This window comes from Pezoporus flaviventris, unplaced genomic scaffold (genome assembly GCF_033815535.1).
Source record: "Pezoporus flaviventris isolate CSIRO_AGI_PZ_B2104156 unplaced genomic scaffold, CSIRO_AGI_Pfla_v1 ptg000002l, whole genome shotgun sequence".
In the NCBI taxonomy this organism is placed as follows: domain Eukaryota; kingdom Metazoa; phylum Chordata; class Aves; order Psittaciformes; family Psittacidae; genus Pezoporus; species Pezoporus flaviventris.
Genome location: NW_026892550.1, coordinates 85,299,619 through 85,371,707, shown reverse-complemented (window position 1 = coordinate 85,371,707; position 72,089 = coordinate 85,299,619). Strand labels below are relative to the sequence as shown.

The 72,089-nt window shown below is 38.7% G+C and overlaps 1 protein-coding gene and 1 long non-coding RNA gene across 2 annotated transcripts; one reads left to right on the top strand and one right to left on the bottom strand.

The window, feature by feature from the left end:
* Nucleotides 1–32,449: 32,449 nt before the first annotated feature.
* Nucleotides 32,450–68,705, top strand: SYT10 (synaptotagmin 10). The gene is made up of 7 exons (XM_061444880.1): nt 32,450–32,739; nt 46,576–46,933; nt 52,545–53,106; nt 65,137–65,257; nt 65,555–65,726; nt 67,212–67,341; nt 68,414–68,705. The coding sequence occupies exons 1-7, from the start codon at nt 32,589–32,591 to the stop codon at nt 68,483–68,485; spliced, it is 1,566 nt and encodes a 521-aa protein (XP_061300864.1). The 5' UTR covers nt 32,450–32,588; the 3' UTR covers nt 68,486–68,705.
* On the bottom strand, nt 53,017–68,482 carry LOC133264839 (uncharacterized). Its single transcript, XR_009741782.1, has 3 exons — nt 68,403–68,482; nt 66,442–66,592; nt 53,017–53,193 (listed from the first exon to the last, which is right to left on the bottom strand). It is a non-coding gene; the product is annotated as an uncharacterized LOC133264839 (long non-coding RNA).
* Nucleotides 68,706–72,089: the final 3,384 nt, after the last annotated feature.

Sequence of the window (72,089 nt, the reverse complement as noted above, 5' to 3'; positions counted from 1 at the left end):
TATTCTTTCTACATTCTCATTTCTCTTGGGAACATATAATGCTGAAATGGCATTATTTCCCCTAGAAATGCAAGATCACACAAATCTTGCCACAAATGGGTGTACATTCCTCCACCAACACATATAAGAGGCCAAGAATCCGAATAAATGTGTCCTTAATACTAATTCTGTTCTCGAGTTACTCGAGTGTCATAGAAATCTGGGGGGGGCGGGGGGAATGGTGGTAGTGGAAGTAATTCAGTTATTGGTTAAAAGGAAGTGTATCTGAAGTTGTTAGAAATCATTATGAACATCCATCAGTCATAAAAATGGATCTATGATCCTCTGTCTTTAAAAATGCTATTTTCAACACTAATTTGAATACCAGCCATGAGTAATTTGTATGTATCTTTTGCTTGTCTCATCTTTTGATCCAAGAGACCATTAATTAGAGAAATTCTTTCCATTACCGTTTCAAAAGGTCTTATGCAAGAAAAGGGACAGCTGATTTTTTTTTTTTAACACAGCCAGCAGGACTCAAAACTGTTCATAACCTTATGTGATAAATACAGTGATATTAATCTCCACCCAGAAATGAAATGTACATCAATACAGCCTGTAAGATCTTCCTTCAGTACAGCTTTTTTGGTCTGTCAACACTTCTTTGAATGATTCTTGCTTCATGTCCTGCCCAACTGATTTATATACACTTTATGGGTTTTTAGAAAGTTATAGCTTCAGCTCTTTCTTGGCAGAACTTTGCTCTTAAGGATACACACCTAATATAGCATTAGGTCTACTCCCCATCTAAATCAGCAAAGCTCCAGTAGTTCCATAGGCAGCATAATGATTTATGAGAGTTGGGTACATCCTGTAGTCCCTGAAATTGTCCTCTTTGTATGATCTCAAGACAAATCTGAGTTAATGTGAAATAAATATGTCTGAAAGCTAAATTTGTTCCATTATCCTGACATCCATCACCACTTACTGTGCCCTATCTACCTTACCATTGTTTCCAGATTCCATTAAGTCCAGCAAAATTTGTAATTAATGATTGATTCCATTTGTTTTCCGGCATTGTATCTGTAGGGTTGCTGTCAAAGGAGTGTTGGTGGATTACACTTTTACTTATTTATTTACTTTTTTCAATCTCAGTGGTTTAATGAGCCTGCATCACCTCCAGAAAACTGATGACAGGACAGTAGGAAAATTGTCTGCACTAAGGGACACATCTTCTGGTATTTTGTAGCCCTGCCTGCTTGTAAGCCTCTGGAAGCTGTGTATGTGCACACTCATGGAAAGAGCAGAACATCTGAGCATAAATTTATGGCAACTTTAGGAACATTTTTTTTTTTTTTTAGTTGAATTCAATTTGGTTTTTGTTGGGGTTTGTTTTTTTCTGTTTGTTTTTTGTTTTTGTTTGTTTGTTTGTTTGTTTTTTAAGCAGTATTTAAACCGGTTTAGAAATCAAGGGTAGCTGCTTCTGCTATCCATACACAGTGTGAACTTAATAACAGAAAATTCCAGTTCCCTGTAGATTTTAGGGAAGTTAATATATGCCTTTAGATGACATGAGACTAGAAACACTAAGTTATATTCTGCTCTCTCTCAGATTAAGTTTTTCAGAGCATATAAATTGCATTTCAAGTGAATGTACTCAATGCCCAAGACGAGATCTTCAACAGCTCTAAAGGGATGCTCCTTTGCCTCAATTGCTGATATATCTGCCTCTAAAATCTTCTTGAACCTTGGCTTCCCACAGTTATGTATCTGGAATTTTTTTTTTCCAGGATGTCTAAAGTGTAACTATAAGATGAGATCATTCATATGTTTTGCAAAACTTCCTTCTTAACAGCATTTGTAGAAAAGATTTTAAGAAAAGTTTTAGTGTACTCCTTAAAAGATAGCTTAATTTGTTTAACATGCCCATTGTGAACATAATCACTCTGAAAAATTCCATAGAAGTACATGTTTTAAGGAATTTAAACATTGGCTAATTTTATATTGAAGTTGAGACACATTATTTTTATTTCAAACACAATGAGTTGACAAAGCACAGTCTAAATAACACTATTGTAGAATTCATATGACCTTTATATTCGATAAAATCCTAACATACTTATCATCTGTGGCATCCTTCCTACATGACAGTTTCACATGTTCACAGCAGAATAATAAGCTATGGAAAAATGAGTGTAAATTTGAAAACAACAAGTGATAACTAAGGTGCATCTGCAACCCACATACCGATCACAGATGATCACACTATTTCTCAAAGAATAGTCTCTGTTCTTCTCAACCATTCTCTCAACCATAAAACACATAGTAGCTGAATATTATTTTTTTTTACATTTAGAAGAAAGCAACAAACACACACAAGATCACTCTGAAAATATGTAGGTTGATTCAGTGTCAGAGCCCCCTGGAAAGAACAGGCAGCTTAGCATTGTATAAAGCCCTGAGGCACCCACACTCTCAGGAAGGAGCTGCAGGTAGCAAGCATGAAAGGGACTTGCCTCACCAAATGAAAAGTACTTTCAAAATGTGTTAGGGAGTTAAGTGCTCTAGAGATTCCATCATCTTTTCTCTGTAGTAGCTTTTATGAATAGCATTGGGGCAGCACTAGAAAAGATATCAAAAAGTGAAGAAGGGTAGCAGCTGGGTAACAGCTAACTGCGTAAAACAGTGTGTAACAGCTGCACTATAAGGGACCTTATTCTATGCTCATGACCTTGACCTACCCAAATCATGACAATTTGTATATATAAAATGCTGACTATTGTATGGGAGAAAAATTCCCCAACAGAAAAATGAGAGAAAACACCTGTTCAAATTAGTAATTCCCATTCCTCTTCATGAAAATTACCCGTCAAGGGAATAATAAGGCCTTTCATTGTGCTTCTACCAGGATAAAGTGTTGCCAGGAATTTAAGGGGGAAAGCTGAACAAGCTGACCTTATTTAAACTTCAGTCTACATAAATTCTGAAAAGCACTTACATCTGTAAAACGGCAGTCAGTGGATAAAGGGGAAAAGATTGGAGGAATGAAGTTTACCTGTCTTTTCCTCTAAAATGCCAATTATTGTGCATTACTTGCTGAGCCAGGTGAGTCATAACCTTGAATACCCAAATGCTCACCACATGGTTGGAAAGACTTCCTTTGTAACAGACTTACATAAAGGAATCTAGCCAAAACACAGACTTAAGTTCTATTCTATCATTGATTTGATTTAAAACTTTCTTCCACTGCTCTTAGCAAACTGCACAGAAGTATGTGTCCAATAATGCGTCAGGACTGAACACAGAACACAAATCAAAGGTCCAACTCAACAGTTTTCTCAGCAGTGCCCCTCCAGAGTGGTATCATTCTTTGGTTACGCTAAGCAAATCTGTCACCAAATTCCTGAGCATTGTGCTTTGATCCTTTTGCTTAGAAATTCAGTGTAAGGTTTCTGTGCTTGTCATGGAGAAATCAGAAGTGAAAAGGAAAACTCTGACAGCTCTGACTTCGCTTATAACTGTTGTATTATCTGTGAAGTCATGTTAACCAGCATGTTAGTGTAGGTGTTTATGCACTCTTCCATACTGATAACAGAAGGGGAGAAACTAGTGATCTCTTAAGAAACACAAGTTAAACCTTTTAGACTTACATGGTCTTAATACAACAGCATGCATTGAATCAAACTGACTAAGCCTTAGCTTGTTCATTTGCCTTAAATATTTAATGGGCAATCTACACAGGAAAAAAATTCACTTTCCTCCTAAAAACCAGTCATAGTGGAAAGACATACCATTCATTCCTGTCTGGGACATGATTTAAGTTTTTATAATTTCCTTGACTAGTGTATGATTCTCATTTCCATGGAGGTACTTAATGGAATATTCCTTACTGTGATTAAGCATATTATTAATTATTGTGATGGTTTCTTTTGTTCAAGTGGCTCTAAATCCTGATCATGGAAGACACAGTTGGACAAATTCTGGTCTTAGTAAGACTGTCATAAGATGAAATATTTGACTACTTTGAGTCAAAGGAATCATTCCATATTTATAAAGGCACAAAACAAAGACCTGGACAACTATATCAAAGGTAACCAAACACAAAATTCATCACTACATCCAGATAAAAACACAGCAAACTACAAAGATCAGTAGACCTTCTTGAAGAAAAGGTAAGTGAGGGGGTAACTGATCCAGAAACAAAACAAAATGAAACCAACCTTTACCAACAAACATTTAAAAAGTGCTGAACTATCCAGAACACAAAAAAAAAAATTACACACAGAAAACATCTGCACTTCAAATGAAAAGCCTGTGAAATCAAAGGCCCAAGTGAACAAAAGGAGCTAAAAAGTAAACAAATCCCCATCCTGACAAAATAGGGCAAGGTATTGAACAGATATAGGGAAGTGGGTAGACACTGAAGGTCAGGCAAAACTAGTAAAATTAAATATGCTTTTGAAAAGATATAATTTCTTCTTAAAGTATAAAGGATTTGCTTCAGAACAACTGCAAGCAGTTAACTGTTTTTTTTTTTTCCAATGTAAAAAGAGTAAAACAAAAAGGTTCTGCTTCTAAAGAGTGGCTGTTCCTTCCCCCTAGCTGTTTCCTTCACTCTCAAAAGAAACTAAATGCAGACATGTTTTGTTTGAAAGTATTCAGATAATGGTTCGGGGGGCAGGGAGAGGAGAATGTGTTAATATTTTGTAGCCTATACTTCCACCCAAATTTTAACTCTGTGGATTATTTGAAATTTGTGACATTGTCTATATACCACTGTATGTAAATAGCAATAGCAGACTGATGTGAACTCTTCTGGTAATTGTGGCACTTAGCAGATAAAATGTTATTCAGCTGCCTGTTGTTCTCAGGAAAAAATCACACAGTTGCACACGGCACGGTAAAGATGCCTCCCTTTCCTCAGGTTGGAACTGTCAGGTAAGAAGTTTTATATATAGACATATAAAACGAATTCTACAAAATGTTGCTCTTCCTGTATTGGTTAGATCGGTAACCAGCTTTCCTAGTGGTTTTCCTGACCTTCTGTGTTGCTTAACATAGACTAGAAAAGAGAGCAACATAGTCACAGACTAACCAGCAAATTTCTTTGGAAGCCTGCAGCTGGAGATGGGCAGAAGGCGGCTCTCAAAACCAATCAATACTCTGAAGTATTGCCCTTGCTTGCTAGTGGCTTCACTTGAGAGGCTAATAGGGTTAATGTGTCGTCCTAATTGTCTAGAAACAGTTGATTGCTCTTGCTTGCAGACAGTACAGAAAGTAAGGATTCTCCTTGGGATACTGTTGATTGTCTTAGTGTGAGCAATTTTTCTGCTTACAAGATCACCTTGCTGTGATGAATTTTTTAATCTCCAACATTTAGACATCTGCTGGGAAATCAGATGTTTAGTTATCTTGACTTTCCAGATTCTTTGTTTTGTGGTGATCATGCAAAGAGAAGCCAAAGATCAGGTCCCTGACCACTTAATATTCTTTACTGTGGGTTTTGCATTCAAATATTACTTCTTCACTTTTTCTTACTGAAGTGTTTTTAAGTACTTTCTTAATTCGATGGAAATGGTTTACTTGTTTCTCAAATCTATTTATATTTTAATATTTCATATTTTCCAGCTTTGCCAAAATCGAAGAGTATAATAGAATAATCTCCTTATTAAAATTCAGACTAATGCATTATGTATGTTTTGGACTGTTAAGAAGGTATAAAGCTATCCAAAATTCATTCAATTCTTGTGGTTTTCGCCCTACACATGGTTCTAGGTCTGACTTTTCCTAACTGATATTACAGTCTATTCTATTCTTTCCTATACTGCAAAAGGCAGATTATACTTCAGTTCTTTCATTCCAAATCTAACAGGAACATTTTTTAAAGCTGACACTTTGTTAATCGTTTTGTAAAAGCTATAGCAACAGAGAGAATATTTCTTTGTTTCAGTTGATTGTGACAGACATTATGAATTACCATTTATGCATAACCTTTGCAACAGCAATATTACAGAAACTTAAAATCAAGTGATAAAATACAGCATATTATCTAGTGCCTGCAGCTGGGTTTTCAGGCAGAGCTGTCCTGACCATTGTCCCCTTGCAGAGAACACCAAGGCTGTGCTTTCATCATCCAGCTGTAGTGCAGGTGGAAGTTAGGCCTATACAAAAGGATCCTAGAGGCCCCTTATGCTTCTAGCTGAGCATGGTGTGATTTCTCTGTGATGTTATGTAAACTGAGAATTTATGGACAGGTTATCACCCTTTTCTCTTTTTATGGCTTGAGCTACATGTGCAGGATCATTCATAGGCAGAGCAATGGCTGACTACTGCTTATTTTTTTCCCTTGGGAATGGTCTTTCCCAAAAGCCCTAGACTGCTGCTCAGAACAAAACAAATGGAGAAAAGTTCCTCAACTCATCTTATTAATGTCATGATGTGTAGACTAAGAATTATTTGATATTTGAGTTAAAAGACTTTAGCTCAGATGCGCAACTGGATCCTGCAGTTGCTAAAATGTTTGAAGATGAATGCACCCTCACTGGGTCTTCATACAGAAACTATGTAAAAGCCATCTTTGCCTATTCTACTTTTGTTTCCAAATACTTTCTACTGAAAATCTCATTCTGTCACCATGTCCTATCTGTTATAATTCCTTTTCTCACTCCTAGTCCCAGAAAAGCTGGTCACAAGGATAATAACGTAACATGATGTGGTGGGTTGACCCTGGCTGGACTCCAGACACCCACCAAAGCCCCTCTATCACAATCCAAACATAACAAAAAGCTCATGCATTGAGATATTAGTCAGCAGTTACCATCATGGGAAAAACAGACACAACTTGGGGAAAAAATAAGTTCATTATTATCAATCAAAATCAGAGTAGAATCATGAGAAATAAAACTAATTTTTAAAACACCTTCCTTTCACCCCTCCCTTCTTTCTGAGCTAAACTTCACTCCTGATTTCTCTGCCTCCTCCCCCTGAGACCTGCAAGGGGACAAGGAATGAAAGTTGCAGTCAGTTCATCACACGGATTTTGCTGCTCCTTTCTCCTCACACTCTTCCCCTCCTCCAGTGTGAGGTTCCTCTCCCAGGAGAATATCCTCCAGTAACTTCTCCAGTGCGGGTCCCTTCCATGGGACACAGTCTTTGAGAAACAACTGCTCCAGTGTGTGTCCCCTACAGGGCCACATTTTCTGCCAGGAGCCTGCTCAAGCACGGGCTTCCCATGGGGTCACATCCTGCTCTGGTGTGGGGCTCTCCATGTGCTGCAGGTGGGTATCTAACCCACCATGGACCTCCATAGTCTGCAGGGGGACAGCCTGCCTCACCAAGGTCTGCACCATGGCCTGCAGGGGAATCTGCTCCAGCACCTAGAACAACTCCTCCCTCCCTCCCTCCACTGACCTTGGTGTCTGCAGGACTGTGTGTCTCACATATTCTTACTCCTCTCTCTGTCTGCTGTTGCATAGCAGGTTTTTTTCTCCTTCTTAAATTCATTATCCCACAGAGACTACCACTATCACTGGTAGCCTTGACCTTGGCCAGCAGCTGGTCCATCTTGAAGCTGGCAGGCATTGGCTCTGACACAGGCGAAGCTTCTAGCAGCTTCTCACAGAAGCCACCCTTGTAGCCCCCCTGCTAGCAAAACCTTGCCACACCAACCCAGTACAGATGGGAATATGTAGCTCTGTTATGCATTTAATATCCAATTTACATTACATTTTCTCCCATTCATTCAGTATGCATTTTCCTGTAATTTACTGCCAAATGCTGCAAGCGTTGTCCAGATTCTGGCAACCTTACCCTCACTAAAACAGGACATTGCTCTGAAAATTCAAGGAGGTTGGAACTAGGTGATCTTTAAGGTCCCTTCCAACCCAAACCATACAATGCTAAGATTCTATGATTCTATGAAAGTAGTCAAATCAAATTCTTCGTTGCCAAATCTGTAAATACTTAAGGAGCATCAGAATATGGTGCTGCATATGTGTAACAGAAATAGTTAGCCTGGGGTAAGCAGTCCTAGTCCCAAATCAGAGGTGTAACAGGACATGAAGGTCTCTGCTGGGTGCCCTAGAGATATAGTTTCCGAGCTCATTTCAATCACTGTTCCTGGCATTAGAATGCCCTACCACCTTTCAGAAATGAGAAGACAACTTTACTCCTTTACTTGATTGGTATTGTGTATTTATGAATGTATTATTCACTGCAGTATACTCTCTGGAATATTATAATGATTTTGTATTTTCTAGCCACTGGCAATTAGTAGTTTAATTGTTTTGCTAAACTAGTATTAAGCTAGATAGCCAGAAAACTCATGTAATAGCTTTGTTGCCAGTCCCCTACAGTGTTTATTTCAGCTGCATAGTCCCTTACATGATTTGTTCTTTATTCCGAAAAAAATGGTCAAGGAAATAAATTGCTACATCCCCAAAATGAAGAAATCCTCAAAAGCCACTCATCTGCCTGCACTCACTGTCTACTCCTTCTTAATAAAACTTTTGTATGGAGCCGGATCTACAAAGAGTCAGTATGTCAATTCTGTCATCATTTTGGGACTTGGTCAATAGTGAAAGATCAACAGTCCTGACTTAGGCCCCTGAGTTTCATTTTTTAACAGAAAAAGGGGATCATCTGCAACATCTCTAATTTAAATGATGCCATATATGTACAATGATTATGACAATCTTCATTTTCCCTTTTGTGATTTATTTACATTATGGACCAGTTTGACAGGAATGATATCTTCTGTGAAAGAGCAGGAGCTAAAAGAAATTTTAATTTTAAGGTGCCACATTTCTAGGACAGTCCACATCTCAAGAAGTATTGGAGGAAGGCACTATAAGTACAGCTGGAAGTCTCCATATAAAGTTAGAAACAAGTTCCAAAAAACAGAACCTCTGCAAATTATCTTGTCCTGACTTTGAAAAATTTAACCTCATTACCAGCCCTGCCCAGTTCAAAATGTACTCCTGTAGCATTGTTTTAACCATGCAGCTGCACACCATTCTCCCTTCTTTTCTGCATCCTGATCAGGATGGCATCCACCTGACATCATGAATAACAAGTATGCGACATGGAAATACATACCTCACTTTTTATTCATTTAAGCATAGCAGTTTGTTCTCGTATCACAAAGAATAATGAACCTGGAACTCATGCGAAAAAATCCTTCTATTTTCTATAAAAAGAAAAAAAAAAACCCTAAAACCAAACTCATGCTATCTCATCTCTGTGCATAATAATCTTATTATCTTATCAAGCCAGAGCTGATAGCAGCCACTTTGACTACGTTTTTCAGCAGTGGAAAAGACAGGTGAGCTTTGGCGGATCTTGCTGCAGTGGTTTCAGGCATGACACTGCCTAGCTATTTAATTCAGTCTCTTCCCTTTAAGTTATTGCTTTCTTTCCTGCAGCTCTCCAGCAATGATGACATGTTGGTGGTCATGATTCCTATTCTTCCGGTCATTGTTTAGCATCAGCACTGAAGATAAGCTTCTACTGTGACACCAGATTGCAATTCAAACTGGATGAACTATGAACGCACAAGACTGGTGTGACCTTGCTCTGCACAGGTGATCTACACCAGCTAAAGTTTGGATCAGTTTGCTTTGGGACTGTGATATAAAGTATTATTTATGAAATATATAAAAACATGAATATACTATAGGTTCTGATTATGAGCCTAAAATATGATCTTCTGAGGAAAAATTTTTTTTTTTTAAATTTTCTTTTTTTTTTTCTTTTTTCAAATTAGAGGCATGGAGCTAGTGGCCTGGAAAGTCTTAACACTACATCTGGATTAGAAAAATCCAGGAGGGAGAGGTCCTTTGCAGGCTATTAACAAAGTAAGATGGATGCAAATTTTAAATTAGGAAGGTAGGTAGGAGCTGGTAGGTAGAGAATGGTCACTGTTCTTGCTGTGTTTCTTGTACTCTTTTCCAAAGCATCAGATACCAGCTACAGTCAGAAAGTAGATATGGAGCCAGATGGACACTGGTATTAAGCAGTTTGACAGTGCTGTGACTGCATTCTTTTGTTACCCTTATCATGCCTGTACTGGCATCATTAGGCTAATATGAATATGCACAAAAAATGTGGGTTGATTTTTTTTCTGCTGAAATGTTTGCAGTGATTTGTAGCAATAAGGCATGTACAATATTACAGCGTAGTCAAATATAATTCAAGTGTAGGAAAGATTATAAATGCCCAATATCTACTCTGAAGGTGTAAAAATCAGCTCAATCTTAGTCTCTCTTCTCCAGAGCGTGGAAAAAACATAACCCATTCTAGGACCAATGTCAATTTTGTTCTAGAGATTAGTAAAGAGGACAGCTAGTTTCCTATGAAATTGTCAGATAAAATTGAAACTTAAAGTATTTATTGGGATATTTCTCATTTGAAATCTAATGTTTATGACCTGTGGAAATGTCCTAAAAAAGCTTTCTTCCAGGAAGTATTATCTCAAGGCAAGCTCTAAATAAAATTAGAAAAGACAAAATTAAAAAAAAAAAAGTATATGAGTAATGGATATATTCATTCATTACACAAGAACATCAGGCGTGTATTTTCTTGAAGTACACATCAGCAAAAAAGTCGGTGTTACAAAAATTTTGTCTGAATACAGGGAAAAAGAAACTTATTATGATTTGATATAGCTTGATGATGTTCTGCTTTATGCTTAACATGGATAAACCAAGCCATTCGATCTCTAAATCACTTAAATATGGATTGGGTAAAAAGATCACTTTTAAAAAAAAAGTAGTGCAAAGGTCAGTTCTGAAAATGGCTTTGCACTGGTGAGCTACTGTACCTAAGCAGAGACCCAGCAACAAAGCGTTGTGTAGAAAAAAAATTGCAGGATAAAGTTTTTCCTCTTTTGCCAATATATTTTATTTAAGCACCGAGATTAAATTAAAATTTATCTGTATATTGGATGTTTCTTGTAACTATTATAATTATTTATGAGGCCTAAGATCCCATTCTGTTGTAATCTCCATCAATGCTTGTGCATATTTGTAAACTTTTTTATGGGAGTAGACAGCTAGTTTCTTCCACATTCCCACTTCTATTAATTTATATAAGCAAGTATGTATTTTGCTGACAACAAAATTACCATACACTACCTGTATATAGCATGCACAGTTTATGATGACTCAAGAAACATTCACGTGTTGTGTTTAGATTTCATAAAGGGGTTTTTGGGAACTACGATTGACTTGAATCAGACGTCCATCGCTGCAAAGCAATTGGATGCTTCTCAAACAATTCCTCCTGCCAACCTTAGCGATTATTACGATCCTCAGGAAGATTGGAAATCCTTGTTTGCAAAGATTCAGGAAGCTATTTCTAACGTTGATCCGAATTTTTCTATTCCGGGGAGAATTGCTGCTCTCTCCTCTGAATTATATAAAATTCAGGAAGACAATATTCAAAAAGCCAACAGACTTCTTTGGTGGCATGCTAATGCCTTAACTTGGGGTGAAAACATGGTGGCAGAATATATTGTTAAAGCACAAACCTGGCTGTTGACTCCACCAGCTTATAGAGGTAAAGATGCCCCAACCGTTGAAGCAATCACTATGAGCTTTAGAGTGGCACCTGCATGTATAACATGCACAGTCAAGCACACTAAAGCAAACTAGCACATTATTGTGAACTGGGTATATATTTCTTTATATATAATAAATAAATACAATAAAGCAAATCACAGAATCATAGAATGGTCAGGGTTGGAAAGGACCTTAAGATCATCTATTTCCAATCCCCATGCCATGGGGAGGGATGCTGCACCCTAGACCATGTCACCCAAGGCTCTGTCTCACCTGGCTTTGAACACTGCCAGGGATGAAGCATTTACCACTTCTTTTGGCAACCTGTTCCAGTGCCTTACCACTCATACAGTAAAGAACTTCTTCCTTATGTCTAAATCATATACATATATATATATATATATACATATGAAGTATAGAGGAAAATTAGCAATGCATCAAATCATTATTGCATAAAAGCAAACAGAGATTAAGAAGAAAGACATCACCAATTACCATCAAATCATCATCCAGGCCCACAATTCAAGATGGAAAGCCTTATTGCAGCCAATGCCAGGAGTCTCAGGTAACTGGGAAAATTCCTACATGGTGCTTCCACCTATAGGTGAGGCTTCCGATTCGGCTACAAGAGGGTCTTGCTCTTATACCTTTAGAAAATCAACCAGCTTTATGCTAGATCTCTAATTTTTTACTCATGGGGCTGTGCATTTTCTCATGATCTCACTGCTGTCCACGCTGAGAGCATGGTGTGGCCAAGTATGAAGGTCACAGAACAGCTGCACACCTGTGTTTTCCTGATTCTTTCTGACAAACAGTCATGATGAACATAAACACATATACTCTACCGAACAGACTTTGAAAGTATTATTTGTTATGCCTCTCAGTCGTGAGAGGGAATCAGCTCTCTGCTAGGTTCTTATCCATTACATTATGGCATCTTAATAGAAAAAAAGAGAGTTTACAGCTATATTTGGATGGGTGCAATGACATGCAAACTTAAATGGGAGCAGACATTCTGAAAAAATAATATTTTCAACAATGTAAAATATGATGTGTTAGAACAAAATAGATTAAAGTAATATTTTGGTATTTTATTTTGTGGCTACAGTGTATGTCATTATGCGAAAAGACAATGATTCCTCCAACTATCATTAATGTTTTATTTTTCAAGTAAAACTAATCACTTTTCCTGTGGTTATTAATATTTTAACACTATAAATGTTTATTAAAACAGTCAAAACCTATGTTTTCTGCTGCTGAAAAAGCATGCATACCAAAGTAGTCCTGGGCAAACAGTGTAAAACCGTTTCTAAGAAGATTAATTTGTTCTCAAAGTGCTTATAATCATGAACTTTGTTGTGTTTGACTTTTACAGCAAACTTGCTTCTTGGCAGAAATTTATAAAATATTGAACTTTAAGTGACCATTGGAGAATAATTCTGGAAAACAAACTGTGAATTTATAAATATTCTATTCCCATCCTCAGTTCATCAGGATATGAAAGCTTATCATCTGATCCAAATAGACATTTTAAATCAAAGAACACAGCTCAAATTTCAGCTTTCAGTGCTTATGATGAACTGCCTCTGTATAGTTTATAGACCAAGAAACACTAATGAGAATTTTTAAGAAATTTGAAGTGTATAGATTTTGGGTTGTTTGGCCGCTGCCTGGATAACAAATAGTACAGCACAATAGGAGAGCCCCACAGAGTGAAAACATTGGTTCAGAGAACCCAATGCCAACGTTGCATTTTTCAGGAAGTTTAAGCTGGCCCCCGATGAGTGAATGAGTACTCGTTAGTGGCTGAGCATGTTAAGCACACTCCTGGATCTCTTCCTCCAGGTTTATTTCTTTGGAAAGGAATCCAGTTCATAGCTCCAAGACCATCCCAAGATGCAAAGCAAAGCAGAGAGAAAAGGGATGACTGGGGCTGTACTCTTGATCTGAAACAAAATCTGTAGTGCTGCAGGTGTACCTTATGTGAGCATTGCTTGTTAGAATTTATGATGTAAGGTATTTCTGTGCAAAATAGAACCACAAATACTTAATGTTTCTATTTTGTATTTAAATTTCTGAAGTAGTCCTAAGTATCATTGTGGGAATCTAAAATAAGAACACATATACATAAATACTACACACATATATATTTCAAAGAGCATAAGCATGTACATGTATCTTTTTTCAGGTCATAGTCTTTTCAAACTTAACACATACATCTACGAAACTGATTCAAATGACTTTGTGATAAATTTTTTTTTCCCCCCAGTAAAGCTAGAGCACAGACTAGCTTCCTTTTCTGAGAAATGGTGTGTTACTTTAATTTCACAGTGTGTACTTTTCTGACATAGAGAAGAGATAATATAATAAATGGTCTTCTAGGAAGATCTCTAAAGTCAATATCTAAATCACCAGGGTTATACATTTCAACAAATAAAAGCTTTGATTTATGTCACACAGCAATACAGGACTGGCTAAACCTTTAGAGTTAGCAGTATGGCAGATTAGCTTTCTAGTTTTTCACGTTTAAAAGCAGCTTCAGATTCTGGTGCCAGTTTAGCTCAGAAATAAAATGAGTTTGCAATTTTCCTGCTAATACCTAGTGGTTAGTCTCAAGAAACTGGTGTCTGGTTCCAGATGATTACCAGTGCTAGTTTAATAGAAATTTATCACTAGCATAGCAGGTTAGTACAGTATTAGTGAGGTGCATTACACTGCAAAAGAAATTATTTAGTTAGACTCTTGAAAATAGTGTGCAAACAATACACTTTAGCATGGCCATTTGTCAAGAGTTATGCCCAGTAAAGAATTAGCATTCGAATGGAATTTCCTTCTCCTCCAGTACATCAGATCTGAATCATGCTTTAGGAAAAGTAGAAGAAACACAGCTAAAAGTTGAGCAGAGAAGTGATTCAGAGCAGCCCTGCAGAGAAGGACTTGAGGGTATTGATTGACAAGAAACTGAACATGAGCTGGCTTCAGTGTGCGCTTGCAGCCCAGAAAGCCAACCGTATCCTGGGCTCCACCAAAAGAGTGACCAACAGGTCAAAGGAGGTGATACTGACCCCCTGTTCTGCTCTCATGAGACCCCACTTGGAGTATTGTGTGCAGTTCTAGTGTCCTCAACATAAAAAGGACATGGAGCTGTTGGAACAAGTCCAGAGGAGGGCCACTAATATGATCAGGGGACTGGAACATCTAACAGGCTAAGAAAGTTGGGGCTGTTCAGCCTAGAGAAGGCTGCATGGAGACCTCATAGCAGCCTTCCAGCATCTGTAGGAGGCCTACAAGGATGACAGAGAGGGGCCTTTCATCAGGGACTATAGTGAAAGGACAAAGGGTAATGGGTTTAAACTTAAGCAGGGGAAGTTCAAGCTAGCTCTAAGGAATAAATTATTTACTATGAGGATGGTGAGACACTGGCACAGATTGGCCAGAGAACCTGCAGCTTCTCCATCCCCGACAGTGTTCAAGGCCAGGCTGGTCAGAGCCTTGGGCAACCTGGTCTACCAGGAGGTGTCCCTGTCCATGGAGGACAGTTGGAACTAGATGATTTTAAGGTCCTTTCCAACCCTAAATTATTCTATGAGTCTATGATTCTGATATGAGTCTGTGATTAAAATATTTATTGTCTTGATGTACCTCTTCTGTAGATAAATAGTAGCAGTTTTAGCATTCCACAAGGATAAAAAAATGTATGAAAAGGTATAAAAATATCATTTGAAGAAATAATTAAAATCATGTGAGTGACGTTTCTTTCTCTGTATAATATAGACACACACATACCGCCTTGTCTTGATTTAATGCAGACATAATAGATGATATATTTTAATCTCCATGTGAGAATGAAAGCCCTTCCTGAACAAAACCTAACTAAATTATATGTCCATGGAACACTTTTGTATGTATAAAGGTTGTGGGATTGAGTTAGTAAATATTAATTCACAAAGCTTTTATTTTATCAACTACAGATACATATTCTAAGATCAGATATTTGCATGATAAAATTAAATTAAAAAACCAAACAATGAATAAAGGAGCATAGCTTCTTTTCTATTTATAGAACAAGTAGAGCTCTTGTATAACAACTGTATGAAAGGCATCAAAAGTTTCCATTCCTTAAGCTTGTTTTTTCACATCCCCTTGGAAATGTCTCCTAAGTGACAAAGGTTGAGTCTTGAATGTTATTTAAAATATTAGCATTTTTATAAAAGCTCATTTGAATCTGCAGTATTTCTCTATGAAATGCAATAGAATCAAATTGCTTATCCAGATCCACACTGCATTACTCTTTTTATAATAGTGTGATAGCTGCATTCATTAGAGTTATACTGCTATAAAAGCCAGATAAAAACAGTGAGGAATTGGGACCCTATTCTTTTTATATACAGATCAGGTTTTTTCTGAAAACAAAGCCTGAATGTTTTCTACTTTGCATATTTTAAATTATCTGTACCAAAAAAAAGAAATAATATCTATTGCCGAGACCTATACACACAATTCATTATGTCTGGAAAGAGAGGACAGGCTTAGTTCATTAAAAAGTTGTTAAATTTTTCATTAGACCCTGGCTAGTTAATCCATAAAAATGAGCAAAATGCTTTTCCTCAAAGTTTAATAGCTTGCTTGCATCATGCTGTGAAATACGCAAGAATTGAGGAAGCTCAAGTTTTGAAAAGTTTTATCTTTTTATACAGTGGCTTATCATATGAAACATGTAAATAAACAGTGGCCTTGTGCAAGACACTGGAGTGATTTTAATTAATATCTTGCATTATGTTTAGCCTCTTTTATACATTATTTTCATCTATGATTTGTTCTGAGTGCCCTCTACTGAAAAGTAAGATGAAGTGATTAACTGTCTAGCACTCAAATATATAATGCTTACAAAACTCATTAGACAGCTGTACATTGTGAAAAGATACATGTATTTGTATATGAAAAGCTTTGAAGCAAATTTACTATTTCAAAGATAAGTGCATGACGTGTGCATGTACATGCATGTATTAAAAAATGGTGGTTTTGTTAATTCTGCTTCTGAATTTCTGGGTTGTTTTTTTTTGTTTGTCTGGGTTTTTTGTTGCTGTTTTGGTTTTATGGTTAATAACATAATTATATTATTAATAATATAATTAATTGTTATTAATAATAATTATCAAGGATTATATAACACCAGAAATGCCGTGCATTTTTTTTAATAACAGACATATCCTGATAGCTTGATCCAAAGCCCCTGGAAGTAATAAGAATCTTCACATTAGCTCAAGTGGCTTTGGATTGGTCCTATGTAGGTATTGCATAATATTAATCAGTCATACAGACAAATTTAGGACTGTTCTGCTACTATAGGGCAATAAAAAATTAGAGAAAGCAAAAGCAGCAGGGTGTTGAAATTTTGACACTGGGAAACCAGTTACAGATCCATATCTGAATGTTACATGTACATTTGTATAAATGTGCATATATCTCTGTCTACATCAGTTAAAATGAGATGTTCATCTTGAATGCTTATTGAATTCTTACTGTTCAACAAGCTTCCCAGGAACCATGAACTATCATGGTTCTACTGAGTTGAGATTAAACAGAATTCATACCTCAAATTGCTGCATTAATCTATTTTTCAAGTGCTGCATGCATCAGTGTATATAGCATTTTCATCAATATTTTTTAAGAAAATTGCTCAAAACCTGTAGGCATACACACTGTTTTATTGGGATGGTACTATGTCATTCCAGGTTACTGTTGCCAATGAATGGGCATACGATGACGGTGCATTCCGTGTAAATTTCCACCACATGGGTCGTGTACATTCGACTTCATCTGGATCTATGGGTGCATCCCGCTTGTGATAGATCATCTGTACAATGGCTGATTCTCTCAGAGACCGGATACCTTTCTCTAGAGTAGTCCATTTGGCTGAACAACTCATAAAACTGTCCTTGTATGGAAACCTTTCTTTCACAGCTGCCAAGAGCCGCTTACAAAGGCTGAGGGACTGTTTGTCTCTTGCAATTGCGTTGTCAGTTCCTCCTTCCCTAGCAAGTGATCCCAGCTGCTTAGCTTCCCTACCTTCTAGTTCATGACAGTCGGCTCCATTGTCCCAGCATCGGAGCAACCACGTGATGGTGTGCTCCCCTGGTTGACAGGTAAAATCTTTTTGCATATTCCGTAGCTCGGTTGAGGTCCAGGGTCGAGAAATCACCTGTTATTCCTCTGATTCATGTGATGATGACTCCTGATCAGATACTTTCCTGGGTTCAGAAGTAACAGTTATTTTTCTCCTTCTTAGTAACTGGTGCAGTGCTGTTTTTTACTCTCAGCCCAAGAACGCTGATAACACCGATGTTTTTAGTTCTTGCTCAGTAATGCTCACTCTGACCAAGGACTTTCTGAGTCTCATGCTCTGTCAAGGAGGAGGTGAAGCCAGGAGGAAGCAGAGACAGGACACCTGACCCAAACTAGCCAAAGAGGTATTCCATACCACAGTCATGTCCAGTATGGGCATGGGGGCTGTTACCCGGAAGGGCTAGATCACTGCTCAGGTCAGGCTGGGTATCAGTTGACGGGTGGTGAGCGGTTGTATTCTCTCCCCTTGTTATTTCCCTTATCATTATTATTATTGGTGGTAGCAGCAGAGGTTTGTGTTATACCTTAGTTACTGGACTGTTCTTATCTCGGCCCATGGGAGATGGATTCTTTTGATTCTCCTGCCCATCCCTCAGGGAGCAGAAGGAGGAAGAGGGGGGAGTGAGCGAGCAGCTGCGTGGTTCTGGGTTGCCGGCTGGGCTTAAGCCACGACACATGTTGTTTGTCTGGGGTTTTTTGTTGCTGTTTTGGTTTTATGGTTAATAACATAATTATAGTATATAATATATATAGTATATATAACATATAATATATAATATATATATATAACATATAATATATAATATAGTATATATAACATAATTATAGTATATAATTTATTATATATTTATATTTATATATTTATATATTTATTTATATATTTATTTATTTATTTATTTATTTATATTTATTTATACATTTTATTATTTATTATTATTTATTTATTTATTATTTATTATTTATATATTTATATATATTTATATATATTTAATTTATTATTATTTATTATTATATATATTATAATAATATATATTATAATTATATATTATATATTTTATAATATATTATATATATTATAATTATATATTATATATTATAATTATTATAATATATTATAATAATATATATATTATATATATATTATTTATTATTATTATTATATATATTTAATTTATTATATATTATATATTATATATTATAATTATAATATATAATTATAATTATATTATTATTATAATTATAATAATAATTATAATAATATATTATATTATTAATAATATAATTAATTGTTATTAATAATAATTATCAAGGATTATATAACAGCAGAAATGCCGTGTCTCTTCATTCCCTGTCTCTGTTTCAAAGGAACCAACTCATCTCTGATATGGTTTAACATTGCTCCCAGCCAAAGGACATACAGATTTTTGGTTGACATGACCGATAAAACAAGCAGATTATGATGCTTCCTCACCATACTGTTTACCAAGTGTGAGTAAAAGTGAAGGCTATTTGGTACTGCCAACCAAAATGAATGAGCTAGAGATCCACTGCCAAAAGAATGTAACCCCAAACTCTTTCCATCAAACTGTAATAAATATATATGTTGTATCACCAGCTCTTGAATCCAAACCAAGTATCTCTGAACTTTGCTGGCCAGCTTCACTAATTCTCTCTCTACTCAATACACTGTTCACTAATATGTTGGCATCAGTCTCAGGCTCCTGTTCTACTGTTCTAGCCTGCTTTCCTGTTTTAACTTATGTCTTATAATTACCTTTTAAGAAAAGTTTGCTGCTTCTTTTGTTTTTTGTTTGTTTTTAACTAATCAGAGCATGCATAACTTTATGCATTCATTTATCTTTTATTTCCCCAGTTTACCTACTTTTTCTTTGATTTAATCTTTTCAAAGATTTTTTTATTTAGATCCCCTGAAGAACCTCTTCTGGTTGATAACTCTCACCACTTTAGTAGGTGGCTGACTACAACCCATTCATGCTAGTCTTTCTTTGATTTTATACTTTATTTTCATTAGATTTGTGCACCAAATATGACATAAATATAGTGTATTTTTTTCTGCTTTATAATAGATCCCTTAAATGTCAGTCTCCATTATGTCTGCATGCTGATTTCTCCATGAAAATAATTTTCAGTTCATGAGTTTCACCATCACTTCCACAAAACACACCCATACAAAACGATCAGTTCAGTAGGTCCCAGTCTTAACTGTTCTCTCTAATGAGCTCAAATTACCTTACTCTTTAGAAATTCTACCATGTGGAAAAATTGCTACAAAGATAATGACTGCTTAGGTTTGTTCCTTATACACAATGTGTATAACATATATACAAGTGCATTTGGGAGTGTACAGACACAAATATTTATTTCATTTTTTATTAAGGCTGTTCCAGCCCAGCTTATTCCAGTTCGTTCCTTCGAACAGATTTCCTTCTTAGAGGGCATTAGAAGTAAATTCACATAATTGCACACCAATACCAGCTGGATCCATGGGGATGAGTCAGATTCGCATCTTCAGTCCAGACACTCCTGTCACTCTTAGCAGACTGAGAAATTTCTGGTTCTTCCTAATTGTTCAAACATACTGCCATGCAACACCTAGAATATGTGATTTCAGGGGAAAGAACAGACTCCTAAAGAAGGTAGTTCCCCTTAGTGAGCAAGGGCTGTAATTGCAAAGCCATTATATAAATAGTGGGCTCTTTACACGTTTCAGAGCTGCCAAATTTAATGTGTGCTGTCTACATGGGCCTATGCATATGCAGGAATCTAATACTGTTGTCTCGTGAGACCTGCATGAATCAACTGTTCATCACATGGTTAGCTAGTCATGCAAGGCAGCTTTAGAAAGTATGTGATCTCAATTGTGTTTTGTAAGAGACTAAACCCTGCTCCTGTATTATAGATCTATGAAAGCATGCTTTCTCTTACATTAGATCGCTCTAGCAACTTAGAAAGGAGAGCACCCTGTTTTCTGGTGAAGATGGGCAGTGTGCAAGTACAATATCAGCAGTTAATAATTTAGTTGCTACAAAACACTTATCCCACAACTAGGCCTACAAGCGGAATCTTTGTGGGCTACTTTCCACTAAATCAAATGATGACTAGATATGGAGAAGCATTTGGCCATATTTTTATTTTTATTGACAGAAGAAATTGATGTCTACAGTGCCAGACTCAGTATTTGTATAAAAGCTTTTAAGTTTACAGAAAAGCTTGTGCTTGATTTTTTTCTCCTTTTGCTTTAAAAAACTCATTTTTAAAGTTCACCACCTCAGAGTTTTCTCCCTAAGGGCATCATTCACCGTTAAGAAAGGAACACTAAACAGCCAGTATTCACAGTTGTTTGGCAGAGATTAGACCCTAAAACTGTGACTTAATTTCTGAATTTTACAGTGAATGGGAGGATGCTGTAATTTCAGCACTCCAGAAGTTTACTCTCAGTCAGTTAATATATGACAGATGCAAATCATCATTATATTAGATTATCATTACATTTGTTGGCTCTGTGTGTTGTAAGACGTCTGGGAAAAGCTCACATTTTTAAGACATAAAAAATGTAGGAGTGGCATTTTGCAGGTACAGATTTTCTTAAGGGACTTTGAAACGGGAAAGAATCCTTTACAACTCTGTCATGTTCCTTTTCAGGTATTTTGTGAATGAAATACATATTATGACACCTTCCTGTAGGGATACAGAGACCAGATATCAAGAGGAGCTGCCTGTGAAAGTTAGTGAACCACATATTTTAGAGACTCAGATGTACCAACAAGAATATTTGGCTCTGATCACATCCCTTTAATTTTGTACCTCATCACAATTTATTTATTCATATATATATATATACACAATGCTTGAATGACAAGCTACAAATCCTGGTATGAAACCTTGTTAAGAATATTCATGATTCAGATATATTTGAAACATGTTCATTTACATGCTTGAGTTATTACTATGGATATTCTTTTTTTACATCCTAATCCATCCTGGCATCTGTGTATACATCACAGGACTCCTATCAGTGTGGTGGGCAGTAGTGACAGCATATTCAAACAAGCTTAAAAAAATCTTTTTTTTTTTCCACAAGCTTAGGAAAACAAGAATAGTTCTGATACAGCCTTCACAATTATTAATAGCTGTGACCTCTATACAGGTTCTGCTGCTGTCAGTTTCCTCACTGCGCACACATTAGATAAAGAAATTTGTAAATGTTGTACTTTGTGATGTGACAATTAACTCAAGATGGGTAACCAGAGTTTGGGATGGGATGGAGGGAATCAACATTCCTGGCATTTGCAAAACCACAACTATTCTATAAGGAAGATCCACAAGGAAATCTGACTCCTATCAGGCCAAGTGAATGAGAAAAGACAACCCTTCAAAGAGATGCAGCACACTCCTTCCAGTGCACCAGACGTGCCCATTTTGTCAGTAAGTGCTGGAAGACTGAGGCCATGGTCCTAAGTGCTCCCTTTTCATCCTTTCTAGGAAGCCATGCACACTGCTAGCCCCCATCCCTACTAAAGGCTTCAGTCAGTAGCAACTGCACTTTGCCTGCTAATGTAAGACCCGTAAAAAAGTCTCTGCATGGCACTAACACATTGTCTTTGAGCATTGTTTCTGGCTTATTCCCCTGACTGCAAACTAAAGGGAGAGCAGTGATTAAGAGCTAGGAATAAATCCTTGAAATACCTGATTACGCAAAATTGAAGTTGTGTCAATTAGAATTACCAGAGATTAGTTCCTTTCTCTCACTGAAAAAATTAAATTACAAATTATTAGAGAATAGAAAACATCCTTCTAAGCCTAACAGAATTTATTTACCTAGGTGGGAAACAGGCTCTCTCAGAATGGGCACATGATTTAGCACTTTGGTTGGTCACATTACTATGGTCCCATGGTTTAGCCAAAGTGATATGCAGCAGTTGTTAAAAGTACAAAAGACTTGAGCACAGCAGGAAGAATCTGATTAAGTTTCAATTACCTGAGGGGACTGCTTTGGTTGAGGATGGCCAAGGAAGATCACATTCTTGCTGCAACCATCAGACCTTCAAAGAACATATTGCACTGTGAAAATAGCAAACCTGGCTTGTAGGACGTGTCAGACACCTTGTTAGGGCAGCTCCCCTTTTTTCCCCCCGCAGAATAAGGACAGGAGGCAAGGAAAGGAGGAAGATAGTAGAGTGAGACTGATCCACAGATGTATATTGAATGGCATCTTCTCATTACAAAAATTAGTTTTCTGAGTTAATTTTCTAGCATCTGTTGTGAACAAGGAAAGTGAATCATGAGCCAATGGTTGAGAATTAAGTTCAGTCCTGACACAAATGGGCATAATTTTTGTTGTGAGTAAATGGCATTGTACCCACTTAAGTCAAAGCTGAATTTGGCCAGTAACATATACCAAGCTCAAGACTAGTGATGACAGAGATAATTAAGAAATAATGACAGTGGAATAAAACAATGTCACAGGATAAAGGTCTCCTGCACTCAACAAATGCTGAAATGAGGCTCATTTATCATGAATGAATGTCGAGGCAGAGCTGGTGTCTTTTAAAAGCTCTACTCTTCTGACAATGTTGAGTAGTCATTTTTTGTTTCTATTATGTAGAACTGAATGATTGATATAGATGTAATAATTTTGTTCAGTGGCTATTGACAGTATAGATGAACAAGTGTTCATTTCATAAATAGTTGATCTATTTTATTCTAATTAGCTTCGACAGGAGATGTCTTAATGTATTGTAGCAAAAGAGTGCTTCTGCTTCAAAATGAATGTTTTTGCTGTATTTGCACTACCACAAAGAATTTTAGTGAGCTTTGTGCTGCTCTACTAGGTCCTAATCATACATTCATCAAACAGTATGGCTGTGAGAGCGGGATACAATGTAATGGGCCACAAAAATCCTTAATTTATTAGGCTTTTTAGTGAAATATTTTGGAAGCAAAATATTGAGTTGTTATAGGAGGCACTCTACCATGAAATGATCAAGTACAGGGGAACAAAACCAGAACTACAAATTTGAACAACAAGCAAACAACTTGTGTCTGGATTCAGGTTGATAATAGCTTTTGGAAATCAATAAGGAGCATGCTCATAGCCATGTGTCTCTGTCTCTCTGTGTGCCTCTAGCTCACTAGATTGCACACAGAGACACAAATTCATTAGATGCGGATGAATAGCCCAAATCTGGCTGCATCAAACTGTTGTAGTTGCAAAATATATCTTATTTCACCAATACTTATGGTTGGCTTTTATCACCAGAGATAGGGTATTTTGAGAAAGCTGGTGGCATTAAGGAAAAACTTTGAAAAGTCTGCTGAGAAAGAAAGAAATCATGATTCTATTATTCTGAGCTCTTCAAACCTGCCTACTTCACAAATCACAAGATTATTTAAGCACAACTTCTTACCCACAGCTGAAAAAAAACTCTCTAATGCTAGTCACAACCTCATTCCTCAGTAAGTGAAACTAAGAGAAAGAAGGGAAGGTAATAGGAGGAAAAAAAGCAACAGAGACTGTTAACACACTGCCATTTGGTAGAATATGATCTTTTAGGTGCCATGTCACACACACATGCTTGAACAGGTTGCTTCTCTGTGACCCTGACTTTCTTCTGTTTCAAAAAGTAGGTCAAAAATTATAAAAATGAGAGGCTGTGTGATGCAGGTGATACAGCCAGTTATCACAGTGTGGAGACAAGGAAGCCCTTCAACTGGGAAATGGCAGTTACAAAAGGCTCAGAAATACTTTATCTGGTAAAAAAAAAAAATGTATCAGGGGAGGAAACTGTCTCCAGACAGCTCTTCTTCCCTCTTCCAACCTGTAATTAGCCATCACACAACAGAAGTCTTCTTCTACTGTCTATCACCAGCCTATAGCCATCTCCTCACAGACCACCGGGTCTTCAAACACTGTCTCACCCCATTTAGGACTGAAGATTAGCCAGATTAGGTTTTCTAAGTACCCTTCACTTCCTTCTAATTATAACTGTGACCATTTAGGTATAAACATATCAGGGCCTCAAAGGCACTGCAAGGCCAGACCATCCCTGACCATTCTGTGGATCTCCATGCACCCTGCCCACAGCCCAGGACTTCCATTTCACCATGGCTCCCAGCTCCACAGCACTCATCAAGCTCTGGCCCTTCCCACACCCTGGCAGCAGCATACTTGTTTGTGGTTATTAATCAAAGAACATTCACATCTCCTCTGCACATAACTGGTTAGGTAGACCTTAAAATCTTTGTAGGGCGTAAATGACATGCCAGGCCACACAGCCATTCCCCCAGACAGCCAGTATGAGCTCCGGGGATCTGGCGTTTTCTTGATTGATTGCTTCCCTATTCCTTCTGCTCAAACAGCCACAGAAAAAAACATACAACATGCTTAGGATGGGGGGGGGAGGCAGGGGGGAAGTATTTAATTACCAGCTAGTTGCTGGATTCAGAAATCCGAGGCACCAAAAAATTCCCAATCCCATGTATCACTGATAAGTCATGATTTGGAATAGTAATCACTTTATCCTCTGTCCTTAACCAATTATTCTTGAGCAATTATAACATCTTAAATCTCCATATTTATTCCATGCCATACATCTTTTAAAAACCATTGCCACAAAATTGCAAATGTTATTTGCTGCTGATTCTCAGAAGTTGCTTCAGCTGTCTGTGCAGGTCCTGTAAGACTCTCTTTGCTCAGATGTGTAAAGTATCAACTACACCAAATTGAGTGGAAAATTATGTAAAGGTTGCTCAGCATTTTTGAAAGTTGAGGAAGCATTTCTCTGGACCAAATAAGGGGGTGGAGGGGAGCTCTCTTTACGGTTTTTATTTATAGTCAATTAGAAGTTGGAAAAAACAACCGAGATGAGGGCTCCATTGTACCAGGTACTATGCAAGTATGGAAATGGGAAGAGCAAGTTAAGAAGAACGATAAAAAAAAAGGAAATTTAAACTTTTCCTTATTTCTTCTGAAACTAAGAAAGGCTCCTTTTCATAAGATTTCAAACATTGCATAAGAAAGAAAAATAAAGGATACCAGAGTGAGCTATGTCCTCTTGCTGTAGTTTGTAGCTCAGAGAAATTAAGGGTCTCCCCCAAAGCCACAGGAACACCTTGAAGACGTTGGAAAATGAGAATTCACACCATGGCCCTTCACTGCTTGTAGCTACAAGGTCTCAGTCCTCGTCCAAGAAGGCAGTTCTGAATATTCAGAAAGCTGGGAGTTCTCTGCCAACCTATTCAGGATTTGCTCTGATGACAAAATGAGGCCAAGTAGTTGACTTTCCATGTCACAAGAAGGAAGGATGTGATTTCATGTGTTGGATTCCTGTGCTAGCCTTTCACCTCACAAGCAGAGGCCAAATTCTGGCCTAAAATGACCTCATCTTCATCCAGTTAGGATGCAAAGAACAGCAGCATTCCCACATCCAGCTGACATAATGTTTCAGTCTGTTATTACAGACACTTTTACACAGCTCATGGTACCCTTCCTCTCTAATTTGCAGGTTAAGAATGTTCTGCTTTGACTGTCTCCTGAATTAATGTATAACTGTAATAATGGCTGTCAGACAGCTCTCTGTCTTTTTTTTTTTTAGGTTTTTGGTTTGGGGTTTTTTTTTCCATTATGAGGGAAAGGCACTTCTTATTCAAAATTAGAAGGTTAAAAATATGCAGAGAGAGGAGCAACCTTTAATGTTTCAGGATTTATTTTGCTGCCTAAAATGGATTTAAAAGTTAAGATGTTATCAGGGAGAAAAAAAGTGTAACAGTTACAAACAAAAGCTGTATTTGTAACCTGTTTTCCCTTTCTTCTTCTATCACAGCTTCTTAAAAGCTGAATACCGAAATGTTTTTTTCCCCAGCACTGTTGCTTTTTAGTATCCTTATTGAACAAAGACCAGGGCCAAACTTCCAGCTGAGGTAAAAGAAAAATACTTGAAGGTTCCAGCTAAGTCACAGGTGCCATCTTGTTAAAAATAGAGAGTGAGTCTTTACTCAAAAAAGTGAACAGGCATGATGTACAAGAAGCACAGAGGGAAGCTGTTGAAGACTGAGTAAGTCGAGAGCAAATCATGGTTCTCCCTCAGTATGTCTAACAAGCCTCCATCTGGCCATGCCCAGCAGTACCCTCAGAGCCAGCATGCATGGATGCAACGGCTACATGGCAAGCATAGCTACAAACGCAGTCAGAACCTACTTTCTGTTGCAGATGTCTTTGGCATACAGATACTGCCACTCTAGCTGAATTTCACTTCAGAAATTCACTTCAGAAAGTGGTCAAAAGTAGTAAAAGGCTATGAACTGTGGAGTATACCATTACTATAATTATTCTTACACCTGCTTATCATCACCTGCAGCAGAGAGAGTACTTTTGACTCAATACTCACTTGTCCAGACCATTCTTCCTTTGCAAATTACTAGGCCTTCACTCATTTACACGAGATAATTTGTGGCCTTACACTTAGTAGTGCAGCTTAAGTCTGAAAAGCATATGAACCTTATCTTCCTTCAGGCTACACATATTGACTAAACTTCAAAAACCCCAACATAGTGTTTATTAAAGAATGCATCTTACAAAACTGGGTATTTATCGCACGTTTTTCCAGACCAAAGCATAGTGCTGTAACCACTGGTTGGATATTGCCTAGACAATATGAGGATGTGAATGTGCGCAATTAATGTGGGGGAAAAAAAAAAGAAAGAAAAAAAGATATGAAATGTTCTCCCTTAGTCAACATCAATCAACAGAAAGCAGACAGTATGAACTTGGTAATGACCGACAGTCAGCACAGCAAGAGTGGGTAAGGTCTAGTGTGATCCCAGCAGCTGGAACCCATGAGGCAGGAGTCAATGGTGTCCTAATCACATGTGGTGTGACAACCTGAGAGCACTTCCAAAGGGGAACTGGTCTTTGTGGATACAAGGGCACACAATGCAACTTCATTTCCATTTAAAAACTGGCAGGCTGATGAAAATCCAATCAGTGGGAGGTTGAGTTGTTAGAAAACAAGCTGCCTTTTTATTTTTTCATACGCAGAAAGGGTAGTTTTCCACTGAAAGAATGCATTGGAGAAGAATGCCATGATTCCTAATCTGAATTCCCATTTCAGGCTAACCTCCTCAATAAAAAAAAGAGAAGAACTTCCTTCACCAGTAACTTGACCCCAGCAACAAAGGATATGTCTGGATCTGGACTGGGACAAGTTTTTCAGCATATCTCACCAACAGAATCTCTTAGTGAAACTCATCTTGTAGTACTTGGGCTGAGAAAAACTATTTTGTTGATGAATTAAGGTTTATATCCATGCTACTTTCTGAAGAACAGGATTTTGATGATGGTGCATTCAATAAAGATACAGTGATGCTATTTACTTTGGCTGGCATTTTCTGTATACCTAAAAGCATATTTTTAAAGTACTTTAGAGACATAACGACGTGGTACTTGTCTCCAGAGATCTACCTGAAAATCACAGAATAGTTGGGGTTGGAAGGGACTTCTGGAGATTGTCTAGCCCAATCCCCTGCCAAAGCAGGTTCACTTACAGCAGGTTGCCCAGGATTGGATCCAGGCAGGTTTTTAAGATCTCCAGAGGAGACCACAAACTCTCTGGGCAGCCTGTTCCAGTGCTCTGTCACCCTCACAGTGAAAGTTTTTCTTCATGTTAAGATGGAACTTCCTGTGTTTCAGTTTGTGCCCATTGCCCCTTATCCTGTTGCAGGGCACCACTGAAAAGAATCTGATCCCATTCTCTTGACACATGCCCTTAAGATATTTGTATGCACTGATAAGATCCTCTCTCAGTCATCTCTTCTCCAGGCTAAACAAGCCCAGCTCGATCAGTCTTTTGTCATAGGAGGTATGCTCCAGTCCTGTAAGCATCTTCATAGCCCTCTGCTGGACCCTCTCTGGTAGTTCCTTGTCTTTCTTGAACTGGGAAGTCCAGAACTGGACAAGGTACTCCAGATGCAGCCTCACCAGGGTAGAATAGAAGGGGAGGATCATCTTCCTTGACCTGCTGGTCACACTCACCCTAATGTACCCCAGGATACCATCAGCCTTGTTGGCCACAAGGGCACGTTGCTGGCTAATAGTTAAATTGTCTATCAGGACTCCCAGGTCCCTCTCCACAGAGTTGCTTTCCATCAGGTCAGCCCATAATCTCTACTGGTGTGTGGGGTTATTCCTCCCCAGGTGCAGGACCCTACACTTGCCTTTGCTGAACTTTATTAGGTTCCTCTCCATTCAACTTTCTAGCCTGTCCATGTCTCACTAAATGGCAGCACAGCCTTCTGGTGTATCAGCCACTCCTCCTAGTTTTGCATCATCAGTAACCTTGCTGGCCACAACCCTCTGAGCTCTGCCATTCATTCAATTCTCAATCCACCTCATTGTCCACTTATCTAACCCACACTTCCTGAACTTGCCTATGAGGATGTTTATGGGAGACAGTGTCAAAAGCCTTGCTTAAGTCAAGGTAGACAACATCCACTGCTCTCCCCTCATCTACCCAGCCTGTCATTCCATCACAGAAGGCTATCAGACTGCTAAAGTATGATTCCCCCTTGGTGAATCTACGTTGACTACTCCTAAAAACCTTCTTTTTTTTCCACGCGCTTAGGGATGACATCCAGGATGAGCTGTTCCATCACCTTTTCAGGGATGGAGGTAAGGCTAACTGGTCTGTAGTTTCCTGGGTCCTCCCTCACCCTTTTTGAAGACTGAAGTGACACTGACTTTCCTCCAGTCCTCAGGCACCTCCCCTGTTCACAGTGAGCTCTCAAAGATGATGGAGAATGGCGTAGCAAAAACATGTTAGGTTCCTCAGCACTCATGTGTGCATTGCATTGGGGCCCATGTATTTGTGGGTGTCAAGTTTGCCTAAATGATCTCTAACCCAATCCTCCTCAACCAAAGGAATGTCTTCCTTCCTCCAGACTTTCTCTCTTGCCTCTAGGGTCTGAGATCCTGAGGTAGTAAAGCAGTATTACTACAGTCTTTACTTAGCAGTAAAGACTGAAGCAAAGAAGGCAGTAGGTAACTCTACCTTCTCTATCTTTCCTTACCAGGGCACCCACCTCATTCAGCAGCAGGCCCATGTTTTCCCTAGTCTTTCTTTTGCTACTGACGTACGTGAAGAAGACCTTTTTGTTATTCTTGGCATCCCTTGATAGATTTAATTCCAGATGGACCTTAGCCTTCCTCATCTCATCCCCGCATATGCTGACAATGTTCCTATATTCCTCCCAAGTGGTCTATCCCTCTTTTCACATTCTGTACACTTCCTTCTTCTCTTTGAGCTTTGCCAGAAGCAAAACTCATCCATGCAGGTCTCCCACCCTGTTAGCTTGATTTCTTACTCATAGGGATGCACCAATCTTAAGCTTGGAGGAAGTGATGCTTGAATAATAACCAGTGCTCTTGGACTCCCCTACCTTCTACAGCCATATCCCATGGGATCTCAGTTGTCCTTTTTAAAAAAACAAAACAAAACAAAAAACAACTAATGTAGAATATAGTTGCTTGTGCTTTTCTGTGTCTATGCATTTAGAAATGCTATCAACAGTAATCCTGTTAAGGTGCATGATCTTCACTGAAATGAAGTTCTTGTGTGCAAAAGTGAACAATTTAACAATGTACCTAAGTCCCACTATATAAGTAAACAACCAGGGTGATAAACTGATCAATGTAGCAAACTTTGACCCTATTATAATTCACGGCAAAGCTTTTAGTAAGTTCAGAGACAAAAAATTTGACTCATGGACTGCATGATACATTCATGGGCACAAAGACGGTCTGTAGAAAGGTTCAGAAATAGAAGAACTTAGGTTTTAGCCTTTTAATGCAGTCCTCACTCTCATTAAAACCAATTTGTGTTTAAGACCCTTCCTTTGTCAGTCTGTGTATGTACCTCCTGTTAGCTTCTGCTAGGGTTCTGAACATGTCTCAAAGATAAACAGACTGCTTAATTATTAGTTGGTGATGCATGACAGAATTTTGGGAACAAGAGTGTAAATGTGACACAAACAGTAAATGTGTTCATATTTTGAAATTTGGAAGTAGGCATCATTAGTTGCCTTCGCTGTAAGGAAAATAGGTACATACATTTCTACTGGTTGCAAGTCTATTTTCATGAGATGATTATTCAGATTTAGGTCCCTATGGGGGTTAAATGAGTTTTCAAATAGTACCACACAGTTCTGTGCCCTGACTAGTTATAGTCTAAACATTCTAGGATTTGTCAGAACATTTTGCAGAAATAACACAGAATTTTGACAATGCCAGTCTCAGAAAATGCATTGAACAGGGAATGATTTCTTTAGTAGCAGTTGATATTTCTGAAATACCTGCTATATCTGTGAAAAAGCTTTACAGAATAGAATTTCTGTTGGTGTTAAAGACTGTATACAACAGAGTCTATCACTTTCATAAGATTTTCAAAAATACATGTGTATGAATTCATATGCATAAATGCATGAGACTTCAAAATGCCAAGAAGCTGATTTTTAGAAGTACCATCCTGTGTTTCTTACAGCAATCTGTATGAAGTACAGAATCTCAGAATTTAACTCAGAATAATCTAGAATAAACATTTTATATTATTTCATCATTTACAGTTACTGATTGATGGTTATAACGGTTTCAAATGTTAAACTTTGCAGTTTATTAGAGATAGCTGTTAATTTTCAGGTAGCAGATAAAAAAAAGAAAAAAGTCAAAATCTGGGTTAAAAAAAAAAAAAGCCAGCAATACACAAGTTAACTTCTCATGCTTATGAAACCCAGACACCCTTGCAGCAGACTACAAGCAGTGCTGTTAAGCAAACTGCTGGCAGACTTGTTTCAATTATGTGTAATTAAGTATTGCAAGATAACACATATGCCATCGAAGTAGAAGCATTTTTCTTCACAAATATAAAAACGTATCCGAATTTCAGTAGTATATGAATAAATCAACAGCTGAAGGTTTGTTCGGCTATACAGCCAGTAACTGAAACAACCACTAGCAGTATATGCTGTACTGATTTTTAGATGTTCAAGCACATGCAGTACCTGAAACTCTTTAATCTATTAATAAAAACCCCACACAACTTTACAGAACTTGTTGGGGAAATAGACCAAACAATCGTCAGATTACTCTTAACTCTCTCATAAGTTAAAGAAACAGCCGAAGTCGACTATCCCGTAACTCTGCTACTGGAAAGTGTAGTGGAGATGGTGACTAGGTTCATGAAGTTATCTGACGGTAGCCCGTACTGAAAATTACACTGCCCAGGTCACCTAAGAAATAACGTTCCGAGAAGAGCGATCTGGAGCGGCGGGCACCGCACTCTGCTTCGTCCTCCGGCGCGGTGAGCGGCCGCGAAGCCCGTCCGGAAGCGCACCGCTGCCGCCTCTGCGCCGCGGGGCTCGGGGGTCCTGCCCTCCCGTGGAGAGGGGGCAGGACTCCGCACGCCGGCACGGCCACAACCCCGCGCACCGCTCCCCTCCCGTCCACTCCCCACCGCGCCACTCGTCCCCGCTCAGCCCGAAGCCACCTCCACCGGAGCCGTCCCTCCGGGAAGAGAGGCGAAGAAGGAAAAGTTTCCCTGGGGGCATAAAGAGCCCCCCCCCCTCCCGAGCCGAGCCCCCCCTCCCCGGCTGCCATTGGCCGAACCGCCTACCGCAGCCCGCCAGGCACAAAAGGCGTTGCTAAGTGGATGCTCATTTCCCCCCTCATTTTATTTTTTCCCCTCTCCCTCCCCCCTTTTTGCCTCCCCCCTCTCCCCCCTTCACTACTTCTTGGGCTCACTCGCGCCGTCGCGGCCGCCGCTCCGCCCCGCTCCGCTCCCCGCGGAAGGCTGCGCGGGTCGGGCGCGGAGCCGTCCCGCTCCGGCCATGGCCTAAAGCGGGCTGCCGGGGCAGAAGATGAGTTTCCCCGCGGAGGACGGCGTGGGCAGCCTCTGCCACAAAGCGCTGCAAATCATCTCGGAGCTGTGCCTGGGCGGGCAAGTGGAGCGGGAGAAGTGCGCCGGCATCTTCCCCCTGGAGACCGCCCGACAGGGCATCGGCGGCACAGGTACAGCTACCGGCCCCGCCGCCACCGGGCTCGTTCTGCCGCCGCCACAGGGCGGGCAGCGCCGGCGTGGGCGGCCGGAGAGAGCAACTTTTCCCTTCGCCTTCTCTGCGTGCGGAGGGGGCGGAGGGGGGTAGGCACACAGCCCGCTCTAAAATCATCTCTCTCGCAGCTCGCGGAGCTTCCCGTTAAGAAGCGCGGGGAGCGTCGGCACTGCCGCCGGGGTGGCGGCCAGTGCCCCAGGGGAGACGCGGGGCAGCGGGCGGGGGATCAACCATGGGGACGGGCAGCATGGGGACGGGCAGCACCGAGACGTGCCGAAGGGAGAGAAATCGCCGCCGACGTGCCAGCCCGTCCGTCTGCCGGAGCCGTGCCGCCGCGGAGACGTCTCCTTCCCCCCGCAGCCCGCGCGTTTGCGCCCCGCAGCTCCGCTCCAGCAAGGTTTTCCCCGCCGTGGGAGTTTCTCTTTCAGCAAAGCTCGGACTCGGGCTGTTGCCTGTGTGCGCGGGGCCGTACGTGCGGAAACCGGGGCAGAGCGCTGCGGTCGGTGTTCTTAGTACCGGTAATAAGGTGTTCTTATCGGTCGCCTTTCCCTGCGACATGGTTTGCGCCCGCTCCCATCTCACTCTTTTCCCCGGCCGTCCTCTTGTGTTCGTCGTCTCGCGCTGGCTCTCTCCCGAGCACGCGGAACTTGCGCGGAGGTGCGGCGGAGCCGACGGCTGGTAGACCCCGCAGCTTAGGACGCAGTCTGGTCCAGGAGCGCAGGTCGCCAAGCCGCGGCTCAGAGTAGCCCTGGCGGTGAAACTTGGCGGAGCCCCTGGTGCTTTCCGAGCCGGGTTTGGGTTGAGTCAGATCCACCCCGTTTGTGGCTGAGGGAGGCAGGAGGGCTTTAGGACAACCCGTGGGAGCCGGTAGAGTCGGGGCACCCCTCCGGTCAGGTCCAGGACTCCTCCTGGAAAATTGGGAAGAGGAGGAAACTCGGGGTAATTAAAAAAATTCTCGGGGTCGGAACCAGAATTTTGGCTCCTGCGGGTGGTACCTTTGGTCATTGGTTTCTGGATTGTCTGGTTCTTTTGAAACCGACTCTATGCTGTGTTTGCGTTACTCTGTAGAGTACTCTTATGTGACCTTTGCCTTTCAAAGGAGGGCTTTTGTGTCCTATTTTTAGGACAGGACTTGAACATTAGTCCAAGTTCTGTGCTTTATTTCTGCCAGACGGGATTGGTAACCTGTTCTGTCTGACCATAAATGAAAATGGACAGCTTGCATTATGGCCAACAAATACCAAGTGTACAGTGCAAGTTAAATAAATTAACACCAGGTCATGAAAAGCAGCAGGTCCTCAGCATGTGCCCCAGCTGTGCTGTAGCTGCTGCCACACCTGTTACTTTTTCTTCTCTTATAATGCCCACAGCAATGACTGCAAATTCCAGGTTACTTGTAGTATCTCAGAACAAAAAACCTGTTTGAAAGAGGAGGGGTTCTTCTTTCCCATCCTGGTACCCAGGTGGTTCTCCCAGGTCTTTGTGCTGGAGGCGAGCTCTGATTTTGTGACTAATGAAGGTAGGCATGTCCTGACCCCACACCTGGGGGGGTTGTGGGGGTTGTAGCAAGCTTCCACCCACATGGATTGTGGGTTTGTGCTTTGTAAAGCCAATTATTAAGTATATTTCAATTGCACCATGTGCTAGTTTCTTGGTCTGAATCATAGAAGGTTGCATGAAAATAAAATTACCCTACAGAGCCTGGAAAACTGTGCTCTGAAAAGATTAGTTGATGTGATTTTACAGAGTACTGCACAAACAGTCAGTATTAGGTGTCATATAGAAACAAAGCTGATGTACAAACTCGTAAGATATGGAGGCTACAAATATCTCCCCATGAGGTAAAACAAGGTTTGCTGTTTAGAAAATGTGAGCTTCAATACTTGCCTTGATAGTGCATTGTTTAGAGTAACAGGAGCTTCTTTTTAGACATGTCTTCAAAATCAACCATCTTCCTTTTTCATTTATAAACCTTAACTACCTTGAAGTTGCTGGATTGAAAAAAAAAAAAAAAAAGCCCAATAATTAAAAGACCAGGGGCTTGAACCGCTGGGTCCCACATCTCAGCTGAGTTCCTAAATCTCACTTTTTCCCCATAAAAGGAAGCTATCATTAGATTATGGGTGTCAACTTTATTGGCACACACGTTATATTAAACATTGTCTCATTAATAACGCTGGTAATGAGCATACATTAATATTTTGTATCTCCAGAGGAGGAACACACACACTGCCATCGCTGATAATTGACAAATATTTGAATATGGAAACACTTGGATATAAATATCACTTGCATTAATTTTATGAACTGAAACATTGTAAATTCAGCTTAGGCTGAGAAAAATGAGGTCACTGAAAGGTGAACCATGCCATATCTCTTTTCAAATGCATGTGGAATTCCTTATTATCTCTATGGATAATGTTAACCTTGTCCACAGTATTGAACATCCATAGTTCACTGAAGGTAAAAACACTAAGTGTTCTCCATCATTATTCTGAGAATGAAGTCATAAATGTGTTTTTCTGAAATACCCGTTTCACACATACAATAGTAGCATTTGGTTATCGTGAGGGTCCATATCATGTAGTCATATCCTCCTGTGGCTGCATAAATTCTGCACAGTTCTGGTGTCATGCAGCTATAGCTGTGTGGCAGAGAGGAGGAATGGCTAATTCAGCCCTATCAGTTTGTCGTACGTCCCAAAAGCACTTTCCTAATATATGCTCACACTGGGTGATAACACATCATGCAGCCAGTTCAGTTATTTGCTCCCTGAAGCTGCAGCTATAGCAGTGTTTTGGGAATTGGCTTTTGCAACCAGCACTGAAGTGTGTGGAGAAGAAACTGCTGCGGTAAGAGTAAGTAAACACCTGAGCTGTGAGTAAGTAGTTCTGGAAGATGTGGAGAAGATAAAAGATTGGATTGTGAGAGGGTTATTGCAAAATAATGGTTTATTATTGTATTCTGTTACATTATGGAGTCATAGCTAAACTTTCAGTAAAACCCCCAAAACTAAATAGTCCAGGAGACAGTATAAAGAGAAGAGAAAAGAAATAACACTAGTAGTTGACTAAATAGGGATAGCATATTCTTTCTTTAAGTGGTAGGTTCATTCAGTTTTCCACAACTCAGAAAGACGATACCTAAAAGTGTCACAAAGGTAGCATAGGTAAAAATCACTAATGAGATTTCACTGGGGGAAAGAAGTCTAAAAGATACAGAGACCCTTGGAAAGGGTCCTTTCCATACTTGGAAAAGAGAGTGCAAGAAAAATTTCAGAAAGGAAAAGAGTAGATGGTGAAAAGGAAAGCAGACCATTTCTATTTAATACGAGAATAAACATGCTCTGGAAGTCAAAACCATCAAAAAAGGCAACTAGAACTGCTGTGATATGGTTATGTTGGCGGGTGTGATGATTGCTTTCAGTTCAGCTAGACCATGAAAAGCAGCCAAGCTTCTCAGAGGAATCAGCTACTTGAGACAAAAAATGCACCACCCAATCACAGGGTCAAAGCAAAATATGAGACAACATTAACCTTGCAAACCAAGAAGTTTCACTGGCAAGAAGAGAGGCTGAGTACTGGGTTTTTTTTGACAGTGTAGTTGTCTAGGTATGAGAAACAAGCATAAAAAGGGTAACAGAATCAAACACAAATAATAGGGAGCCTGGGACGCAGAACAAAAAATGGAGACTATGGCTTTGAGAAGGCAGAGTACATCAAATCACCACCTTAGGACCCGCAATTACTGCTCACTGCTTGGGTCAAGAAGGGGTAATCATGTTCAGTGTAATGGATAATTAATTTATGGAAGTCACAGCAAAGAATCTTAGTGAGGTAAATAATTTTGTAGGTTTCGACCAGTTTTAGACAATTAGTGAAGATAGACATCTGCTGTTATATTTTCTGCCCTGGTAATTACAAGGGCTATTAATTCGCTCATCTCAGGAGAATGCTCAAGTGAAAAGATTAGGAAGCTCTTTACTTTTACGGTACCTTTATATAGTTAGACTTCTATGCGAGCTTTCTTCTGGAACATATAAAATTTTTAGCAAAATGCTGAATTAGATGTGCAACTGTTTTGTCTTTATTTTACACCTCCTTGATTTCCAGTAGATTTGGGAAAATGATTAAGAGGTTTGTCAACTAATAGGAAGAGTTCAGGTGGAAAATATATAGGAGCTGGATGTGCGAGATTGCTCCTGGTGAAATTTATCTTTAATCCAAGTAAATTATTTTCCAGAAGTGTCCAAAAGTCATGCATACAGCTTGGTTATATCTATATTTTGACTCAGGTTATCTGATTAATAAAAGATTCTAATTAATTTTTGCCAGTTAAGCATCCCTTCTCATTTTCAAAGGAACCAAGCACATCAAAGCCCCAGCTGGGAGCATTTCTGAAGGTTAAGCCAGTTGCAGGGAGTGTAGTGAGGGGAGCTTTGGCATCCTGCTCTAGGGACACGTTTAAAATTCATTGTGTGCCCTCTTCAAATGGTGGGCACGTTTGCTGTCTTTGCCCTTGTTTAGCCTGCTGCTCCTCCAGAACTTCACAATCTCATTTATGTGTTATAAGCATATCTGTGATGCTTATAACAGAGATGGGAAACCAGTTGTGCTCCTGCCAGGAGGGCATATTTAGCCATGTAGAGTGGGTAGAGAGTTATAGAGGGTGATAGTCTCTCTTGCTCTTTTGCTTGTCAGACAATGAATTTTTTAAGTTGACAGTGCCAAGATCATCAGCTTTTACAGGGTTATATGTTATTCATCTAAATATTTCACTCACAATTAGTTTATTAACATGAAAGTTTAACCTACCAAGTTTCTAGCCCTACTAATGATTAACAGTTTTCTACAGAAGTACAGAGGGAATAAGAAAACCCTGGAGCATCCTGCACATGGCTATTTGGTAATAAAGTCTTGCTTTTCCCTGAAGAGCAGTGTCTTGGGTCCTCTGGCTGTACCTGCCATGAGCCTCGTGTTGGCTGTCAGCTGCTTCCCTAGTAGCTCTCAACCTGCTGATGGCAGCTGGTGGTTTATGTTTAGTCCTGGTTCCTTTAAACAGGAGTGTGTGAAAGTACGCATTGCACACAGACACACAGGGTATAAGTTCTTCTCACTGTGCCAAAGCAAGCATAAAGGGGACCAGAAATGGCTTGAACGAATGTGAAGACTAGGACTGTCATACAGGAAAGGAAGATTATTCTTCATGAGAAAGTAACTGTTGTGTGAAACAGTTGAGCATTCCATTGCAGAGAAATGTGGTAAAATTAAATAATAAACATTTGAGCAGTTAACAGACTGATCAAATTATTTTTGGTACAGCTCATCACCTGGTCAGAACAAAGTTATTACCAGAAAGAAATACGGTTTAAGAGGAAAAAAGTGCAGGGTTATTGAAAAGTATGCTTTACAAAATCAGTGTTAACAAGCTGTGAAAACCAGAAATGCATCTAATTCAGCAGCATAAAGGCAGAACAGAGGGATAAACATACCACAGAGACCAGATTTATTTACAGTAAAATGTGAAGGCAGTCACAACAATGCAGAAGTGCTCAACATGCAGGCAGCAGCAAAAACAAGACACAGTAAAAACAAGAGCTGATGAAAGAATCTTCCCCCATGTGCATTTTGCAGAGAAATACCGATGAAAAACACAGAAACACTTATAACAGCTAGAAGACAAATCTGTGGTGATGAAGATAAAGTGACACTGTTTTTCTGGGTCTTACCATATGTGTGGGATGTTTCTTACATGATACTGAGTAAGAATAAACATAAGCATGACAATTCATAAATAACACTTGAGCTGCATGAACCTTGTTACAGCTATGATATGCTTATGAATAATAGCAGTCCTGGGGGCTTAGGATGTATTTTCATTTCATTTGCTTGTCTGAAAGAGGATAATGAGGGGTTCTTGCAGATACTTACAAAGGCATCCTCGCAAGTGTGAGAGCAGCATGGGACCAATCCCAAAGCTGTTTTTTTGCTTAAGGGAAGGCAAGGTGGGCAAATGTGGGTTGAGCAGAGTTGGGAGTACCTCCTGTTGAGGTTAAGTGAGAGTTAAAATGTAGAAAAGTAGGTAGGCCAGAAAAAGCCTTGGAATTGGAGACAAATAATTTACATTTGGTGTATTAGGAGAGGCAAATTTGCAGGCAAAACACGGTGACTCAGGCAAAAGTGAGTGCCATCTTCTCTAGCTACATACAGCACACAAAACATGTTCTGAGGCTCATGAATATACCTCTGTTCTGGGAAATTCCTTCTGATTGCTGGAAAGCAGAAGGTAGTGTGGTCCAGGAGAAGGCTAATAAGATGAGGGAATTGAGTGTGCTATCAGCAAGTTTGCTGATGACACTAAGCTGGGAGGAGTGGCTGACACGCCAGAAGGCTGTGCTGCCATCCAGCGAGACCTGGACAGGCTGGAGAGTTGGGCAGGGAATAACTTGATGAAATGTAACAAGGGAAAGTGTAGAGTCCTGCATCTGGGCAGGAACAGCCCCAGGGTTCAGTATAGGTTGGGAAACGACCCGTTAGAGAGCAGTGTAGGGTAGAGGGACCTGGGGGTCCTAGTGGACGACAGGATGACCATGAGCCAACACTGTGCCCTTGTGGCCAAGAAGGCCAATGGCATCCTGGGGTGTATTAGAAGGGGGGTGGTTAGTAGGTCGAGAGAGGTCCTCCTTCCTCTCTACTCTGCCCTGGTGAGACCCCATCTGGAATACTGTGTCCAGTTCTGGGCCCCTCAGTTCAAGAAGGACAGGGAGCTGCTGGAGAGAGTCCAGTGCAGGGCAACTAAGATGATGAAGGGAGTGGAGTATCTCCCTTATGAGGAAAGACTGAGGGAGCTGGGTCTCTATAGTTTAGAGAAGAGGAGACTGAGGGGTGACCTTATTAGTGTATATAAATATATAAAGGGGGAGTGTCACGAGGATGGAGCCAGGCTCTACTCAGTGGCAAACAATGATAGGACAAGGGGTAATAGGTACAAACTGGAACACAAGAGGTTCCACTTAAACTTGAGAAGAAACTTCTTCTCAGTGAGGGTGACGGAACACTGGAACAGGCTGCCCAGGGAGGTTGTGGAGTCTCCTTCCCTGGAGACATTCAAAACCTGCCTGGACACATTCCTGTGTAACCTTATCTAGGTGTTCCTGCTCCGGCAGGGGGATTGGACTAGATGATCTTTCGAGGTCCCTTCCAATCTCTAGCATACTGTGTGTACTCTGTGTGTGTAATAACCTTTTGGAAAATACCCTGTGTCTGCTGTATATCACGTAATCTAAAGTTCTGTACATGGACTTTGAAATGGCAGAAGAGGGTGTTCCATCTGTAGTTGCACAGATATAGATTATGAGATGGTTTAACAAGTAATATAACTTAGATAAAATTATTTTGACAAGAGATTAATAATTTCATGTGCTGTAATCATTACAGTGATACCTGATGTCATTTGATTCCCTTACTGTCAAGAAACATACTGCCATAGTGCTCTGTTAGCATTAAGAAATGACACATCAGCCAGTAGATGGTGATGACTTTTGAACATCAGACTGAATTAACAGCCTAGGAGGGACCACATTCATGATGGGGCTAGAGTAAAAAGATTTAAGTCAGATCTTCAAAGTATATTTCTTCATGAGAACGGGAAAGGAGATCACACATAGACTCTCAAGTGAAAGGCTATTTTTGCCATTTGAAATTTAAGTTGGGTGTTTTGACACATTCAAGTTATGAGAGAAAATAGAAGACTACACCTGCCACTTTGAGACATGCTAAAGTATTATATCACCATCTGCAGGGATTTGGATGAGACAGGTAATTGCAGAAGATCTGCTAATGCTGAGTAAAAATGAGCACCAGCAACTATTTATGTTCTTCAAATTTCCCTTAGGAAAACTGAACAGCAGAAATGGTCGGTTGGACTAACTAGTTTACATGCATGGGGATAAGGGAGATTTATTGGATGCAGACCTTTTATAATTGATAAAGCTCCTGCTTTCGTCCAAAGAAAATCAGAGACATATTAGTTTATCTGATTGAGCTTACTCCTGATATTCCAGACACAAGAGTTGCATTTAGAGTTGCCACTAGGGAATAGTTGAAGTTCTTTATGGCTGATGAACAAGAGAACAAATTAAAAATTAAAGGAAAATAAGTTTGAAAAAAGTTACAGACATTGTACTTTAAATATTTGAGAACCAAGATCAGATACAGACCAAGAGATGGGTGGAAAGACAATATAACCTCCTTTTTTCCCAGTTCCTTTCCTTTGCTGGCAAGAGTATGTTCTCTTTCACATGGTTCACATCAGACACGTGCCTGCCTCTTATATGCATGGGCAGAGACATCACAGCACTGTTTGTTCTCTCTCTTCATTCAAGATTATGGGTTGGTGGAGTGTGTTTTTCCAAAGTTAAGCATCAAGGGGTGTATGCTGTCAGGACAGTTACCAAATTGTAAATAAACTTGATTTGGTTTGGAAATGGAAATCTGCCAACATGGATGTTTGTGAATAGATTCATGGGCAGAATTTTTATAAGGCAAGTTTCAAACAACAAACTGTTGGAAGCCATAGTACAGAAACCATTGCTCAAAACATTCCCTAACATCCTTTTACATGCCTTTCTCAAATGAGAAATATAAGATTGTCCAAATTTCATATCTTGAAAGGGTAGTTTTAGATAGAAAACCTTGAAGGAACAGGATATTTTCTTTTAGTTAGGAAATGTTACCAAGACTATGAAGATGACTTAAGGACAGAATTCAGTAAAGGAAGATCACCTGGTGTGAAATGATAAATCCATTGAAGTTGCTGGAAGATTTCCCACTGATCAGAAGCGGGTATGTGAGAAGGAGGATTTTCTTCACATTTTCTTCACATGCTAAATTTACCCAGCATGAGAACAGGAATGGCAAAAGCATAATGCTGCATGTCCAGATGAGTATTCAGACACATGTCCTGTTCTGTGCAAGTGTGTAGCACTGAAGACAAGCTGCAACTAGCAGTTTGGAAAAAGAGTTGTCAAGCAACTGCTGGTAGTTCAAGATGATTTCTCTCTTCCTTTGCACCAGAGACCAGTGAGAACATTGCTTACAATGTTGCTAGTTAAGGTCCTCTCAGAGTATATCTCCTTCTGCCTTTAAAAACTTAGGCAATCTTTGAATTTGTCACCAGTTCTACATCCTCAAAAACCAACCAACCAACCAAAACAAACAAAACCTTACGTATGTGAAATGCAGCCCTGGTCTGATGATACACCCATCCTTCAGTACCCATTTTCCTTCCCAGACAGGTTTTCTTGAAAGGGATGTGAAGAAAATCCTAGTCTGCAGAACTGTTTCTTAGTGTTTTGTATTCTTAAACCAGGCTTCCGACAGATAATATGAGATGTATCTGATCTAACACACAAAGGGTCTGAAAAGCTCCATTTGACTGCTCTTCTGCAGATGATTTCAGTCTTTGCATAACATCAAATCTCTCACAATTGCTCAGTTGAGTGACTGTCAGAAGTGAGGAAATAAAGCAATATGCTTTTTATGTCTATTTATGTGGCATACTTACTGTTTTTTTAGCAATTATGGCAGTAATTAAATACTTTTTTGAAATTAACTCTTTTTTTTTCAAATTGCTGGCACCTATTTGTTGTATTATGATGTACAACATTTTCTTTATTAAGAAAATAGCAAAATTGAAGACTAATTTGTACAACTGTAGAATTAGCTCCTTTGCTCTACTTTTGACATTCGATATGTTTCATGTGATTATTTTAGGGCTATAAAACATACATTTTCTGTAAACATTGGGAGTGACGTAGAATTTGAAATAATTTAATGGAAATACAGAAAAAAGCTTAGAGAAAGTTGAAGTACTGGAGTAGGTGTTGAAAGGAGACACCAAGTTATTTGAAAGCTTGAAAAATGTCTTGCAGTGAAAAACCTAAAATAGAATTGGCTAGAAATGCTTTGATGGAATGTTTTTCAGCTGATAGTATCTATTCGTCAAATTGAAACTCTGCTGGAAAGGATCAGTTTTTGTATTTCTGGTTTTGAGATGTTTCCAGCAATTTCAGAGTTGTTAAAACATCCTCTTTCAACATTTTCTAAATAAAAAAAAAAAAAAAATACAATTTTCAGTTCTAAAAGCCTCCTCTCAAACTGTAAACTAATTATGGGAGCCATGTCTAGACTGAGCTGGAAATATTGCAAATGACCCAAAATTAAGTTGGTTTGGGTTTTGTTTTCCTTTTTTTATTTCTGATAGACCTTAGTTTTTAAGTGTTCTGCTTCTTGTCAGGCTTTGAAAATGGAAAAATAGTTTGTCTAGCTTGATTGACAATTCAGCTGGTTCAATTTATCAGAAAAGTTCCTTCAGTGGGCCACGCCTCTGTATAATATATTAAATTCACTTATGACCATATATTGGGTTTGTATGGCAAGATTTTGGTAGCAGTGGTCTACGAGTGTTGTTTCTGTGAGAAGATGCTAGAAGCTACCCCTGTGTCAGACAGAGGCAATGCCTGTCAGCTTCAAGACGGACCCGCTGCTGGCCAAGTCTGAGCCTGTCAGTGATGGTAGTAGTGCCTCTGGGATAACGTATTTAAGGGGAGAAAAACTAAAGAGTGAGAATATGTGAGACACAGCTCTGCAGATACCAGGGTCAGTGAAGGAAAGGAGGAGGTGCTTCATGTACTTGAGCAGGGATTGCCCTGCAGCCCCTGGTGCAGACCGTGGTGAGACAGTCTGTGCCCCTGCAGCACATGGAGCCCATAGAGATCTGTAGTGGAGCAGATGCCCACCTTCAGCCCTTGGAGGGCCCCATGCTGGAGCAGATGGATGCCCAAAGGAGACTGTGATCCTCTTGGGATTCCATATTGGAATAGGCTTCTGGCCCCATGGAGAGAGGAGCCCACACTGAAGCAGGTTTGCTGGCAGGACTTGTAACCCCTCAAGGGACCCATGCTGGAGCAGCCTGTTCCTGAAGGACTGCATGCTGTGGAAAGGACCGACACTGGAGCAGGTCTTGAAGAACTGCACCCTGTGGAAATTACTCACATTGGAGAAGTCAGTGAAGAACTGTCTCACACAGGAGTGACCCCATGCTGGAGCAGGGGCAGAGTGTAAGGAGTCTTCTCCTGAGGAGGAAGGAGTGCTGAAACAACATGAGATGAGCTGACTGCAACCCCCATTCCCTGACCCCTGCACTGCTGCAAGGGTGAGGGGAGTAGAGAAATAGGGAACGAAGTTGAGCCCAGGAAGAAAGGAGGGGTGGAGGGAAGGTGTTTTTAAGATTTGGTTTTATTTCTCATTATCCAGCTTGGATTGTTTGGTAATTTTCCCCAAAGTCAAGTCTGTTTTGCCCATGACAGTAAGTGAATGATCTCTCCCTGTCCTTATCTCGATGCATGAGCCTTTTGTTATATTTTCTATCCCCTGTCCAGCTGAGGATGTGGAGTGATAGGGAAGCTTTGGTAGGCATCTGTAGTCCAAGCAGGGTCAACCCACCACAGGCCGTTATCTGGCAGCAAGGCCAACTCTCTCCATACTTTTAAAGTCTGTCATCTGCTGAAACAGAAGGGCCACATCCAAACCACCTCTTAAGAATGATCATTGGCCTACTCTGATTCCTGATCCATGCCCAGGAACTGGCTGGGATTGTATAAACTGGCCCAGTTTAAAACTCTTTCAGGGACTAGTGTAGGCAATTGAATTTCAGGTCCTGGGTTTGTTTCTTGGTACAGTGTATTTTATTTGCATTTTGTATGGGCATGTCTTATGAAGCATATTATATCTTAATTTCTCAAAGACACAAAAGAAGCAAAGACTGTAAATTAGAACCACAAAAACACAAATCAGAAATACAGATTTGCAACAAAGTGATTAACCATTGAAACAAGCTGTAAACTCAACATCTCTTAATGCTTTTCTTGTCAAGATAGGACTGTCTGCTGCAAGCCAAGCAGAAATTACAGGGCTCAGGAAGGGTATGAGGGTAAACAGTAAATTAAACCAAATAGCCTAATAATCCCTAGTGGGGATAAATCATCTAGAAAGATCATATGCAAAAGTATCATTTGCTTCTTGTGTTACATCATTATTAGATATAATTATGCATCCATTCATTTTATGGAAACATCTTAAATCAGAATTTGCCATATGAATTTCCCATTAAGATGACATGCATATTCCAAAGGCTACATTGTGACATTTAACTACAGACAGAAAATGCGGACACCTTTCTCAAAACTGGCTGGAAACAGTCAAAGAGGCAGACTCATGCTCAAGGAAGGGCAGCAGCTTGTGCCAGACTCTTTAAATCAAGGAGCATATCCTCTGCCATTTCTCCCATGACACTATCCAGGACATATATGAAGTAAGGTTGAGCAGAACTGTATCTTTCAAGTCACCAGACTACAAACATTTTCTGTTTGCTTTTGCTATTCTCACTCATTTTCATGTAGAATGGACTGTAAATTCAGTGTTGGTTACTGAGAGATGCATCTGGATGTTATACATTAATAAAGAAAATGTTCCCAGATTTTCTACTGGAATCTTCATCTCTCAAAGGGACCTGTGAAGTACATACTGTAGAGCTAATACGTACCTAGAGGACTGTTTCTCTTCCTGTGACTCTCAACTATTCAATATGCTCAAACTCCTGTTGCACTTTTACACTGGTTCAGTTTAGTAGCCTGGAGGTATAGGTACAAAATATTAGCTGTTAAACTGTCAAAACTTGTAACAAGCCGCAGCCATTACTTGAGGGACTTCTACAGGGTTTACTGAATACTTTTAAAACATGTAAAAAGCTCCTTTCAAAAGGAAAGGGATTATTTTTTTAGTTATATTTTATAATGTTAAATGATACTGGAGAAATCAAACTGAAGCATGTCACATAGAATAAAACTCCTAATTAGGGCTCTACTGGCATTTCTGGTGTTCCACAATCTCCTAAAATGCAATTCTGTTCACAGAATTTCATTGGTATGAGAACTGTTCTCCTATCTTTGACCATGCAACTGGATATGCTAACAAATTGTGGCAGAAAAAGTCAAATACGGGGCAGCAGGGCCGAGCTAAGGATGCGGTATGATCTCTGTATAACTCAGGGCATTTTATCCTCTACACTAAAGCCAGCTGCATTTTCAGAGCAGAATTTTAGATGCACATGTATATGTGCTGTCTCGGTCTAACACAGTCTTGGTCCAGAGTTTAAGAATTAACCCTAGAAATCTATTATTTATGACAGACAATATCCTGTCCCTATTTGTGCCACTTAAACGTTAGGTTTTAACATGTCTCTGAAGCAGTTAGCACACAGAGCAAAAAACTGTCAAGTCCTGAAGAAATTTGTGTATCAGTCTGGCAGTTTAGAACTGCTGTTTCTTCATGTGCACTCATAGCAAATGTCGACTGAGGTTTTACTTTTTTTTACACAAGATGTGTTCCTGAGCAGACACCCTTTGACAAAAGTGGCTAGGAGTTGTTGAGAGCATTTGGATAGTCGCTTACTTCCTGAGAAGTCTGAGTGTGTAGCCAGTGGTACAGATACTGGCCCTTGGCCTGAACAAACAAATTAATGGGGTATTTATGAAATAGAATATTAGAGAATGATAACATTTTAAAGGTACAGGCTTAGATATCAAAAAGAAAAAAAAAAAAACACATATTAAATGGGACTTTAAAGGTCTATGCAAGATAATACCTCTATCTCCTTACCTGTGTCATTTTTAATTATTTTTTTTTTCTCTCCATGTTTGTCTGTCATGATGATCTTTGTTTCTAATTCCTTGCAGACATCTCAGTCAGTCTGTTAGCAGTAGTCGTCAGCTTCTGTGGGCTCGCCTTGCTGGTAGTCTCGCTTTTTGTCTTTTGGAAGTTGTGTTGGCCCTGCTGGAGAAGCAAACCTCTCACTTCCAATGCCAGTAATGCCCCCCAGAGCAACTCCAGTGCTCCTACGGAGGTTTTTGAGACCACTGAGAAAAAGGAAGTTAAAGAAAATGGGAAGCCTACAACAAAGGTACTTGAAGCTGCATTGAAAATTAGCCACACTTCTCCTGACATACCAGCAGAGGTCCAGAATGCACTGAAAGAGCATCTGATCAGACATGCACGCATGCAGAGGCAGATCACTGAGCCCACATCATCATCAAGGTGAGTCAGGGGCACTCGTGTTTGTAGCACATTTCCTGGGGAACAGGTAGAGCCAAAATGCTCTGCTGAAAATTTCCAGGATCCTGGATTATTTACTGGCTTCTTAGCACTGATGGGTGAAACAGCAGACACATGAAGGCAAAGCCACAGTGTCCTTTGAACAGAATATTGTGAAACATACAGTGTATCTTCAGTTGATCATTATTTTAACATATGAAGATCAAATCTACATCTTCTACTACTTTGTAAATGCATATGTTGCTGCTTTAAGCATTTCCATTTTAGGTTTTGTGTTTAGGGAAATCTATTTTGATGTGATTTTTTTAAAGTACCACAAGTCTAGCTTTTCAGAGATATTTTTATAGATGCAGCAGTTGCTTTTGCAAATGAAAGTTTCCTTCTCCACTAAATAAATGACGAGATTATTGTTGATGACACATTTCTTTAATGCATATTTTGCCACTTTTAAGGGAATTACAATCCCAGTCTAAGAATGTAGATGCTTATGGACTGATCTTAGAGCAGTACAGTTTCTATATAGATATTTAAATAAGTGACAAGCATGTAATGTTCCTGAAGTAATTTCTTTTGTATTGAAATGGAGTACAGAAAGTTTTATTTTGTCTTAGGTACTGCTTTATACTGAAAAGTATTGAAGACGTGCAGTGACCTATAGCTTCAAATGGTATTTTCTTCAAATACTGTCAGGAAATTTAATGTATTCAAAACAAACAGTGAACTGCAAAGATCACTTTCTACATAAAAAAAGAAACCCAGATTTTTTATAAACAAAGAAGGGGAAAATAAAGGCTAAAGGAGACCTGAAGTATTGCACAATGCTGTAAGTTAGAATACAAGCACTGTATAGGAAGCAGCTTTCCCTCAATAAACCATCTGATAAATGGACATATGCTACTAAAGGAAAGCAAACAAACAGCAAAAGGCTTACATTCACAATAATTGTTGGAGGCAAGACCAGAGAAGATGTGCTTTACATTTATCAGGCGCATATTTTGCTGGCCTTTTGTGAGTCCCTAAGACATGATTTTGCCAGCTCACTGTGCTCATTGTGGTGGTGAGTGCTGAAGTGCTTTTCCCAGCTATTCCAACAATGTGGAATAGCCAACAGGCAACCACAGGAGGCTCCCAAAAACAAAAGCACTCCAGTCAGGGGAGGTCTAGCTGACTTCCACAGCTGAACCATCTCCTGAATTATGAGACCGTACAGGTGGCTTTAAGCCACATTGCCCAGCTATGCCTGGCTCCAGCTACTGTATCCATCTGCTAAGGGAGAGAGCAGAGTATCCAAGGCATTCTGAGGAATGTTTCCAAGACACTGGGAGGACAACTTTGAAATTGTAACTGTTACACCAGACAAAGAGAGACCAAAACTGATAGAGCTTGGCATGACAAGGGTATTACACAACTCGCTGGTACCTAATAGGATATTAATTGGAAGAGTTTTATCCATTATGTACCAACAGGTAAATCTGTAGGTAATCAGACAGTCTGACTTTCTGAGCAGACAGAAGAAATAGCTGGCTGGCAAGAGGACTTGAATAGTCCCTGTGGTACTATAGGGAAAGTACGAAGTTTCAGGGACACGATCCAGAGCTACTTCAGGGTATGAAAATATTCCCAAAGACCTCTAGAGTGATTTGGACTGGGACCTAAATGTGTATAAAATATCTGTGAAGCAAAGGACAGTTTTATGAAATTAAAGCTCCCATCAATCCTACTCTTTTTGCATATGTTGGTAACTTTGTAAGGGAGCTTTCTCTTTTTACCTTCTCTAGATTATCAGGGTTAAATCTGTCCTTGTGAGGGACAGTTCCTTTGCTTTGAATAACCCTTATTGTCCCACCTTACCCAAATAATAGCAGTATATTTGGACACCAACTTCTTTTACAGTTTACTGAAAAACTCTGCACCCTTGCTCCAAAACATATTTAGAATAAGATCCGTTTTTAAAATTACTCAGAAGTGGTCCTTTCTATATTTGTAAAGGTATTTTTTTATACCTCTGCCTGACTTAAGGGAGTCTTAACCTTCTGATAGCCCATATTAATTATTGATGCCAAGAACATCATGTGTGAGATGAAGGATGGACTTTTAATCCAGCTTTCTGGATTTTAGTAAAAGAAATAGAATCATATTAACTCATTGTAATTGAAGCATAACAATTTTAAGAAGCCATTCAGAGCAATAATAAAAGGTGCCTGTTGATTTTTTTATAGACTGCACGTTTAACATGGAGGCATGTTAATGTAGGGAAACTATGTGTTTCTGATTAGTTATAACTATATAATTTTCATAGTTCCTGATAATATGAAAAGACTTGCTTGTTAAAAATAAAGACAACAAGCTCTTTAGTCCTTGATACCAATAAACCAGTAAACTACAATATAAGAAGTCCTGCACCAATGGTATTCATTTACAAACATTTCTGCCCTGTTACTGAGAAGCACTCTTCCCAGTACTTTGTGAAAGTATTCTCTGATATAGCTTATTGCTTCTATAATGTTCCTTTCTTCAAATTATGTATTTTCAAATGGCCTGCCTTTTGCTCTTTAGCATTAGGTGGGAGACGAGCTTGTCAAGTAAGTCAGTTCCCAAAGGCACAAAAGCAAAAGTGAGGTTCTTGGGGATGCTAAGGTTAAAGAAAAACAAGCACGTCTGTTGACTTTAGTGACTGCAAGAAGGAGAAAGCAGCCTCTGTTCTGTTTAAATACTGCAAGTGCTTCTGTCCATTCCTGGTTTTAGTCCAAAAGATTGGTCTAACGTCATCTAGGAAAGCTAGATTAGAGCCACACCTCATAAATCTCAAGTCATATGTCCTGGGTTCAGCTGAGGTTCAGCTGGGTTCCTGCTCCTGCTGAGCCCAGGACATTATATCATAAATTATCATCTTATCCTTCTCTTTTTTTTGTACATATGGCAGTCTTACCGAGTTAGAAATCAGCTTCATACTACCAGTATTCCACATATTAGAGATGTAAATACAGATTTACTGCCACTCAAAATGTATTTGTTCTAAATTATGGAAGGTATGTTTATTACAGGAGTGTTATCTGTAAGAACCAGTAGAGTTTAAAGTACCTGCTTTGCACATGTTAGTAGCTTCAAAGCATTTTCACAACCTGGTTGCCTGACATCCTTTTACTTTGTTATCACAGTCATTAATTCTTTTGTTACTGCAGAACAAAGGAAGATAAATATGTTGCCATGACAACAATGAAACATCTTAATAATTAAGAGACCAATTAGCTATCTTGGTGAAATGCTGTGACTCAGAACAGATACTAGGCGCTATGTAATTAGGACTTTGGCTTGCTAGAGCAAAAGTGCTGCTGTTTCCCACAGGGAACAGTCATATAGCTGCACTGTTTTACTCAGTGTCATCTTGAAACAATGACTACATTCACTGAAAGATCTTGCGTGCATAAAGTTTGAAAATTTGAAAGAAGGTTTGTACCTTACAAATCACGGATTTGGGTTTTATAGGTTGCATTTACAAGCATTAACCCAGATCTTTATAAATTCAAGAGACGTTGAGGAAAAGAGATTTTGTCAATTATCTGTTTTCACTGAAACTGGAAATGTCATACAGTCAGCTTCACTGTTTCCCCTGCATACACAGTTTTCTCCACTGCTTGTCTATGGCAGAGTTTGAACATGGTTATCTGGTTATCTCAGTACGAAAGCTGCAGGTGTGAGGAGTACTCAGGAAGGCCTGCCTGCACAGGTTTCATTAGCACAGATAGAAGTAGCAACAACACAGTCCCCCTGAAATTCATTATGAGTCAAAGATACTAGAGAGCTAGTGCCTAAGTTGCTGCATGCCCAAATACGTATTGCTACTACATTCTGGGTGGAGTTCAGTTCCTTCCCTGTGTTTCACACACATATGAGGCTGGGCTTTTTAGACAATAAGGGCACTAGGACAGACCTGTAACTCCCTGAGGACAGCATTGTACTTTTCTGAGTAAGGAATTTTCCACTCCTCACTCCATTCCATCATATACTATGAATTCAGGGAATTTTAACATTTGAAAATCTTTCAACTTGTCTGTCTGTAAATGAAAGGTAGAAGGTTAGGTGTTACAAGAGGAGTGTTTGAGATCAGGACAGATGGATTTTTTTGAGCCTCTTTAAATCTATACTATAATATTCTCCCTCCCCTAGTCTTGTATTATGCTAGGACTGCTCCCTGCACCAAGCAGTACTTTAACAGCTGAAAGGGGAAACATTCTTGTCTCTTATTTAATGGCTGCAGATTACCCTCTTGTATCTCTGCTCAGCTGAACTGTGGTAGTTTTGTGCTTCATGCCTTCTGCAACCACTTCACTTACAGCAAAAGTACAAATAATATCTATGAAATCAGTCCTGGTTGTTTTCAAATGGACAATTTGCATTTCTGATTTAAAGAAAGAAACACACAGCTGTGACACCTCTTGTTTTCAGAACACAGCACCACAGGGAAACCAAGCAATAAGGCAAGGCTGCATTTGGCATTAATAAGCAATTGATTTCAAAAAGCACAGGAAAGTCTGACAATTAAATTGTTTTTTAATGGCAACTAAGCATGCTCACTGGAGGAGGTAGTGAGCTTTTTCAGTACAGATTGTTGGGGTAGTGAAGTACCAAAGAAGTATGATAATGTCCAAAAAATAAACCGGACAGTGTGGTCATAATCCATCTGCTGATGATTAATTCTACAAAGCTTTTTGACCAGTGTTGTCATCCTGCTGTAAGGCTGTATTGCATGCCAGGGGTTTGATTTCACTCTTGGTAGGAAAGGCACACATTTCCGTTGAGGTTCATGAGTCACGATAAATACATATGCAACACTGAATTCAGAATTACAAGGATTTAAACATACTGATTCTTGCTAGGGGCATAAGAATCAGCTTTCTAATGCACCACACGGCAGAGTGTGAGAACAGATGGAAAAAAGCTATCACAGAAAAATGTTGACCAGAACTTTGAAATGTATTGCAGCCAGAACAAAATATTCCAAGTAGGACTGGAGAAGGCAACCTGTACCTCTGTGTAGGTGTATATAAAATGTAGGATGGCAAAGAACTGTGCTGAAAAGCCCCAGACATAGTTCTGCATGGCCTTTTCAGGTGCCTTTCACAGTGATCAGTGTGAAGCTTGGTAAATATTTAATTAGAAAACCACCATGGAATGCCTCCAGAAACCAGGAAATACAATTCTGAAAGTAATTTTTTTATGCCTGACTGTGCTTTACTCAAGCCCTAGCACAGTGGGATCAAGCAATGTTGGAACTGTCAGCTTGTTCTGTGAAAGAACCTGAATTAAGTTTCAGCTGCATAGCCTGAAAATAAGGTTATAAGCATATGAATTGTGAGGACACTGGGTGTCTCTCAGACCAAGAAGTTAAGAAGTTTATTCTGAATGATTATTCTGAAGGCTATTTTAACACTAGAAGTATCTGGGGGGAATGGGAGAGAAGGGAAAGTATTTTTAAATTATTCTAAAGAGAGGAACATTTACTATTTTGTTCTTGTATTTTCTACTTAGTAATAGCCAAGTCTTTTCCCAGAGATAACCGTGGCCCATTCTGTGTGTGTGTGTATGTGTGCAGGCACAATTCTTTCAGGAGGCACTTGCCAAGGCAGATGCAAGTGTCCAGTGTTGATTTTAACATGGGGACAGACCCGATTTTGCAAAGGGGAGAGACGACAACCAGCATTGGGAGAATAAAACCGGAACTCTACAAACAGAAGTCTGTGGATTCTGATGGGCAACAAGATGTGAAAACATGTGGAAAACTTAACTTCACTCTCCGGTATGATTATGAGAATGAACTTCTGGCTGTCACAATTGTCAAAGCCTTAGATCTGCCTGCTAAAGACTTCACAGGAACATCTGACCCCTACGTTAAGATTTATCTGCTCCCAGATAGGAAAAAGAAGTTTCAGACACGAGTTCACAGAAAGACATTAAATCCTGTCTTTGATGAAACCTTTCAGTTTCCTGTAGCCTATGATCAACTCAGCAACAGGAAATTGCATTTCAGTGTTTATGATTTTGACAGATTTTCTAGACATGACATGATTGGGGAAGTTATTCTTGATAACCTTTTTGAAGTCTCAGATCTCTCCAGGGAAGCCAATGTATGGAAAGACATCCACTGTGCCACCACCGTAAGTAATGTGTTCCAAAAGCATTAACATAATATTTTTATGTCTTTTTTGTAGTTTGTGGCAGAGCATCCTGTTTATCAACAGAGTCTGGAACGAAAAAAAGAAAAAAAGTTGTCAATAATTTCCTGTGAACGTAGGGAAAAAGATGCTTAGGAAGCTATAAAATTTAATTACTAATAAAATCTTCTGGGAACATACCGTCACCGTTACGGCTCACTATGCATATATAAATTAGGTTTGTTAATTAAATACTACATCATGAAAGTCACTACTTACCAAGAACAATTAATGTTTTCCTGTTATCAAAATACCCTGTCCTTTAAAATGATTACATATTTGGGAACAGGGCCCATTCTGCTCTTCATAGCAAATTTTCATAAGTTGGGAATCTTGTGAAGGAAGAGAGAAAGGCTAAAAATGCTTGTCTAAAGTCTAAAATGTTCTTTGCTGTCTGCCTGCCCTGTGGTTAGGGTCCTCAGTAAATGTATCTGCATTGCTGCCGGTTACTAGCAAAACTCAAGAGGCACAAGTAAATAGAGTTAGGAAACAGAAATCATTTGTTTATTGTTGCAAGCAAGAAAAGGAGGCAAGTGCACTGATGACAGGATGGATGACAGGCTACCTGCGGGAAAACCTCCAGTCTCCAAACATTATATTTATTAACCTTGAAATCCAAACTCATCTTTGTCTACAATTTGGGGGGGGGGGGGGGGGGTTAGTTATGGTATGGTGTGGGCTGTTGCTTTGGTTTGTTTTGGGGTTTTTGGTTGGTTTGGTTTGTTTTTTGTTTTGATTTTATTGGGTTTTTTTTTAACTACTATGCGATTTATATACAAGTTTTCCCATCCCATGTTCTGTGGAAATGTCCGAGTCATCTCTGGGTTTGAGCATGGGCTGGACTTACACAAAGGACAGAGCAGTAGTAGACACTGCTTCAGCCACAGAAGGTTCATACGACCCCTTCAGCAGAGCCTTTTTTCCCTGAAAGTTTTCATGCTGTTCATTACTGCTAGACATGGAAGTTTAGGTCTGCATAACTATAATGATACAGACTGGTATTTCCTTTCCAGTTTGAGCATGAGAAAGAAGAAATGAGATATATTAGGGAGCGGAGCATAGTGGAGACAGTTTTTGAATGTGAATTTCTAAAAATGGCTATTTATTTTACTTTCTGGGTCTACCAAATTGGTATGAACAGCCTTTGGCACACCTTCAGAAAATTGTTTCTGTGTATGCTTAGTTTAATTGAGCTCTGATTTTGGGTAAATTGAAGAACTGTGTTCTCAAGCGGAGAATTGTGTCTGTGTTTAAGGCCTTGGAATAATAGCCCAGTAACATTTTTTTTAGAATTCTTCTAGATTTTATATTATCTTTAACACTTTAATAATGATTTAAATGCTCACTGGTCCTGTGCGACATGTGTGTATGACATTTTTCACTGATAGAATGGTTTCAGCAAATTAGAATCCCTGGACTGTTCATCACCAGTTTTGAGCAGATCAAAATGCCCTACCAAATTATACAGTCTGGAGAGATACTAATATACATCTGAATGGGAATGGTTGCTAATCTTGGTGCTGAATTCTAATTGAAGTTTCTTCCTCACTGAGGAAGAATATAGTAGGTTGGGAATCTTGTGAAGGAAGAGAGAGAGGCTAAAAATGCTTAAGTACTTTAATTACTATATGCAGTTATAGTGCTTAACTCACTCTGCTGGTTTTGAAATTTAAGAGAAAGCATGAAGGTTTTACATTTCAGCCTTTCAGCCAGTATAGTTTACAGGTTTGAGTGTGTATGAGTAAGTTGTCTCCACTTAAGCTATTAACAATAAACACGTAACATTGAGGTATCTTCTAGTAAGTATGGGGTGACCACACCAGCTTTCACAGCCCTTACACTGTTCCCAGAAAATTGTGTGAGAAACTGATTGAATTGATATTTTTTTCTTGACAAAATGAAACCGTCCTATGTCTTTTTACTATATGTGCAACGTGCTGCTTTGTGTCTTACTTAGCTGTTTCATGTAGATTAAAATTGGTTAGTAATAAAAGTTTCTAGTTCTGCCATTTCAGAAGTCGTAAGATGAGGGAGTCAATCCTGCGCAGGAATAAACAGTACATAAAATGTTAATCAACGGGGAATTACAGTCTTAAGCACCAGATCTAAAGTTTGCCAAAGTTGCTAACTAGCAATTAAATATATAACTAATGCTTGGCAGAGTCAACAGACTTGGATTAAGCCTGGAAAAGAAAAGATCCAGCTGGTCCTACAGTTAGTGAAAAGTAATTGTACTCCAGGCAGGCATACTTTGGTGTTAAGAATCTTTAAAAGCCAAACTGGCTGTCTCAGTGGGAAGGTCCTTACTTGCACTGTAGAGTGCAGGAACCAAGCTGCCATTCTGCAGATTTATTTCTCTTATGCTTTTTTGCTCTTTGCCTCTGCTCTGTTTTGTTGTATGTTCTCTCAAGCCCTTTGTTCAGTCATGATTTCTACACCCAGTGGTTTCCTTGTGATAGATGGTAGCAATAGATCAAAGGATTAGTCCAAAACTCATAAAACAGCAGAAGTAGCCTCTCCTCAGCTTTGAGTCTTTTACATCTCTTTCGTAGTCAATAATCTTCTATACAGAAAGTAGAGTGAGGGTAAAAAATCATTCCTTTTACCTGGTTGGAAAGAACCCATTTTTATGACACAACTTTCTGCAGTCCTGGAGTTGAACACCTACTAGACAGATTTACCAAGGAAAGGAGCGACAACATTTTACTAGTGAAGGCAGTTACCTCAGGAGATCAGGAGATTCTCTACTATGCAAAGATTCTTCATCAGTAGTTAACATAATTTAACAAGGTTTGCTTGTACATCTTTAAGGAGTTTTTATTTGTTACAGGAAATACTTGGTCTGAGGAAAAAATCAGACTGGGTGATTGCACTGAGTCCTGTTGGCCATAAAATCAATGATTGTTGAAATCTACAGTTTGAATACTTGTTTTGTTTTTTCTCATAATAGTAGTTTGAAACTATTTTGTAGAAGTGCAGGATTGGCCCTCACACACCCTCATTTTTATCCATATGGTTTTCAGTTGTTGGAATCGATTCATCTTTGTTAGTTTGGAGTTTTTTTTCCTTTTAACTTTTCATTCATATCATCGTTTCTCTGTTATATGACATCTCGAAAACCTACAGCTATTGTATACCATGTAGCATGTGCCTATTGTAAGTGCTAAAGGATCTCAATTTCTTAATGTGAAACTATCAAGGTAAATTTGGTATAAAATCAGTTGTGGAAAAGGAGTATCCTAGCTATCATATTATATTAATACTCCCAAATTTTGCTTATATGTGGGTGAGTTTTCAATAAATAATCCATCATTTACTTCTGTTCGTTTGATTAATTGAAAAAAAAAAAAACAAACCTTAAGATGGAGCTTTGCACCACCTGTGAAGGTTGTTCAGTACATTGGAATACTGTAAGTCTTAATACACTAATAATAGTTAATTCATAACATCAGAGACAAATAGCATCAAATGGATTGTTTAGTCAACATACCTAGCTTATGCTTTTGTAAAGGGCTTGTGAGTTTTGCATACATTTCTGATGTTTTGCTACTGTCAAAATATACCACATACTTTAAAAATATTTTAAAAAGAAAACTCATGCATTGGAATAGTTAACAAGCACTAGTGCAAATATTCAGTGTTGTAAATATGTTTAGACAAAAAAAAAACAACTCTAGTGATCTTAACACCTGGGTATAAAAGTTTATTAACTTCCCATTATACTTTTAAAAATGATTGATTGCTTTGAAAATCATTGCCTAAAAAATCTGTGAGCTCTGTTAGTGGAACCAGTTATAGGAAACTATGCAACTGGAAAAAAAAAAAAAAATAGGGCCCAGAATTTAAATGAAAGCCATTTCCACCGCAGTAGTCTTTTGAGGGTGTTAGTCATGGAGCTGTCATGTATTTGTAGCCTCTTGAATTATCTCATGTAGACAGATGGAACTTGATTATTATTTAGTTTTCTGACACCAGACATTTCACTGATACAGCTTTCTCATTTGTGAAGTGGGATATAAAAGGAGGTTTTGTAAGGACACACACTGCATGTGATGCCCATGATGTGTGATTGCAGTTTCTAAAGTGCTTGGCATACAAGTGAATAGGGTTGCTGGAAAGGACAGAAGTGCTTAAATACCTCTTTTTTTAATAAGCGGGACAGTAACATTTGTCTCAGTTAATTTGTCTCAAAACTTGCCAGAGTAGAATGTCACACAGGTAATCCTGCCTGTTATAGATGGAGATTCTTCTGACTTCCTGACCAAACAAGAATGAAGCCCACCTCTGCAGTGCACCCAGAGCAATTACAGGCATTATCTTTTGCTTAGTTTTCTCCATAGTTCACTATTTCATAAGTGGACAAAAACTGGCACACTAAACTGTACACTGAGTAAGGCAATAGTAGGGCTGAAAAAGGTATGTCTTATGGTAGTCAAATGTTGAGGCCGCATTGTAAGGATTGTCCTATTTCTTAGTGTTCAAAGAGCAACACTATCAGGAAATGTTTTATCACCAGAAATGTAGTGGACTATGCCCTACAGTTAGTCATCCTAACTTGCTAGCCTAGTCCTTCAGAATGGATGCTTCTGGAAGTGTACATAAAAGTTTTAACCCAATGTTAAAGAGGCGTGGAAGAGTAAAAACTCGTCAGTATACAAACATTTACCATCTCTATAGAGGGAATAGCATTTTTAAAGCTGAGTCACTGGCATTTGTAATTTCCACTCAAGGCCAGCAATATAAAGGTTTCACGTGATTACCTGCTCCTGAGTAGATGAGCGAATACTCTAGGTCAGTCTTTCCAGAAACGTATTGAGGCTTATCATTAGTTTTGGGACTACTTTGTGTCAGAGTGATAACTAGAAAAGACAATGGAGAAAGAATAGGTTTCTGACCCGTTACTGAAAGCAGGAAAGATTTGTATTATTATTGACCATTTCTTTTAGTTTGAAAGGACAAATTATTTTAATATTCTGCTTTGCTAGAGGCAAACTGCTACTTTCAGTCTACCTTGAAAATGGGAAAATGGTTTCCTCGAGGGAAGTTAATATCTCTGCATTCAGGCAGTACCATGGCAGCTATACTAAGGTGCAACCCTTGACTGACGTGCTATGTCCTAAGTGCTCTCTGAGTTTCTCACTGCAAATTGTCTCTTTGCAGTCAATCCATTGCTGCTTCAGAACAGCTTCTTTATGCAGGAAGCCGAATATGTTTTGGTTCATTTATGTGCTGGTAGATGCTACAGTTAGTTCACAGAAGTACCTCTGTTCTCAGCTCTTCTGAAGCAGGAATGGGCTTCCTTTCTGCCTGGCAAGATGAAACTACCTCCCTGGTGCACAAGACAGATGGTTATGTACAGAGGGAGTAACAAAAGAAGCATCCAGGAGGCTTCCCAAGGCGCTACTGAGAGCATTCAGCTTGCTGGACTCAGCATGCTTTCTCAGGGAGCCCTCTCTATGCAATCAGGACTGCAATCAGCAACTGTGAACCAGAGCAATCAGAATGTCTGATTGGCAAAAACAGGCATTAGGCCTCCACAAGCAGAAGATGCAGTCATTATAGAGCAACAGGCCCCACTGCTTCCACTGTCTTCCGCAGAGGCAAGAACAAACACAAACTTCATTGATTCATTTCCCAGGACAGCAGCTCAATCAGTAAGTGGTGCTGGGAGGAACAAAAAGATCTGCATTTGATATGCAAAGAATAACAGGAGAGGAAGATAAATATTAGCTGTGGGGGCAAGGTTTCCAAAGTAAAATCCCTTTGAAAGGTGGTTAAATTAGCTCTCCAGTTCTCTTCATGTAACTCTTGATAGCTCCTGTGATAGCTTAAATACCATCAAATTCTAAATGCATAGATGAGAAAACAGGCAGATTGGTAGGTTTATATATGGCTTTTTACTATTATTCTTTCAACTCTTAAGCTATATCTCAAAACACGAACATCTTAATGCATTCTTAACTAACTGTGCGAGGGAACAGGTTTCCCTCTTCTTTCCATCCAATGCCCAACATTTATCATGATGTTTTATTTTATCCCTGATTTTTGAAACTTGAGGTCAGTAGTTTTTATTGGAAAGCAGGAATATGTACAGTATGTTTCTAAACAGAACAAGAGAAAAAAAAGAGAGAAAAATCTTTCCTTTAGGAAAATTATATTTCTGCAGTACCCAAGTAATCCAAAGGTCCGATTCTGCCACTGCATTTTTCTTTACATTTGCATACTATACAGAAAAGCAATTTTCTGTGACCAAAGGAAGCAGCTAAAAGTCTAGGAATGTAAATGCCTGAATAACTTCTTTGATATCTAGAAAATATTATTAGTTAGTAAAGATGCTTACTCAAAATACAGCAGGAAAATTAAAAGAAAAAATTTGCAAATCATTTGTTTAGAAATCAAGTAAAAGATAAATTCATGCCACCCTCGATAGTTTTGCTACACTACTGTCATATGCAATCAATTTTTGAAACACCATTTAAATTATAATTAATAGGAAAGTAGTTTTGGATATTAAAATTGAGATTAGGAATTAAAATGCTTACTGTGAATTATGATAACTTGAGTCATAAAATAGCAACAAGGAAGTTTCTGAGGGAATTTAATTTCTAATGCAGTATTAATTACACAAATATTTATTTTAACTATGGATATTAATGACACACTGGTAATAATAAAAGTGTATAAATTCTTTAGTTCCAGTAACATTTATATAGCTCATTGCAAGAATCCATAAAGAGTTGCTCTTTTAAGACTTTTTTAATTGCAAAATTTAAAAATCCATGGGAAAAGAAACAGACACAAACATCAGTGAAAAAAATTGCCTAGAGCTCATTTGTGATCAAAACATGGTGCAAAAATGACATATTATTTCAAATATGAGCTCCCTATGAGCTTTTTATTCCTGCTAGCATAGGAAACTAGTTAAGATCTTGGAGTATAGGAGGGAGACTACGAAAGTTCTTACACTGTCAGTATAGACAATAAATAATTTTTCCTGTTCAGTTCAGGATTAAGGGTGAAGAGACTATCCTGAACATGGAAGGATCTCTGTCTAACTTCCTCACTGAATTTGCAGAGGTTCCTAGCTAGAAGTTGTCTCTTCTATTGAATTTAATGGAAACAAATGGGAAAGTTAATTAGAATAACAAAACAGCAAAGCTTTCTCCAGCAGCAACAGTTCTAAAACTCAGTCAGCCTAATTGGTGCTTTCCTACAAGGGCTTCATACTAATCCTCACATCACTACCCTGTGTATACATATTGTGAAGAGGGATCACAGCCTCTGTAGAAATGCTGCTACTTCTAGAGGCATAAATGTGAAAATGAGAGCACTGCTGTCCATTTGGTCTGATAATAAAAATAATAGAATAAGGACCTTTTTTTCATCTAACTTTGCCAACACCTGATTCTCCAAGAGTCCATAAAGCAGGCAATGTGGACAGATCCATGGTAACCTAATGGAAAATATTATTAGCACATTCATCCGGGTGTGATTGCTTGTGTGGGATGAGAATTAACGCTATCTATCTGAAGAATCTGTATTCTATAGCTAAGAAAACCCAAGGTCATCTCAATAGCTGACATACGCATTTAAGATCAGTGTTTTCTTTGTTTTATTTTGTTCTAGCGTTGCTGTACCAGAAAATGGATTGGATAGTAAGGTAAACTGAGAGCCTTAAAAGTAACTGCAGCTGGTATAGCACTTGCCACCTTTCCAGTTCCTTAGTACTGTATGACAGCTTGTGTACACAAAAGGGAAATAAATGAAAGAAACATACAGTACCAACAAATGCTTCCTTTTGCATTAGTGCCTCTACGCTTGATGCTGGTTTACCTGTTATTGGAAGTCAGTGGGGGGAATCATTACAAGCATCTTTAAAGCTAGCTGTTAATTGAAATCTAAGTTTAATTTAAGAAGAAAAAGAAAGACTCATAATAGGCCTAAAAAAGAGGGAAATTTTCATGTGAGTTACCTAAGTAAGGCACGGTTCTAGGTGAATATATGATACATGTAAGACACTGTGAAGCATAGTTAAAAATCTGTATGGATGGCAACCACCCAGTCTAGGCTTGTGTCTTCTGAGTTGTGTTTTGTTTTAGGTGGACTGTAATGCAGACATGATTGCTGTAATGCAGACATGATTGTTGAGGGTGGCTTGTGCCTAGGTGTCTTCAGATTTGCTTGAATTCAATGGTTCCTCTCAGATGATTTGTGTGAACTTAGTTATCTAGTGTATTATAAAGTGAGAAAAATATGAATTTGCTGGAGCACTGGGATTCTGAAGTAATTAAATTCTATTTTTAAATCTCAATTAAAATCAATAATACTGAAGGATCCAGGGCATTTAAAAATGCTACTCATTATAAACAATGTGGTAGACAGAGAAAGACTGCCATGAGAAGTTTAAATGCTGAACTTTACTTTGTTCATTATTTAGGTCTGAACCTATATTTTCGGCTCCAAATTAATGAACCTGTAGTTCTCAAGTTAACAAAAAAGTGCATGGGGGGAAATGGTGATATCCCTGTTCAAGTTTCTGATGCTATCATATTATGCAGAATATTAATCTTAATCCTTCAAAACAACATTTGAAAGATTGTAAGTCTCGGGCGTTAGCCTGTGTGATTGTTTTCCAAAGAATATTTATTTTAATGATGCATTTTAATGCCTTAATCCCCAGTTGCCCTATGACTTGTAGAGGTCCTAATAAAATATAATCAGTTCACTCAAACATAACCAACTTCAGCAGATACTAAAAGTAGAAACTAAGTACTTGGAATTTCTACTCCTTACTAAGCAAAAAGATACTGTCTACAAAACTGTCAGCAAACATCAGATGCCACAACTAGTACCAAATTAAATTAAAAGATAAAAATATCAGAGTTCTCTGAAGGATTCTGAACAAACATTTATTTTAACTCAATCTGGGGACCATGGGAAATCCAAGTCTCTGATGGCATTCTATGATGGGCAGTTCTCTCCACCAGGAGTAGAGTTAAATGGTATCTACAGATTACTGCAGGGTAACTACTACTTTTATTTCCAGCCCATTGAAATCACAATGAATGACTCAAATATCTCTGATATAGGTAGGACTGTTTATTTAAAATAATGTCTATTCTGGTGTATTGCAGAATTTGTCTATTGAATTGGTGGACAGAGCTAAATGACTGTCGTTCTATAATAAGAAAATCAGGCCTTTCAGGGCAGCACAAGCCACATTTTTTCCAGGTGTTAAGTATCAGAAAATGCCTGCATAAACAGTGGTGTGATAGAGAGCCTTTTCCTAATCCTAAAATCATACCTTACCATGTCAGACTGAGTAGTCAATACACAGGTTACAGAACTTTGGTAAACTTCAGTATATCTGCCCTTTGAACAGTCTGCTGTGCTTGGACACATTCGTTGTTCAAGAATTTCTTTTTGCATTAAGGCATATTGTTTATTCATTGCACAGTCAGAAACACTAGATTTGATTGCAGGGGATTTTCCAAGCTTTTTTCCAATATGTCTTCAGTACATAGTGTTCAGAAAGGAAAGAAAGGACTGAGCATAAGCATCAAATGCTTGCCATTTTGTTAAGCATTGATGCTTTTCTCTGCTTTTCAAAAAACTACTGTAAAGTAACCACCATATGGAGTTTTCAAGTCTTTTGCATAATGCTTCTTTTAAAGTATAAAAGTGATGATAAATAGCTCTGCCTGTATTCTCGTTTATCATTTGAGCTAACCCAAACCTTTGAGTGTTTACCCAATTTCTCTTGAGAAAGAAATAATAGAATACTCAAGTTCATACTCACATCTTGCAAAAAATATTTTTTCTCTATTCACTTATATAAGTAATTTCTCTGAAAAACAAAGAATTAGTCCCTTTCATGAGCTGGCCATTGTGTTTTATGATCCAGCCCATCTTCATCACCTTTCTCAACATAGACCTTAAGCTTTGAAACACTGGATGTGGGGTAACATTATTTCCTTTTCAAACAATAAAGTGAGATCTCTTTGGCATATGGATATGAGGAACAACAATCAGACTCTGAATTCAGAAAGTAATGCTCATAACAGAAGCTGTGCTTTAAAGAGATTTCAGATATGACAAAATAGAGAGCACTTGCAACTTTAACAAATGAGTGAAAAGAACTACACTTCATTTTTTCAAGTTTTATTTATATTTTCTGGAATAGAAAAGTGAATTTATTAATGTACTCTGTGGCACAAAACTCTGTGTTGTGTGTGGCAATGTACGGGACTTGAGCTAAGGAGATGTCAAATAGCTGTATTTATCCTATGTGGACTGAATGAGCTAAATCATTTTGAAATCCTGAGCAATCTGAAATCCTGAAATCCTGACAAGCATGAAATTTGCCCACAGTACATGTTCACATGCTTATCAATCTACTAATTCTCAGAACAGAATCCTAGAAAAATGACTGAACATGTGAGTTGACCAAGCTACACAAAAGTCAATATTTCATTAACAGTGCAACGAAGAATTTAAAGCTATTCTAAGACTGCATTCTTCAATCTAAAGACTGAAAAGCAGGGAAAAAAAGAAAAAAAAAACAGAACAAATGACAAAAATAAACCCTAAATAAACAAACAACAATACCTCCCTGAAGCATGTGATGAAGTCCATCTTTAATCAAGAAAGATCTGAAGTGCTTATTTTAATTTAGGCAGAATATTAAGCCAAATAAAGTCAATAAAAATGTTCAAATAAGCAGCTAAATGTGAGGAGTAAGTCCCAGTCTGTCTTATAACTGTAAGTAATGCATTTATCATCTACGCAGCAATCATTATGTATCATTTAAAGATTTATCACGCTTGCCTTCTGATGTTAGAGCAGCTGTACTATAAATAGAGCAGTTTTCAAACAAATTTGTACTCTCAGGGTAGCTATAGTTTTAACAGATAAAATATTGGACCTGAGATATTAAAAATAAACCTTTTAGTAGTAGGTCAGAGAAAGTCCTTTGCAATCACATAAGCATGCTTGAGAGTGGCTGCCATACAGAAGTGACTTCCTTACACGCTCCTTGTAAGCTTGTATTTAAAAATCCTAAGTTGTTTTTAATATGCAACTTTCTTTTCTTTGGGGTTATATTTAAAAGGAACAATTTAGGACATAACTAGCAACTCAACAAGTAAACTTTTGTATATATAACTGTGAGAAAAGAAAAAATAAGAATTGATGGAACCTCTCTTCCTTAGATTACATTTCTCAAACTTTGCAGCATCTGTATTGTACAGCAACATGATATTATATGAATTCACAGCACATTGTCTCAACATAGAAACTTGAGGATTATCAAGATCCACATGGACCTTATCCACCTTTCCAAATATGTTATCTTCAAAAAAATTGCTGTTGGGCCAGGGAAGTTGTAGGTGCTACTCGTTATTTTGCTTTTCTTCCAGAGCAGCACCCCTCAAAGCACAGTAAGAGCAATAAAACTAGCAGCTTTTACCAGCACATTCATCTTTTCAAAGCACTTAGACAGGATAAACTTTTGATATGCATACATATGTGCAGGAATATATCTCCTACATAAATTCCAGTGGCTAAAAGTCATGTAAATGTATGTGATCTAAATATCCCACCAAATTTCTTTCTATTGGAAATAATGGAGTTTGAGTCTTTTCAAGAGCAGAAATTGACTTTCCACATTCCGTACCTTTTCATTTATGTGAATGCAACACAAACATATCAGGAATCCAGAAAGTTTTGGTTCTGCTTTTTAATAATTTCTCTATTTGTTAATTCTAAATCCTGTCACTAAAATATTATCCTGTTGGCACCCTTTCAGTATTTTATAGAAATAATTTCTGGACACTGGTTGTGACATCCTCAGAAGCACGTGAGGCTGCAAAACAAGTCTCTTCATGTTAAAAAAGAAATTCTAAGTTTCTGCGAGATCTGAACTGAATTATTGGCAGTATGGTCAGATTGCTAATCATTTATTTTCTTTTTCAGGAGAGCATAGATTTGGGTGAGATCATGTTTTCCCTTTGTTATTTGCCTACTGCCGGGAGAATGACATTAACTGTCATCAAATGTAGGAATCTCAAAGCAATGGACATAACTGGCGCATCAGGTGAATCTACTTTTTTTAATAAGAAGGCAGGCAAGAAGGGGACAAATAAGAACTCCTTGGGTTTTGTGTGCTTAACATTGTTGTGAAATGGAAGAAGCAGCAGAATGGGTATAGACACTATTCAGATCTACTGGCTGTCTTTGGTCTGGCAGTCACCATGTCTTATTCAGAATGCCCGTGTTTTTCTTTTGCATTGTTTTATTCATATGACATTCCTACAAAAAATATATTGCTCTTATACTACACATTTAAATGACTTTGAGTCCAAATGCACGCAACTGATTGTCTGTTACTCAGATCCATATGTCAAAGTGTCACTGATGTGTGAGGGGCGAAGACTGAAAAAGCGGAAGACTACCACAAAGAAAAACACGCTCAATCCCGTTTATAATGAGGCCATCATCTTTGATATCCCTCCAGAGAATGTGGACCAGGTCAGCCTCTCCATTGCAGTGATGGATTACGATCGGTAAGCACAGTTTGCTTTCTTACCATTAATCTTCAGTGAGAAGTTACCTGATCATTGCAAGCAACTGCATTCCATCTCCTTGAACTTAGTGTCACAAAAGATAAAGCCTTTGGGTCTTTTGCTTTAAAAGGAAGTAGAGGTTTAAAGCTCCCACACCTTTTAGAGCTCAGGCCATTTTGTCTGTGTCATAAATAAATGTGATGCAGAAGAAACATGTCTTAATCTTCTTACGGGCCACTAGCCTTGGCATACATTTCTTTCCCCATCTGGTGGCTGGACTATGTAAAATCTTTATAAATCACATATGTCTCCCAGTTTAAAAAAGTCTCTCACACTTCTAATTTCTATTTAAATGGCACATATTTGAACTAAAAAAAAAAAAAAAAAAAAGGATTACTATAATAGAATTAGATGCTAATTGCCTCATTGAATTAAGTAATAATAAATTCTTCATTTGAGTCAATAGAGAATCTTTGTAACCTTTGGGTTCAGCCCTGGTTGATAAAACATCTGAGCCTCAATTTTCTATGTCCTCACCGAGAACTCTTCTGGAAGAGATTCCTACTTAGAGATGTTCAAGGACTTTAGGTTAAACTAGACAGTGACTGACAGAATCAAGCCCAAGCCAAGTCTGCTTCATTCAAGTGCTATTAGTAGTGAGCTCTTGAGATTGCAGGGCAAATAAACAAGGAAAGTCAAATTTAGTAACACAAACCTTCAGATTGCTTTTCCTTGCCATTAGATTTCTGATTGTCCTCCAACTTCTGTCAGGAAGACTTTCTCAGTCAGATGTGAAAGGGCACTATGGTGCCGTTGGGAAGAGAAAAGAACAGCAGCCTGCACACTTTCAGTCTCTTCAGCTGCTCCTTTCAAAGTATTTGGTAAGAGAAAGTTAGGAAACATTCTAACGTACATATGGGAAAGGTACAGAAATTATTTTCTGGAATTCCTCAACAAGTCTGTATGGCACTGCCAGCAGTATGAAGTATTAAGGCATAGCCTGTCATGGCAATACCTCTTGCCTTCCACAATTCTGACTGAAGTTCTAATGATGACGACAGTAACAGCTGGAAAATAGAGTGTGAAATAACACCTGAAGGATTTGAAGCAGGAAATGTATTCCGCACTATTTTCTTTCACCTTCCTCTTGACAAAATTTCAGCATGCATTCCTTCTAGATCATTTGGTGCATTATGCTCCGTTTCTCTCCTTGTATTCTTTGGGTTGTAACGTTTTAATGGCAAGGGTTAAGTCTTCATTGCAATTTTTATAGCTACTAGAAGCATGTAGTGGCTGGAGGTTTTTTGACACTACCATTTTAGACCATAATATTACTATGCTACTGCTAAAACTAATATCTGTGATAGATAATGTGGAAACTTTGTGCATGTATTCTGTGCTGCACTAAACCAGTACACTGAATTACATCAGATATTACTAAAACTGGTTTTATTTTTTAAAAAATTGCCTTCCTTCAATTCTCAGAGTAGGGCACAATGAGGTCATTGGGGTATGTCGGACAGGAATTGATGCTGAAGGGCTTGGAAGAGATCACTGGAATGAAATGTTGGCTTACCCACGTAAACCGATAACACACTGGCATCCACTACTAGAGGTAAGAAGTAGTCAAATTTTCTGCTTCTCAGTATACTGAATGTTCTGTCTCTCTCATGCTTCTGTGCTTCTAAAAATCATGAAAATCAGTGAAGTCTCTACGGAGAAGCTCTATGATCCTTAGCACAGCCTAAATTTAGTTACATGGGTTTATTGGTTACTTAAGTGTGCCATTTCAAAAGTTTCCATGCTGCACTGATGGCATTATAAGAATAAATAAAGATATAATAAATTTCCAGAAATTATGATAAGGAACGTATATCCACTTAGAAGAGATCATTTGCAAATATTTCAGAAGTAATCATTTCCTCTTCAAAAATCTTTAACATGATCAGATATGTTGCTAAAATATTAATCTGAAGCTGGCCTGCTAATTAGGCTAAATTAAGGCAACATACCAGCAGATACCTCCAGAGTTACTCGACCAGGCACTTGCTGGAAGCTTATTCAAATAAATGAGTAATTATACCTACAAATCTGTGGGCTTGGACTCCCTCTTCAACCTGCTGCAGCCATATCTTACTGGTTTTCTGTATGCAAAATGCTCACAGCTTTGGATTCGGAAAGATTCATTTGAAGACTCAAGAAGCAGACGGCAGTGTTTTGGGACACAGACAACACACTGCTTAGCTCTTACCAAAAGCAACCTCTGCAGAAAAATGAGTTCCTGTCTGAGGCATTATGGGCGATTTTGTTTTCCCCACTGCATTGCACATGACTGCACAGTATGTCCAGTGACAGGTAGAAAAAGCCCAGCAGAAAACACCTAAAGAATGGTATAAGTGCAACTAAATCGAATCAATGCAGCAAAGAAACCTATTTTTACAGGTGCGTGGCTCTGTCTGGATTATGTAAATTGGGAAACAGAGGTACCACCCCCAATTAGTGAAATAAACCCACTCCTCTGAAATGACTGAGTCATTTTTAGTTCACTTTAGGATTTTTCTTCCCATTAGTAGTTCTGCTGGAGACTTTGATCAAGAAAGGGTTTAGATTTGATTTGGGTTCTTTGAGGGAGTCTCTCATCCTCTGAAATGATCATGATATGCTAACATTTAACACTTTTCTTGCAGTTACCTGGCAGAGCAACCAGTTTTGATAGCCAGGGATCTTGTTCATCACCAAAACCACCGCTTACGCCCTAGGGACCAAGAGTGGATTCATCATGTTTAGTGTCCAAAGCTCCCTTGTAGCTCACATCTTACATAAACAGAAGGTTTGGCTTCTGCAGATGAACTGTATCCATATTTTTTTATTAAAATACATTTTTCCTATTCTAAGTATTCTATTACAGTTTATAATAATTTCTTAATGTATGAATGAAGTTGAATTGAGCCAAATATAACCTTTCCTCATACAAATTCATTCACCTGTTTTCTTGCTGACATGTGTCCAGCGTCATATCCAAGCAGTGCTTTGATATGACCTATATCTTTGCATAGACAAAGAAATCAGAAAAAAAATTAATCTCTCAAGCAATTCAAAACCACTCATTGCAGCTTGTAATGCCTAATTCTTTTGAGAGAGAGCAAATAGTCATGTATAGCTAATGTAGTAAATTTCTTCTAAATTGCACTACATCCTGTGTAATTTCTCAAAATAATAATTCAAACTGAATATTGCATGAAAAAAACAACTGTTGTCACATTTTGGGTGTTTGAAGATCAATTCATCCCTTGGGCATGGAGGAAGGGCTGCTCAAAAGCCCACTGAAGCCAATGAGAAGGACCCTATTGGCTTCACCTGGGTTTTAGTTCAGCCTTTGGAACAGGTCTTACAACTGGATCTGTGCAGTTACAATCTTCCAGCAATCAAGATGCCGGCTGCCCTAGAAGAACCTGTTAGCCTGTTCACCAAAACAGCCAGGCTGTTTTACTTCAGCTACCCACTGGCTGATGAAGAGCTAGCTCAGATGTCTCTGCATGACACTGAACAGCACATGTACAGGTATTGATCTGGAAAGCTAATGTGTCTGCAGTGAGTTGTCTGGAAGTTGATGCAGCTCCACAGACATAGGTGTCTCCTGAGAAGGTGCATCCAGCCCCTTTGAAGCAGCTCATTTGCCACTAGCATCATGCAGTCCTTACTTGGTCTTCACGGAGGTCAAACTGTAGATGTGAAAACACTTTAAAGGAATTGATATAATGACTTTTAGCTGTTAAAAAAAATCATGAAAAACTGCAATTTTTCATAAAACTGCATTTTTTTATGAAAAACTGCAATTTTTCATAACATTTTTCTGATTCTGGATTTAGTGTGACAGTATTAGATTTCTTTGAAGTTATTTTGACTAAGTGCACAGTTCACATGCAATAGTTTCTGGTCCCCGGCTCGATGCCTCTAGTATTCTATGCTAAATATGAATTTGAGATATGTTTTCTGTCAATATAATTGAACTGTAACAATTTTATAAACTAGTAAACTCATTTACTAGACTACACAGTGACAGCAAATACAAAAAAGTATTGGCTGAAGTGAGCTGCTTTAAAAACTAGAAGAGAACTACATATTTTGTGGATTTAGCTCATTTTAACACTGAAGCTTACTTCAATTGGATAGTTATTTTCTTTCTTTTTTCTGGTTGTTGGATTTCTGTTGGTGGTGGTCGGTTGGTTGGGGTGTTTTGTCTGTGAAGAGTATAGCAAAGACTTCATGACTGCGACTCAGATTTTGAGAGCTGAACTGCAACTGGAAAAGAGTTGAGGTGGTGGCTTTTTTGTAAAGTATAAAGAAAACTGAGAAGATAGATAATATTTTCCAAAACAGTGTTTTTACAGAAGTGTACATGAGAAAAATGCCAGTGGAAGATTGGTTTATGATAATAGAAGAGTTTGTGAAAATTAATCTAGTTATAAAGGGAAAAAGCAGTTTAGACAGACTTCGGAAGAACCATTTTGGCTTGGTTAGTTTGCCCTGGTTGACACACAATGCTTTTATGCAGATCCAGTGCCTCCAGTCCATTAATTAATCTCTAAGGTAGTCAAATATGCCTTGAAGTGTCTTAACTGCTCCACAAAAGTTAGGAAGGCTGGTCTTAAAATTCCAGCAAGCAAATAAATAAATTGTGTTCCAGGTTTCTATTCATGGTCTATAGGCAGAAACAGTTTTTCCCAGAGAGGGTTGGTAACTCTGAACACTGGTCCTCCCTGCTCAAGGCTGTATCTTCATCACCATAAATACAGAGCAGCCTTGCAGAATTTCATTCCTCCATTTGCTCTGGGTAATTTTTAAATAGGAGAGCAAGTTCTCCTCTGTGGGCTTCTTCCCTTCCATTGTTGTTATCATCCTGAGATTCTGTGGCCTAGATAATTTTCATCATGATTTTGCAAGATTGACATGAAAGAGATATATATATATCTATATATGTGGAGACTGAAAAACTATTTTGTGTATATATTTATCTTAATATAAATGGTATCAGCAGTGACCTTTGTGGCCTAGAAAATACTTTTTGTAATGTGGTACTGTAACAGTTAACTAAAATATTCTTTGCACTTTTTTGCACCTAATATCCAAAAAGCTAACAACTTCATGATCAAATGTAGCATAAGTGTTCAGCAATGAGCAACATCTTTTTAACTATTTCATTGTTCTCTATGACTATCCTGTATGTTTCATAATGAGTATTAAGGTATTTCAGTACTTGTTTTCTTAAATTTAAATTGCTATCAAACACCAAAGGAATAATAGCTCAGTTTGTGCCCTCTTGTTGTGTTACTTTTGGTATTGTTATTAACAGTAGTGACTGACTTCTTTACCTAAACTTGATTTATGGGTGCTCTGCATCTAGGAAAAATCAGGCTGCAAAATTATCAGAACATCTAACTTAAATGATCCCCTAATTAACTATTTTTAGTCCCTTACCAGTGATTAATATAATTAATGCAAAAGATTATATTTTTTCTCCCACTGCTTCCTTAGCTACCTTACAAAATAGGGTGTGTATTTAGCATAACTAACCCATTGTCATCAGAGCCTGGTCCAAAGGTTACTCTCTGAGTGTAATCACAGAAGCACAAAGTAAAAGCTTAGCACAGTTTTAGTTAATGAATATGTTGCTTTATGTTTCTCTTTATTAAGACATTTAAAATATTTTAATTTGGAGAAGTTGTAAACTCCCTGCTCCCATCCTGAATGTTGTTGGGGTTTTTTTGTTGCTTATCCACATTTCTGCCATATCACAAGCATTAGCCTAATTTGAGCAAAATCAAAACTGCAAGCGGTTGGTGTAAAATCTATTGCAGTACTTCTACAGCAGTGTGAAAAACTTGCACTCCTAAAAGCCTAAGTCTTTTTTATTATTTGCTGGAAATAATAACAGTATTTAATAATAATCGTACTTAGCACTGCAGAGTTTTTTTATACTTTCACACTGCAGAGTAGCATTGGTGAGCAAATGCTCAGTAAGATGTAAGTCACATATTGTACTCCATGAACTCAACTTTAGATCACCGTATTGCATACTCCTGCCAATATAGCTCTTCCTCTCACTCCTAGCAAGTAACCATCTTTTTCCCACCATCTTTTGTCTATATTGGGTTTATGTTAAGCAGTAGAGACCTGACCCTTACTTTTTCTACAGTGCTGAAATGTGACTCATGGTCTTAAAAAAGTAGAACTATGAAACTGTGGAGTCTTGGCCAAAAGGTGTAGGGATAGCTGCATCGCTTATCTTCATTTTATGAAGAGATGTCCAGGAAGTAACTTTCCTTCTCTTCAGTATCTTATGATCATCCGACATTCAGAAAT

What these genes read in the sequence shown, in the direction of transcription:
- SYT10 (XM_061444880.1), top strand. Translation starts at nt 32,589, where the DNA reads ATGAGTTTCCCCGCGGAGGACGGCGTGGGCAGCCTCTGCCACAAAGCG. An exon ending in GAGCCCACATCATCATCAAG is followed by an intron (nt 46,934 to 52,544) that starts GTGAGTCAGGGG and finishes GTATGTGTGCAG; the next exon opens with GCACAATTCTTTCAGGAGGC. An exon ending in ACTGGCATCCACTACTAGAG is followed by an intron (nt 67,342 to 68,413) that starts GTAAGAAGTAGT and finishes CTTTTCTTGCAG; the next exon opens with TTACCTGGCAGAGCAACCAG.